Raw genomic sequence first — 72,089 nt, 5'->3', positions numbered from 1 at the left:
CATTATTTTCTACTAGACTTAAATTATGCAGATTACGTAAAAATCCATTATACGGAAAGCCCCAGGCCCTGAGCATTCTGGATAACAGGTCCCGTATCTGTATTTAGAAAACTGTGTGCGTTTATCTACGTGAGTTACTTCATAAATATATTTATCATTAATATCCAGTTGTGATTTTTTAAAACAAAAATAATTCTCTCATGCACACACTTCACACACCAAAACATTTAATTTTTTTATTTAATTATTTTTATTTACAGTATTACAGTAATCCGAAGAGAAAATTCGGAACATTTTATAACTGGTATAATCCTAATGAAAACATGCTTATACTAAGCGGAGGGACTGTTTCTTTGTATTGTATAGTGTTTGAGAGCAATTATTGAGATGTTGCCAATACAAATGTTTTTCTAGGCTAATTTCATGATTTTTTATTACATGTTGAGTCTGCAATTTGTTGCCCCTTTTTTTGTTTGGGTGATCCATTGACCTCTAAAACCTTGGGCTTTAAACACATTAGTAGATCACATTTAATTAAATGTGACAGGTGTGGAAGCCTTTACCATATTACAACATTTTCAATGGAAGTTTGTCCAAAGGGTTTAAAGTAAGATCTGAAATATTTCCCTTCCTCTGTGTATTGTTTTCTACTTAAGGCCTGATTTTGGCTCTGCTTCACCAGCAGAGAACATATTTCTGTCCATGGCAGACTAGAAGAAAAGGGTTTTGCTCACAATGACTGGATTAGGTTATGTAAACTCTCTGCTGCTGGGGGAGCCTGCATTACATTTCTCCATAGCTTAGTCCAAAAACTGGCCTTTTATTCTCAGGCCATCATTAGCATTAGGCTAAATTTATTTTCATCATCTTATATTTTGTAATAAAAGACATTTCTGAGCTTCTTATTGCTTTATTAATTCTCTTCTTTAAAACCTCCAAGACCTTTTTAGGGATTAAATCTACCTCTGGCACTTGCTGGCACACAATGCATCATTTTACACCAGATGACACTGTACCATCAAGTGTTACTTTTAGTAATGTTTATAGGAGCCCACACTTAAATCTCTAGTCCTTTTGTTTACCTTCAACAAGGTGTTCTATTATCCACTGATGAGCAGCAGTTGAAAGAAATTGGAATTGACACAAGTAGCCATTGCTTGAGATTGTATCCCCAAAACAAGCAACAACATGTATTTTGTAAACAATCTTAGGCTGAAGGCAACTCTGTGTTTCCAATTGAAGGAAGTCAAAACCCATATCCTAACTAATGTGTTGCTTCTTATATCACATTCCCACCTCTAGCCATTCTCACTCAGTACTGCAGATGTTTCTGTGAATTCCATGCCTTACATTACACTTGTATCTCTGATCCTCAAGACCTTTTATGTTTTAAGAAATTGTAGGGTGAAGCTTTTCTTTCCTCGCCAACCTTTGTTAGGGCCCTCCTCAGCCGATTGCTAGGTTGCTGAATTAGACAAACCATTACAAATGATGATCTGGTGATACAAGGAAATCTTTGCGTTCCCACCAACCAAACCGATTCACAAAACTACTTTGGGGGCTTATTTATTGGTGCGCAAACCTCAGTCATCAAAAAAAGAATATTGCATTAATGCACGCTGTATGTATCTTGAGTTCCAAGAGCAAAATAGCAATTCATTTTTGCACTAATTTGTTTTTATACTTTGCCTAACAATTTCCACTGGGTGGCCAAGCGCTACAGCGTAAGCTCAGATGGGCTGGAATAATTACCTCTTGTCTTTGTTTCTGTTAGCACAGCATGAGAAAGTGCTGATTTGCAAGTGCATTTGGCAATGGTGATCGGTTTGCCTTTATAATAATAAGTTGGAATTTATTCACTTTGTTATTTTAAGCTATTTGGAAAACTGGTATATTAATGTAAGCTGATGTGGACCGTGAGCTTTCTCCTAATACATGCCCTTTTAGGAGGTCAATAAGAATTGATGAAACCAGTAGCATACACTTTCCAGGACATCAAAGCTGCTTCTTTATAAAAAAAATGAAAGTATTTTAAAGTAATGAAGATATCATGTAGTGTTACCCTGCACTGATAAAACTGATTTGCTTCAGAAACACTACTATAGTTCATATAAACAAGCTGCTGAGTAGCAATGGCGAAAATTGAAAAAAGGCTATATGGTACAGGATAAATAATGGATAACAGATAATATTACGTTCTACAGCGCTTATCTGCTATCTACTGTGTAACTTGAGCCTTTTCTCTTTAGAATAGCTGCCCCCATTGCTACACAGCAGCTTATTTATATAAACAATAGTAGTGTTTCTGAAGCAAACACATCAGTTTTACTAGTGCAGGGCAACACCGCATTATATTTTTATTACTTCAAAACAATTTAATTTTTTGATGTTACTGGTCCTTTAAATGCAGTGTTCTTATATTTTAAGGTAACTTTAGTATGGCCAACCAAGGCCTGCCTTTTTGTGAAAATATATTCAGATCATAGTAAAATATTCAATCCCCACTACCACCATTTTTGTAATTATGTTTTTGTACTATGGGTGTGTACTCATCATTTACTTATCAAGAAAAACAATATAAAATGGGGATTGCTAAAAAAGCCATTGTTGATTAGTCGCATGTCACGTTGAAGTTCACATGCAAATATGTTATTCTATGTCTCTTGAAAGCATTGTTTTATTGAAAATCTTGGCAGCTGCTGCAGTGTTTTTCAGTCACTAAACTATTCTGCCCCACAGTGCAGAGTTGTTCTAATAGTAATGCTAAATGTTTAATATCTGTACATATGGTACCCAGTAAAACAATATATTTTAATATGTCAAATGACTTAATTTAATACAATAAAATTTTATGGGAAAATGCTTCTAACGTCTAAAAATGTCCCTTTTGTTCAAATATGTTCGTTATCTGTATGGCCAGAGCTTCATGTGCAGAAATCGAAATGTATTAATTACAAGGAAGTCATTCCACAGTAAAGTTTTAACAGTGGTGTAACTACCATCAGCAGACCCAGACGACGGCGGTATGAGGGGCGTCCCCTTCCCTCCCTCTTCTGAAGTTTCAACTTTGCTAACTGCTCGCTAAATTGAGGCGAGAAAGTATTTTGCACTTTGATTAGCTATATTTTTCTCTCTCAAATATTCTGTTTTGGTAGTGCTTTAGGGAAAAAATCAAGATTGTTTTTTTCTAGACCTTGAAAGTAAATAAGCCCCCCCCCCCCCGTCACAGTCCAAACTTTACAACTACCTTATTTTTTTACTTACTGTTTTATTGGAAGCATATCTATGGCTTTATTTTTATCTAAACAAAGCTGAAACACTGAGGCATAAAATTTACTTGTCTATGATTTTAAAACATTTCCCAGATAAATATTAACCATTCCAAGGGCAGAACAACCTACGCTTTCAAATAAAATTCCCTGATTCATATTTAAGATAATTAATACTTGCTAAGAATCCAAGTCAGGAGGATACCTAACATTTCCACCACTTGAAAGGTAGAATTTTTATATTTGTTTTTTTAGGATATAAAATGTTTACCACTGCAGCCTCACTATTTCAACTTCTAGTTAGGAATGCACTAAGGCCAATTTTTTTTTTTTTTTTGCTGAATTTTAATGTATCCATAATGTTTAGTCAAACTGAAGTTGAGAACAGTTCCCCCCACCCTTAGGCTCACTGTGTAATGCAGCCCCTCCCTCACCTTGTCCCACTGTGAAGTGATGAATTCTGAGACTTGAAGTCCCTTTGGTTATCATAGGGGTGATGCACAGATTCTCTGAAAAGCCAAATCCATCATTTCACAATGGAACAAACTAATGGAGGGTTTATTTATTGCTTTATATTGTGAGCCAAAAGTGGTTAGTGAACTAGTCCTAGCAAGCACAGGCAGGCTATTTGGTTTATTTTAAATTGGTGGCATTAAGTATGTCTGTATACAAAAAAGTCTATATTTACAATTATTTCTGGAAGTTCAGATGGTGTTGTTGATTTTAAATGCATGAACCCAATGAACCCCTGCACTTTCTGTATATCTAATACAAAAATGATTCATTCCCTACTTTTTGTCAAATAAAATGATCAGATATAATTATAATAATTGTCCGATATATTTATGAAAGTAAGACTGAAGCAATACTTTTTTAATACTTCTTGAGTGAATGAGTGCTGAAGCTGTGTTGATATACACACATAAAATACATTAAAATCCTTGAATTGGTAAAATGGTTCCTAATAGTTAAGTTGAGTTCTATATTTATGTTAATCCAGTCATTTAGATATACAAAAGAAGGTCAGTACTCAACTAGCATTGCCCTATTTGTTGGCAGGCATATGCTTTTCAGCAAGAGGTAGTATAAGAGTATAACAATTTGGTTTGGATAGCCATAAATCTTATTGGGGAGCCATAAACAGAAATTGTATTTGAAGAACTGTGATTTACAAGTTAGAAAAAAGAAGTGTTAAAAGTGTAAGACCTTTCAAAAATAATCTGCTTCCATTTTAAGTTGAAAGGGGCTTAGGCACTAACATGGAATTCATCCAGCAAAGAATATTTTAACACTTTGCTGGGCAGTACAATAATTACTAGTTTACTACTGAAGACAGATCACAGAAGAGTTTATTTTTCATATGATGACATGTCTCAATGTGAAGGATGTGACTATTTTTACATTATATATATATATATATATATGATTGGCTAGTGGGGAGAACATGGGAAGGCAGTTAAAGGACATATAAACCATACATTTCCTACCATGTATAGTTGGGCACATTTCCCCCTTCCCAGGTGGGATCATTTGTACTGCATATATCCCCTTCATTGGCCAGCACCATCACATTTTCCTTAATCAAATAGCTTTTGCCCAGCAGCCATTTCCCGCTGACACATAATCAGTGATATTTACATCTGCAAACAGCACATGTGAGCTCTAAAGTTCATAAATTAAGAATGCAGACCTACAAAGGCAGAACTTAATTAAAAGACTTACCTAAAAAGGCCTGCTTGATTTGAGCACTGTTATGGAAAAGCTGAGCGGAGGAGATTAGGTTAGGGGGGAAAATAGGAGCAGACCGCTACAGCAGGGTTTCTATGGAAACCACTATGTAATCTCTTCATTGGCCACTAGACTGGAGTGGGGGTGTTTTGTAATCTGAGTTGAGAAGATCTGGGCATGCTCAGCAGCCAACAGCCAAATTAAATTCCCAAGGGAGGGGCTTGAGTGGGCTAAAGGAGAAGAATCCTAAGTGATTAATTGGATGCTGCAGCCTTTCTAATCATCAAAATTAAACATTTCAAAGATGCTGTTCATTGATTACATTTTTGTGGAGGTTTACATGTCCAGGAAGGAAGGAAAGAGAACCCACATCCACAGAGAGCAGCATTTTTTTTGCACTCTTTTTGAAATCTGTTCCATATATGACCATTTGTTAACATAGTGTATCTGCTTCATTATGGGCCACATGTTGGTAGGCATGAGTGTTCACTTACAAGTCCTGAGTTTGCTTGCAGACTAGATTGTTCAATACAAAAGTGTACTGTTGAGTTCAATAGCATGTTCCATGACAATTCTCATTTTAAATAAAAAGTGAATTAGTATTGAGGTTACCTGCTGATAAAGTATAGATTACGGAAACATACAATTTTTCAGTTTTTAATTTTGCAGACATGTTTACTTGACCTATCAAAGCTTGTTTAATTTCATGGATTGCTTACAAAGGCTTTGCCCGTTTTATGAAATATCAGATATTGCATAGTGTTCAGCGAAGTGTTTAGTTTTAGTACAATACTCTTTTATTGTCTGGAAAAGCTCACACAAGGCAAGAGTAAAAAACCGCTGTATTTTGTTGGCAACTTATCCAGAGATGATGATAGAGCAAATTGAAAAGCACTGGTGAACACAAGCATCTTGGGTACTGGACAGTACTACTTATTTCCCACATTCAAGGATCTGTTTCATTTTCAAGACACTGACCACTGTAATGTGTAGAACAGAATAAAACATTTCCGGCATACATGAAATACATTATAGTTTCGAATTATCTATACACAGAAAAGCCTAGACAATATATTTTCTAAAAACTAGCTCATCACAAACCAGAGGCAGTTCTGGTCAAGAATTCTCACTGCAACTATTGTCCATTTAAAGGATAAATGATTAACAATTTCTTTAGCCATACATATGCTCACGGCCAATCGACTTTAAGATGTAGGACACTAGTGCTGTACAACCAGAGGTGATTTCCAATATCCATTAGTTTTTGAGCTCTGTTGTAAATTCTGGGGAAAGTGTTTATTTCGAGTTTGTGGAGGACTTTCCCTTAGATGCAGGTAATACAAACAATGCCATGACACCATGTTATTAATCAAAGCACTCGTTCTTCACCGCAAGTCATCCATTGCAGTTTTTTAGTAGTTCTGAAACTGTGGGCCTGTCCCCACCCAGGGTGAAATTAGGGAAGAATGCTCCCTTAATGGTCTTGAAACTATGGCTGAGTGGTTGATACTGTGATGTTAATAAGGATATGGCTCAGGATTCAGACAAGGATTTGATGTTCATCCAAATTCAGAAATTATAGATTTAATGCATCCCTACTTTCTATTTGGGAATAAAGATGCACCCTATTCCCAAAAGGTCCCTGCAATGTATTTTACTAATGCCACCATTCCTACAAATCCTTTTACGTTACAGATCATTCTAATCATTAGTGTGACGGATTTAACCTAAATATGTATATGCAAGCAAAAACATCCAATTGTAGTAAATTAACTCACCAAGGTTGAATAGTGGCCCAGGTGCTCCTGTCCCAGGCCCTCAGCTCAGGGAAGAGGACAATCCATATACAGAGAAAATAGAAGGTTTAGGACACTCTTGGAAGCCACATATAAATCAGTCCAAAAATAAATTATTTAAAAAGTAGAATTTAGATAAGATTTTTTTCTACTTTTTAACTAATTTACTTTTGGTCTGATTTATACGTGGCTTCCAAGAGTGCCCTAACCCTTCTATTTTCAATGTATACAGATTTAACCTAAAGTCATTGTTGATTTTATTATGCTACATGATAAATTTATACTCATTTCAACTTATTTCTAATTGAACCCTTTGCTTGTGTGCTGCTATATGTCATCCCATAGGAACAATAGACCAAATCCGACTAGAGAACAAGAAAGTTGATACTGTTTTATATTCAGTATTTTTCCTGCCCTCCAACATATTTAATATATTTATTACACTTAGACGTTTCACAATTGCTTGGGCTCAGAACAGTGGTAAGATACCAAGCTACTGATCCCATGTGAAATGAATGGCAGCTCCTCTCTGGACAATTGGCTGCACTTCCCTGAAATATTCCTTGGAGGATTACTTAACCTTTCAGTTTGGAGGGCACAAAGCCAAGCTGATTAATGAACTTTCTGATGGCCACTGATAAGCAGAGCTTTTCTCTTATTACTTTGAAAAAAAATTATTTCATTCCCGCCATTGCTCGTAGCGTTAATCCTTTTTAAAAGAAAATATGGCAAACAGATTTAGGGGAAATCTATATGGCCGTAATGTACAGTTTAAATGGAAGGCAAAAGGAATCAAATAAATTGCAATCCATAAAGGGTGCACTGGCTGACAATATGTATGTGCTGTGTCTTTACATTTATATATAATACATTTTTTTGCATTATTATTCTTATACACACACACACACACAGTATGTTCTGAAGAGACTTTTTCTCCAGTTTGCTTTGCAATAACTGCTTCTGGTCCACAGTCTTGTGTTGGTTCCTGTTATCCAAGGGGAAAAAAATGAGCTATGTTATCTGGATGACTGCAGACACATATGCATCCCCCTTTCCTCCCTGCATGGGCAGACAAGGTCGATAGCATTACAAGGTATTTGTGGCAGTGCTTGTTTCAGTTTTCAGAGCTGCCAGTTTTCAGCCAGATTTGAATTACAAAAGAAGAAGCTGGCATGAAAATTGAAAGGGGTTTATCGGCTAGTCTGAAGCCTCATAGCACATTGCTTATTTATGCAGTCCATCTGCAGCGAGGAGTGTAGAAAAGCAATACGTAGCAGAGAGAGAAGGGGGGGGGATAAGGCAGGGAAGACTCAGATATGTTTAAGATGGCAAATAAAATGTAGATATCGGTGGTGTCCTTTTAAAATAGTTTCTCTTTAAGGTGCACATTACTGCAAAGAAGCATGTAGGCTTATGTCCTAGATTTTACACTTGTATTTTGCTTTATGGGAGGGCAGCAATCAAAAGGCAAGCAGTCGTTCGTTCACTTTAAAATGAAAATAAATGTAAGGTAGCTTTACTGAACGCTACACAGGGACGCTGCTGAACTTTAATGCTGTGGACAATCTGAATAAGAATTTTGCATTCCATGTAAAATTAGCCATGGACCAGTGGATAAAAGTCGCCACCTTTGGAGAAAATTGGGATGTGTTTTAAGCCATGAAGATTTTGGAGCACCTCATTTCCATTTATTCATTGAGTGAACTGCTGCTATCCGACTATCTTGCATATATTATTCATTGTTCCAGGCACGCTGAAGGCCTTTTGTTCTTTTTAAGAGAAAACTCTTGGTTTATATTGTAACGTCTCCTTTCTAGGAGCGGAGAGCTAAATTTCATTTTGCCAGGCTAGGGGTTTTTCTTTCTCACTTTTTTTCTACAACCCAGGCTGTAGGATTATCCAAAAAGATAAAGAAAAGCATAATAAAGCCTTAAAGGTACCATTCCTCAGCTTCCATTTGCATCAGTGAAAATTCATTATGCAGCTTTGCTAAAGGGCTTCGTGGAGGTGGCTTATTTATCCTAAAATTGAAATCTCTGGAAATGAGGAGTGTAATTTTGAGTTGAAGACAGTTCTTGGTAGCGTTGTCTTCCTAAGTTGTCAGTGTTAGGGATATAACTAGTATAGTAAAGATAGGGTTGTTGTTGGGATTGAATGTGTGTCTTGGTTTTGACTGTGAATAAAGCATTTACAAATTCAATAGCTTCATAGTAAAGCTGTTCATATTCTTTGTACACAGTTAGGCATTAAGATAGAGGCGTTAAAAGAATAATGAGCTTACAGTATGAATGTTTTCAGAACAGGGTATAAAACCACTGATTGTACTGAACTATGAGTAGACCAGGTATGTCTCATTGCACATCATGGGGAACATGGACCTACCTCACTGTCTAGCTGTTAGTAAAGAGTTGAAAACATATACTTGAAGGTGATGTATGTTTTGAAGTATACACAACTAAACTATGAAATGCTTTTGCTCTTAGAAGTAATTAGTAGTAATTATGTGCATTTCTTACCTAAAATTATTGGAAATCCTTACTGTAATAATGACACACCCAGAACTTCACTATCACTTTAAGAGCTGTCTCTAATTAACGGTACTGATGGTGCAGATATTTTCATAGTAATGAGTACTAGCTTCCTGATGAGCCTGCGAATATGTAAGTTGGTCGAGATGACGGCCGGTCCAAGGTCACTGTGGGAGCTGCCCGGAGCATCTATTTGCATATAATATTCATTTCACCAGCAGACAAACTCTGCCAAGGCAGCCTGCTGTCTGATCTACTGGTCTTTGTCATGGAGATTCCTAGTGGTGAAGGTTAGTTTCCCAGATAATGATTAAGTGTTTTAATGGCATTCATTCCCTAACTAACTACTCAAGCAGAAAAAAGGGTTATGTAAAATGACATTTAGGAAAAAATGATTTGTAATCTTTGCATCTGCAGCACTCGGCAGACACATTAGCACCTAAATCCTTGGTGTGGTGAGGCTTGTGTGTTATCTTCTGATATTTACCACGTTTAGTGGTGCATGAAAGGCTTTCAGCAAGAAAAGCAGATGGGGTGGGCTTTTTTTTTATAGGTAATGCTATCTTCCACATTAGTACCCTGTATATATGTCATTTCAACACATCACCCACCAAATATGCCTCATTTCAATATTCCCAACAACAGAATAGAACAGAGGCCTGTATACATGAATCTTGATGTATGGGTTGCTCAGTATGTTTTTGAGAGAGACCTATTTCTAAGTCAAGATGAGAAAAGTTTTCTTGTTCCAAGGCAAGTACCGGTGCATTCCGTAAACCAGCCTTAAATCCGCAGTTCACCCCCTTGTTCAACATGAGCCTAGTGAATAGGGCTTGTGCTGAACATACTTTTTGCCTATTGTTTTAATCACAGAAATCGACTGTGTTCTTTCTTCAGCAAGGCACTGTAGGTGCAGACTGTGTATCATGGAATACAGTTTTTTTACAAATTATTTAGATTTATGTCACCTGTATAAAAGCACTAATGTGTTTATGAATTATAGTAGAGGGTACATTCTCCACTATATTTATATATTTTGTGACTTGGTCATTAGCCATATTTTCAGTTCATATGGAGTGGCAAGCCAGAGATTTAATAACCATACAACAATATTTTGTGTTCTCATCAGTGTGCTCTGAGCATTTTCTAAGCAAGTGATAATATTAGTCTGATATATTACTTTTTTTTGGCATAAGCATCTGTAGTGCCAGGAAACAGAACAGGCAGTTGCAGACTGCTATAAATGATGGTCCTTGTGATAGAAAGCTTGCTTAGCTTTAAATGTAGTTCAACTACTTATCAACAGAGTAGGTGCCAAGCTTAACAGAAAAAGTACGACTGACAACTACTAATATAAATGCATTAAATGTTGAAACAAATTCATGTTTCCGTTTCCATACAGATTAAAGCAGGACCAATCAAGAAACCCAAGTCACATTCTGGCCAAAAGGATATTGTTTACTGCTGTAACTGTGCTAAGAAAGGCCACTGTATTTATGTAAGTATACGCTACACTCTCTAATCCAAGCTAAAAGTGTGTCATTTGTTTTTGACATCATGTGTATCTTTACTCACAAAGCAGACACATACCACAGAACTAAAAGTACCCAGACAAGTAGCTTCACTTGTTTATGTTTTGATTATTTGATTTAACAAAAAGGAATGCAGAAAACTGAAAAGAGGTGGTCTATGGGGAGGCAACGGCCATCAGGAATGCATGAATAACTTTTCAACACAGGATTAGACCATTGTCCCTGATACAAAAGAATCTATACCATTTACCTTTCATGAATCGTTATGGGACCCATTTATTAAAGCCTCAAATTTATCTGGTCACGGTTTTTAAAGGAGAAGGAAAGCTACAGAGGCATTTTTTTGCTTATAGATTAGCCACAATAGTGCAAGCTAGAATGCTATATTTATTCTGTATAATGCTTTACCATACCTGAGTAAAAAGCTCTAGAAGCTCTCTGTTTGTTTAGGATAGTAGCTGCAGTATTATCTTGGTGTGATATCACTTCCTGCCTGAGTCTCTCCCTGCTCACTTATAGTTCTGGGCTCAGATTACAGCAGAGAAGGGAGGGGGGGAGAGGAGCAAACTGAGCATGCTCACGCCCAGGGCAAGAAGGTTTAAGCTGAAGGCAGGAAGTCTGATACAGAAGCCCATGTGTACATAATAGAATAGAAAAGTATTTCTTTTGACAGAGGACTCAGAGCAGCACTACTTTGAGGTTTTACTGGTATATTTAGGTGAACCTTTCTGATCAGGCTTATTTACCTTTCCTTCTCCTTTAAGGGGAAAACTCAAAATGTCCGTGGAATAAAAGCCCAAAGCTGCTAAAAATCCAAACATATCCATCTCAAACCTGTCGAGGTCATGTAGAAGTCAATGGCAGATGTCCCTGAAGTTGTTTCTTGTGTGATGGATAATCTGATAATGTCAGGGTTTTCGTCCGATAATCCTAAAAAGTCAAGTTTTCGGAGCGTCAATCATACTATACGAATTGACACTCTATTTTTTTGTGACAATTTTTTCTAGAAAAACTATTGATAAATGTATTCAATTCGTGGAAGGGATTTGGTCGACTTTGTCTTCATAAAAAACTGAGATTAATTTGAGTTTTCGTAAATAACCCCCTAAGTGTTTGCTAAATATGTTGGTCCATTTAAGGCTGCAGCCACATGGAGCGTTGGCTCCATTGTTCTTAGTCTGCATTTTTTTATATGCTGAGAGAAGCAGATCCATTTTAGCTTCCATTTTAGAATGCAGGTATGCAGAGCAGAACGGAGATCGGCAGGAATTTTCGAGAGACCTCTGCTCCATTTACCTGCACTCAAGCAGGTACTTTTCAGTGCAGATCAATAGAATTGTGAAAGGGAGCGGCCCACTTCTCTCAGCCAGCAGAAAAATTGCAGGCAATGGTGTGCCACTGGCCTAAGAGTCAGATGAAGAAGACAAATAATGCAGAAACTATAGGAAAAAATGAAGAACAGTTGAAAAGTTGCTTAGAATTAGCCATTCTATAACATACTAAAAGTTAAAGGTGAACCACCCCTTTAAAAATAATTTTCTATAATCAAATGGTTTGTTTCCTCCCCCTGCAGGAATGCAAAGAAAGGAGGATGAATAGTGACAAACTCCCTACCTGTCAGCTGGTGTTTTCTTACGACCATGAATACGATATCCGGAAAAGAAATGAGCGCACAAAAAGCAAGATTAAAGGTAAGTCAAAGAATTGAAGCCTTGAAGGTTCTCTTATTAAACATATTTTCAGTTTAGGAAATTAAAGTAGTAAAAGAAAGCACCTCGAACTAGAGCTCCCAGTGCCATCCCACCAGCAATTTAGATTCTAGCCGGCGGGAAGGCAGTTCGGGGAGCTTAGTCACCCAAAGAAGAAGTGATATGTTGCCGGGCTAATAATCTCCCTGAATTTCCACGTGTGTCTCTGCCCTTTAGGTGCTCATACTTGACCAAATTCCACTGTTTGAAACCAAAACAATCCTCTATCGAGAACAGGCATTTTTATTTATCAATTTGGCTTCTTGGTGGAAAATTATACACTCTGAGGCAAATTTATTAAGGTTCAAATGGTAAATTTGAATCCAAATTTTCAAAATGTTTTTGTGTCAAAACTCACATTCAAATTTAAAAGCACAAACTCTAAGGTAAATTTGAATCTGAGATTTATCACCGTTCTAATTCGAATATTCGCCACCTGCTGAATTAATTTACAAGTCAATGGCAGAGGTCCGCTGACCCATTGAAGATTCGTATTTAGTTCGTATTACATTCGAATACAAATCAAATTTTTGGGTGGGTTTCATTTGCTTTATTTTAAACGTTCAAATTTTGTTATTAATAACCTCCCATTCCAGTTGGGAGTACATTCAAATTTATTAAGAGTAAAAAAAAATACACATCACTTCGAAATTCGACCTTTGATAAATAACCCCCTATATTTCTAATATATATATTTATCCTGCACCTTTTGCAGCTGGTATGAAGAGCTACAACTAGGGAGGAGATTATTATATTCAGAAATTATTTTGCTTTTCTCATTAGATAAATACTACAATCTCCAACAGCAGGTACTAGGAAGTCGGTGTGTAACGTTTACAAGTTCAGTGCCTCAGTGTTTTTCTTTTGTTTTGCCCTTAACCTTCTACAGATTTTCAAAAAGCTGGCCTTCTCACATGTGAAATGAGGGAATTCAGTGAAAGCAAGGTAGATGCTAAGCCACCTGCCAAGAAAAGGAAGAAGAAATATCCTAGCAAAAAAGAGAAGAAAGGTACTATCAGGGATTACGAATGTGCAGAGACAAAGCAGAAGAAGAAGCATAAGAAAAGAAAATCCGGCCTTCAAGAAATAGAGGGGGATTTCCCCCGTGGATTTCCTAACAGTTACGTAGAATTAAAAAAACCTTCAAAGAAGTATGATGGCAGCTTCCTGCATTTGGATAAGACGAAAGATATGTTTAAAAACCGCCAGAAGAAGACACGCAGAGGCAAAAGATGCAGTTCTGCAGTTGACCAGGACTTACTTATAATTAAACAGAAGAAAAAAAAATCAAAAAGAAAGGTAGCATGAACAGATGTTACTGGATATGACAATACCTTCCATATATTGATACTTTTCCCCATAATCTGCAGGAACACAACGTATTGTTGAAATGCTCGATTTTCTCTGCCCGGCATTGAGAAACCATATTATTTGGAAGAAAGTTCATAAATCTAAACGTTATTAAAAAATCTCAAGATCCAAGTTAATTTGACATATAAGAAGTCTTTGAGCTCGTAATTTAAAGAAATTATTCACATTTTTATTGTATTTTATATATGGGCGTTGATTCTTAATATTGTACTGCAAGAAACCACCTCAAAATAAGGGAATCCTGTAGGTATTGGTGTATGTGCTGCTTCTTTATTTATACACAAATATAGACTGAACATATGTTGTTTTCATTGTGTGTGTTAGGTTTGAGTAGCAGGGAAGAAATCATTTTCTTTGCACATCAAACCTCGTGTAAATTTTGCAGGAGAAGTGCCTATAAAGTAGTTTCAATAGAGTAGTGAATCCTGATCAGCTGCTGAAAACTGTATACAGGTATGGGACCTGTTATCCAGAATGCTCAGACTTTCTCTAATTTGGATCTCCATACTTTGTTTACTAATACAATATTTAAACATTAAATAAACCCAATAGGCTGGTTTTGCCTCCAATAAGGATTAACTATAACATAGTTTGGATCAAGTACAAGGTACTGTTTTATTATCACACAGAAAAGGGAAGCGGTTTTTAAAAATGTGAATTATTTGGAGTCTATGGGAGATGACCTTCAGGTAATTTGGAGTTCTCTGGATAACGGATCCCATGCCTGTATGTACATTCAAATATATCAGGTTCTGATATGAATATTTTTTCAGTAAGCTCTTCTGAAGGAGCATTTCATCTGTTTCTTTAAAAGGGGGCGGTGTTTTTGGGGGACCTTTGTATGGTCACAGGAAAAGTTGTTTTTTGCCTTATGTAAACTTATCATGTTGGGATGCTTTTCAAAAAAAAAAGCAACCAGATTTAGGGATACCGTTAATTGATCAGTGCCAAGAGGGCCAAATTATTCAAATTCCTGTATTCTTATCATCATAACATCAAGTAATCTGTAAGCAGTAAATAATCATGATATTTTTCTATGTATATTATGTTCCATGAAGATTCAAATAATTCTTGGTTTTGCAATCATTTACCCAGGTCTAGGTTTTTGAGGTTAAATATCTTTGAGCAAGGGAAACAAATAATTGAGCACCTCAAGAAAGTATCTTGCTATTGGCTTCCTGTGTTGTTTTATCCTGCGGATACTGGCTTCAAAACACCTCTTACATTGTGTGCACCATCTAAATAATAAAACTTGTATTGCAGCTGTTAAACGTGACTCATCACAAGATTATTAGCCCCCAACACAAAAAAAAAAGCCACACGTTATATTTCCTTTTGATAATAATGCAATGCATTTTATTCAGACCGATACAAAAATATACTTTGTGCTGCTTTTTAGAAATAGTGTATAAAGCTGGCCATAGACGCAAAGATCCGATCGTACGAATCAACGTACGATCGGACTTTCCCATCTCCCGACCCTCCACTAACCATTCAGATCAAAGTCTTTACCATTCCGATCAAATAAGAACAGATCACCCAATGTTCTGCCCCTGACAGCAATCGTACGATACTTATGTCTGACAACACTAGTGACAGTCTCCCACTGAAAATCGTACGATCGGCAATACACGCAGAGATATTATCGGCAGGCGACAGAAATTTTCTAACCTGTCCGATCGACCAAACGACCGATCTCCGACGGACGAAAAATGTCGGGACTCTCCACACATGGTCCGAAAATCGTACGAATCCACGATTCGTACGATCGGATCTTTGCGTCTATGGCCAGCTTAAAGTGTGTAGATCACTGTATAAAGGGTTTCTGGATAATGGATCCCATACCTGTATTATATACAGGTACGGAACCTGTTATACAGATTGCTTGGAACTTGGGGTTTTCCAGATAAGAGGTCTCCATGTATTAAAAAATCATGTAAACATTGTTAAAATCTAATAAACTGGTTTTGCTTCCAATAAGGATTAATTATATCTTATTTTGGATCAAGTACAAGCTACTGTTTTATTGCTACAGAGAAAAAGGAAATCATTTAAAAAAAAAAAAGTGAATTATTTGTTTAGTACAGCGTCTAAGGGAAGTTGTGCCAGCGTTGGCTTTGCCGCACTGCGCCGAAGTTGTGACCCGAAGTTGGGCAAAAGTTACTAATCGTTTGCGAAGTTACGCTAGCAATGTTACGATCAGCGGATTCAAAGTTACGCTAGCGAAGGCAAATTTGCATACAGAGCAAATACATTACACTACACAAGCCTGAGAAACCTTTATAAAATAAAACAGTGTTGTTATTTTGCCCTATACATGTGCCCACTGTATAGTTTAGGTGCCATATGTTAGGAAATATAGGGGGGAAGATCTTTTTTAGCCTATCACCTTAAAAAAGTAAAAGATGCCAGCGTTTTTAGCCACTTCGTCTTTTAGTAAATTTGTCCCTGTGGGCGATGACGGTTCCGTAATTTAGTGCTTTCTCACTGGCGGGTTTCTGGATAACAGATCCCATACCTGTATTACTATTATTAGCACTTCATTAAATCTTTGCAGGCAGATCCTGTAGTATGGGGAAACATCTGAGCGTAGAGGACCTCTTGTTGGGATCACTGATGATAATGACAAAGGATAGGGCAAGATACACACAGGGTCAGACTGGCCCACCATATTCAAAACTTCGGGACCTGCCACGCACATGTGCGAACACCCAGCACCATGCCGCACATATTTTTCTTTTAGGTCCGCCCGATTGGTGGAGTGGGTCTGGGCCGGCGGGGGCCTACCAGGTTTTTTCACAGTCTGACCATGGATACAATGGGCTTAATGTAGTATGTAATGTTACATATACCATAGCCATATACAGTTAGGAGAGCATAACTGGCAGATAATGATGTTGCATTACATTGAGTGCTAAAGGCTATTTATTAATAATCAAGGTCAGTGTTGTCCAACTCTTTGTGGGTGAATTAAAATTGCAAGTGAATCTGGAGTCCTCATAATTTCTTTGGGGTCATATTCAGCCCACAATTCACTAGATGGGTTAGAAGAACTGATTTAATGCAAATTAAGATATGAGCAGTCTGGCGTTCATCTGGGTAGTTACCAGTAGTACAGTACATCCTTCTGGAGCCCTGACTTTGCCCAGGTTCAACAACCAATAAGATGTTTGCTCTTAAACAGGTGGCCAGTAAATGCTTCCTGCTGATTGGTTGCTATAGCTGACTAGACCAGTAGCAAACATTGTTCCTTCTATTACTTTACCCCATACGTGCAGGGAGACTGTTTAAAGGCAGCACTTGATTCCACACAGTGCTTTTAAGAGTATTTTACAAATACTACTACCTCTGTAGACGGAGACAATATTTGGACAAACATATTTATAGGGACCTTTAGATTAGTGGTGAATAAAGGTGCTTATTTCGTACCAATGTGAGCTAATATCATACCTTAGTTCAGGGGTCCCCAACCTTTTTTACTCGTTACACACATTTAAATGTAAAAAAGAGTTGGAGAGCAACACAAACTTGAAAACGTCCATGGGGATGTCAAATAAGAGCTGTGATTGGCTGTTTGTTAACCCCAATATGGACTGGCAGCCTAAAGGAGGCTCTGTTTGACAGTACAGCTGGGTTTTATACAACCAAAACTTGCCTCTAAGCCAGGAAATAAAATTAAAAATTAAAAAAAAAAGCACCTGCTTTGAGGCCACTGGGAGCAACATCCAAGGGGTTGGTGAGCAACATGTTAGCAACAGCTACTGGTTGGCGAACACTGCCTTAGTCCTATCTACCTTTCAAGTAAGCCCATTCCACTTGAGCAGTTTACATTGAGGCCCCAAGATTATTCATGAGACTATATATGTGCAGGTTCTTCTTAACTATAATTTTCTGTTCCTGAGTTAATAGAATGCTGTTCGCATAGCTGTGTATTTGCATTAGGGCAGTGGCATTTTATCCTAGGCTGGTAGCTATGACATTGCCTCTTGGTCTTCTCCTTGCTGTTGGCTGTCAAAAAATATTTCATTGCAGTCTTTGGTACAGGTCTGGGATCGGTTATCCTGAATGCTTGGGACCTGGCGGTTTTCAGATAAGGGATCTTTTAGTAATTTGGATCTCTATACCTTGTCTACTAAGAAAAAAATTAACCAAACCCAATAGGCTGGTTTTGCAGTACAAGGTACTGTTTTATTATTACAGAGAAAAAGGAAATAATTTTTGAAAATGATTTGATTCAAATTGAGTCTATGGGGCAGATTTACTTAAAGGAATAGTTCAGTGTGAAAATAAAAACTGTGTAAATAGATAGGCTGTGCAAAATAAATGTTTCTAATATAGTTAGTTAGCCAAAAATGTAATGTATAAAGGCTGGAGTGAACAGATGTCTAATAAAACAGCCAGAATCCAACTTCCTGCTTTTCAGCTCTATAACTCTGAGTTAGTCAGCGACTTGAAGGGGAGCCACATGGTACATTTCTGTTCAGTGAGTTTGTAATTGACCCTCAGCATTCAGCTCAGATTCAAAAGCAACAGATATGACCCATGTGGCCCCCCCTCAAGTCTCTGATTGGTTACTGCCTGGTAACCAGTGTAAACCAAGAGAGCTGAAGAACAGGAAGTAGTGTTCTGACTGACTTGTTATACATCAAATCATTCCAGCCTTTATATATTACATTTTTGGCTAACTAACTATATTAGAAACATTTTTTATTTTGCACAGCCTATCTATTTACCCAGTTTTTATTTTTATACTGAACAATTCCTTTAAGGGCGAAGTGACTAACGTTAGCGAAAATTCGCTAACATCATTTCGTTACTTCGCTGTTTTACTAACGGGCGCAGGCGTAACTTCGCTAGCGAAGAAGATTGACTCTAGTGGTAATTCGCTCCCTTACGCCTGACGAAGTTGCACTCTGGCGAAGGGATGTAACTCCGCAAATTCACTAAGATGCGGATTTTACTGGATCTTGCGCCAGACTTGCCTTCACCACCTCAGACCATCCGAAGTGAAATAGAGTAGATAGGAGTTCCTCAAAAAATAGTTGAAAAGTCCCAAAAAACACTGTCGACTTTTAGTTTTTCAGGGTGCTAGGCTGCAAAAGATCGTAAATTTTTTCTGGGGTACCCGCCTTCCCCCCTACATTTCCTAACATATGGCACATAAACTATACACTGGGATCATGTGTAGGGCAATATAATAACTCTATTTTATTAGGGATGCACCGAATCCGGGATTCGGCCAGGATTCGGCCTGTATGGTGGGCATGTATTAGGCCAACCCATTTAGAGCTTTTGCAGCCAGGTATAGTTGTCACTGTAAAGAATAGACCATTTTGTGATGGATACACAGTATATTTCCTAGACATCAAGGGGGTGAGAAAGGTTCTTGGATATATTTATGGCTCAGAATTATTATGCTTCCCATAATTTACTTTTGTGCTTGATCTTCCTATTGAACAATAAGTTCATGGTGACAGGACCATCGCTTTATTTCCCATGTTGCGCTCTTGTATTAAACCCTGTACTTTTCACTGAAGAAACCGCTTTGTATGAAGACTCTGGATCCAGCAACAACACCCCAGGGCTCACACAGGCTTTGTGAAGTTGTGCTTCTAAAACAGGATTTCTCTGTTAAAATGTGGCTGGACAATTGCACTGCATATGAAGAAGAATTGAAAAAGGGCAGCATAGTGTGCATTCTTGCTCACTGATGTGCTGGGTGCCGTTTGTTCTGCAAACAATTTCCATTTTCATTTGTGCACAGTGGTGTGTATAGTCCAATTAATTTCACTGAACAGATGTTAAGTAGCAAAAATACCAGCTGGTATTATCCTCGTGTGGCACCAATTGAAATGCAAACTGCCCTTAATGTACTCTTTATGCACCAACCACACAGTTTGTCTTCTCAAAAACATGCTTATTCTATTATAGGTGACACGTGTCTCCCATTGGTAGATGAACTATAAGGTAATGTCATTAGTTGGACTTATCTAAAGGAATGTGTGCATCAAAACACCTGCTTCATGAACACAAAACTGTGCAAGAACACAAAACTATAGATAGATGCATGTTTCACATCCCCCACGAGAGCAAATGATTCAATTCCAAATATTAGAGGGTAACTAAACATATAATAGACTGGTTTGTATGAGATTTGTTATTAGAATTCATATTAAACTCCACGTGAAATATGTTTAAGCAGGTACAGGTACAGGAACAGGGCTTGTTATCCAGAATTCTCAGGACCTGGGGATCTTTCCGTAATTTGGATCTTCATACCTTAAGTCTGCTAGAAAATGATTAAAACATTAAATAAACCTAATAGGCTGGTTTGGCTTCCAATAAAAATGAATTATAACTTGGTTTGGATCAAGTACAAGGTACTGCTTTTTTTTTATTACAGAGAAAAAAGCAAGTCATTTTTAAAAAAAAAATAGGATTATGTGGATAAAACAGTCTATGGGAAGACGGTCTTTCCACAATTAGGACTTTCTGGATAACGGGTTTTTGGATCCCATACCAGTACAGGAAAACAAGAACTTTTGTTGCTTAGTAGATCAACAGAAACAAGCCATGGAAGAGTTAAAGCAAATGTATAGCAAAAAAAAAAAACTGCTGTTCCAAATCTGATAAAACCAGTGCTATAAAATCTACTACCAAACAGGTCAAATATTCTTTACACATCAGCAAGCAAAGATTTATATATAGCAGCAGCTCCTGTAAAAGATCAGCACAGAGTCTTTGTTCTGGCACTTCCAATTGATCATTACTAGTTCTGTAACACAACACTCTCTTTTGCTACAACTCCTTTCCTCTTTTCTAATAGATTATACCATTCATCTTTTCTTATATTTCCCAGCATCCCCCTGTAATGGGGCAATGTTTCTTCCCTTTATGTTCCCTGGAATAGATCAGCTAAGCTTATCTCCTAAAGCACCTCCCATTTAATGAGCTGACATTTTCCTCTCCTCAATATAGTGGACCGACACAGCTTGTGTCTTCAGCAACATCAGTAATGGATCAGCATTACATTTCTCTTTCTATAATAAATACTGTACATCTTAATGTTATACCATGTACAAGGCCTCTCTGTCAGTCACATACACAACCTAAAGCAATATGTGATTGGTGCAGGACTGTATAAGGGGCAGACTAATAGCAATTGACCATTTACAGGCAGAACCATGGCAATATACAACTGGTTAGTATTTTAAAGCACTGTATTTCACAAATATTAACTGTTTTTGGGTACATCAGGACAAAATATTGATGTAAAATCCGGAAAAACTTAAAATCAGGGAAATGCACCCATTGAACTGCATTATCAATTGGTAGGACCACAAATAAAAAATGTAAAATGCGGGGAATCTTAAAATCAGGTTACTTAACATTGAGGTTTCACTGTAGTAAATTTGGGTTAAAAAAACCCAAAAGTCCATCAATTTCAACTCTCCCAAATGAACCCCAGTGCACAGTGGCTCACCTTCCAAACCGAATTTGTAATTGATTATATTTACATTTATTATTACAGCATGATGAACCTTATACAGGTATGGAATCCATTATCCAGAAACCCATTATGCAGAACGCTCGGAATTACCGGAAGGCAATCTCCCATATGTGCCATCTCCCAAAGACTCAATTTTAATCAAATTAACATTTTTATAGTGCCTTGTAAATGATCCTCGACTAATATATAAATAATCTTTATTGAAGGCAAAACAATCCTATTGGGAGTTAAATTGTTTAACTGATATTTTTTTAGTACATGTAAAGTATGGAGATCCATATTATGAAAACATCCTTTAACCGGAAAACTGCAGGTCTCATCCCTGTACTTAATTTTTATTTTTGCAATAGTTGGCCCTGTATTATTATTATTACAAGATCCAAAAGAGCTGAAATGTCTGTGGTGAGTTCTGTGTATCCTTCTAGTGATGTGTGGGCCGGCCCAATACCCACGGGTATACCCGCAGGTCGAGCTGGTTTGTGCCGACCTTGCACCTCCCTTTCGAATGCCGCCTTCCGGATTGAACTTTTATAGATGGGCGCCTCTCGTCCCGCCCCTTCTGTGACATCATGGGCGGAGTAGCACTAGTCTATAAAAGGAACCCGGAAGTCGGGCTCGTGCGTGCGCAGGTGGAGTGAGGGCGGGCAGGTGCGGGTCAGGAAAAGCCCGATCCACGCATCACTATTTCCTTCCAACATTGGACTGGGAACCCGGGGCTTGTCGTCTCGGAGGCCCCACCACCGATGAGCTAACCGTGTTTTTTCTTCTTGCGTCCGTGATAGTGGGGGAGTTCAAGGAGCAGCGCCAAGGGTCTCAGGCGGGGAGCAGGTCTGGCTTAGCAGGGCCCATTGGATTTTTTCCCAGTGTCCTGCCTGTTTCATTCTCTGGCCTGTAAGTAGCAAACCAACACAGTGTGACTGACAAGCCTACCAGGCATTAAGTTAAAAAAGAAAAAACTTCCAATCAGTAAAGCTACCATGGTAATTGCTGCTAATGGGACTATGGACAGTTTTAAGCCGCCCAGTTGCATTATAAAGTTCAAAGCTGGACTTCAGAACTTCAAATTAAAAATCTAATCTTTAGCTCTATTTTACAATTTTATGTTTTTCCCCTTAAACCAGCATTAAATATAATTTGTGCCTTGCAAGAAAAGAAAGTTAGTAAAACATAGAATATTTTTTTGCCCTCTAGGCCCGATTCTCTTTTTAAGAAATTACTTGGCGTTTAAGTGGAAATATTGTCCTGCTTAAAAAGATATTTAGAAAATGTAATAAAAGCGAATGCACTGAACCATGGAACTTCCCATCTCTTTTCTTACTATTTGTTCATTATTTAAGAAAACTAAAATAACTTTGAAACTTTGGGGCCCCAAGCCTACTGAAAAGTACAGGTTATACAGGAATTGTCGCTATGATTTCAGGATTTTTTAAAATAAAAGGCAACTATGCATTTTTACTAAATATCGTACTAATAAGACCATTTTTAATTAAAGGTGATGGAAACGCTACATAAAACTTCCCCTTTTAGCTTCCCTATGTAGGTGGCACAAATTCAAAGGGAAATTAAGTGACCTTTCAAAGATTCTCTCAAATTGCTATATAAATATCAATAAATATTTGCCTTTCTTGTGCCTTCATTTTCTGATGTTCTGTGTGTCACTTGCTGGTCACCTGACAGGAAAAGGCAGGTTTTAACTGTAACAGGAAGAGGTGTATACAAGGAAGTACGGCTCTGTCTGTTCATTGGCTGATGCATCCTAGCTAGCAATCATGCATGCCCTTAGTTGTGTGTACCATTATATGAGCCGGATTGTATGTACATACAAAGGGGAACTTTCATGAAAATGTAATATAAATTTCACCTTATGGAAATAAGAAACTTTCTAAAGATAATTCAGTTCTGCAGCAATTTTTGAATAATAAAGTTACTCTAAGCATCCGTCCTCTAAGCAGTTTGTCAGACAGGAACTGAGTCAGATTTTTAGCTCTAATACATCATTGAAGTGTGCTCCCTTTTGCCTAGATAATGTATTAAAGTTGTGTTTCTCTGACTCATGCGTGAAAAATTAAGGTTTTTTTGGGATGGGGAGGGGGATATAGAGAAGCCTGATGTTTTCAGAAGCAGTACACATGTTTTATTGGTTATATTTAAAATGTTTATTATTTGCTCGAGATGAAGCTTATATTCAGGGGGCGCTGCGACAATGAGACGAGTTGAGAAATTTGCCTCAGATGGCAGCACCCCACTGGTTAAAGGAGAAGGAAACCCTTTCGGTGCAAAACCCCTCCCCCCGGTAGGCCCTCCTCCCCCTCGGTCTACCTCCCCCCGGGCAAATGCCCCTAACTTGTTAGTCACCCCTCCGTGCAGGTCCTCTCTTGCCGAGTTCACGGGCGCCATCTTTGTCAAAGCGCTCTTCTTCCTGTACGTTTTGCAGCGCATGCGCAGTAGGAGGCATTTGCCGGTTGGATCTACTGCGCATGCGCCCGAATTTCACAAAGTTTCCTATTTTTTTTTTCGGAAACTTTGTGACTTCCGCGCATGCGCAGTAGATCCAACCGGCAAATGCCTCCTACTGCACATGCGCCGCCAAATACAGGAAGAAGAGCGATTGGACGAAGATGGCGTCTGTGATCTCTGCAAGAGAGGACCTGCATGGAGGGGTGACTAACAAGTTAGGGGCATTTGCACGGGGGGGAGGTAGGCTGGGAGGGAGAAGGGAGGGGGGCCTACAGGGGGAGGGGTTTTGCGCTGAAAGGGTTTCCTCCTTTAACAGGGTGCAGCTCTTGGTAACCTTAGGGCAGAGACACGCTCAGATTCGGGAAGATTAGTCGCCCAGCGACAAATCTCCTCTTCTTCAGGGCGACTAATCTGCCCAAAAACAAAGGGCCATCCCACCAGCGATTTTGATTCTAGCCGGTGGGAGGCAGTTCGGGGGGGGGATCAGTTGCCCCAAAGAAAAAGGCGATATATCGCCGGCCAACAAAATCTCCCTGAATCTGAGCATGTCTCTGCCCTAAGAGATACATTTCCAGTTTTCAAACAGAAAATTCGGCTTTTCTGGGACAGAGAGTACAATTGCGCTAGCAACCCGGATACCTACGACCTCCCTGGACCCTCCTCTCCGGCACCAAAAAAGTGAGCGCGGAGGGGGACGTCAGCCACAAGCTGCCTCAGGCACCAAAGGGGATACAATTGCCCCTGCTTATATTACATTTTTTATTTTTATAATAGTTCCCCTTTAGAATGGCATATTTTTTCTATATGGGATTATCCAATGGCACTGAGAAAAATAAAATCATGAAAATGCTTCAAGGGTATAGCTTCTTGTTGATTACGTATGCCAGAGGATCCTCCAGTGAGAAGCCTGCTGTTTATGTTAGCATTATGTTTCCACTTGCCCCCACAGTTGTGTAGAAACTCATATCATTCAAGTCCTAACATAAGATTAGAGGAATAGCACCTTTTTTCACTTCAGTCATAAGAATACCAGCAAAAACTGACAGCCTCTATCTACTTATATTAAAAACAATGCAAGGAATATTATTCTACCTGTTTTTTTATCTACTTCTTTCAGCTGGAAACCTGTCAGCCTTCACTCCACAGATGCCCGAGACACAAGAACCTGGAGGTCTCGTGAGATGAATGGTGTCTCAGGGTGGCAGTTGATGTGTGCTGTAGCAGGGGAAAGGGAAACATATATTCAGTGAATAAGAAATAAGGTGAGAGGTTCAAGGTTTAGTCAGGTTATTGAAACTCATATGGGTGGACATGAGGCAGGGACTGATGTGAATGATACATACTCCCTGTAAAGCACTGTGCAATATGTCACTATATAAATAAAGGGTAATAATAAGAAATCAGATAGTAAAGGGGAAGTAATCCCCCTTGTTCAACTTGTGCAATGAAAAGGGCTTTTTTTACAACATTTTGCCTATTATACTAATCATGAAAAATCTATGGGTTTTGGGTTTTTATTTTTTTGGGCAAAATGGGGAAATTTAGGTAGAGTGTCCCTCCCTTTAACCCACTGTTTTGTTTTACAGATATGCAGGAGCAATTATGTACAGGGATTATCTGTGCACTGGGAATCTAAGTATTTACCGTACAAGTATTACAATATTAAAATTGTAGGCTCACAAAAAATAGTTTTAAAACTGCTTGGGTCAGTGACCCTCACTTGAAAGCTGGAAAAAGGAGACGCAAATAATTTAAAAAATGATTTTAAAAAACAGTTGCTAAGAATATATAACATACTTAGTTTAAGGAGAGTTAAAGGAGAATGAAAGTAGGAGGGGGTGGCAAAAGTTATGGTGACCCTCAGAGCCAGACCAGGCGCCCTAGGCAACCTGACCGGTCGGCTGGTCGTGAGTGTGCGTGAAATACTTGTGTCACGCATGCTCAAAATGGCGCTTGCGCATGCGTGGAAGCGCAAATGCAGGGTCAAATAGAACAGAGAGAGGGGACCGGACATGGGATAGGCGACAGAGAAGGTACATGCCTGGTGCCTCTCCAACTTGTGCGCCCTAGGCACGTGCCTACACTGCCCACCCGTAGTTCCAGCCCTGGTGACACTTGATAGGATACAGGGAAATGTACTACAAAGATTTTCTAGATTCAAAGCCTGGCAAGTCAATAATGCACAGTAATCTACCTATATTAATTAATATAAAGTTAATGATATAAAGCTGGGTAGCAGGATTCTTATTTTTTTTTAACATATAATTACAGCAGCCTGCATTTGAGAGTTGGAGAGTGCATGTAAGAGGTTTATTGAGGGATCATATGCCCTTTAATAGCTTTAAAACCAGAACTATTTAATGTGACTTATTAAACTTTCCCTAAAATGTTGCAATATATGAATACAATTAGGAGAAGTAGGAAGTATTGATTTCCTTTGCTTCTTTGGGTTTCAATGGATTCTGCTAGGCGAAGAATTGTTAATCAGGAATGTGTATTCAGATGGAGAAGTGAGAGATGAGGCACATTTCCTTTTAACCCAGTAGAAAGTGCACATGGACGATATGCCGAATACTTCAGCAAAGAGAAATTCACGGCCTCTATTTCAATTTGGGTGTTTCAAACGAACACCTCATTAAACATGTCAATTACAGAACTGCAGTTAATTTGGACACCGTTAAATAACTCATCAAGTAAAAAAATCTGACCATGTACAAGTAAGTGATACAAACACCTAATTAGTGAATTGTCTTGTCAACATTTTTCATGGCTGAATGTGAACCAAGTGTAATCATTTCACACGCTGAAACTTGGCTCCGTGCCTCTGAATGTCAGACAAAGCCAGAGGAAGGCATTCTCAAACTCAGGTTACCAGGGCCTGGCTACACTCACAATCTCTTTTCCATTAATAGCTTTGTACTTCTGGGATGTCCACTCTACAGCCCTTCAGCAGTTGCTGAACTACACACTCTCCTTACAGCCAGGGGATGAGCATGTTTTAAAGCAAATAAAAGACTCAGGGGCCAGATGCGTGAATGAGGGAGATAGAGAGAGTCTGAAGAGCAGAAAACTCATCCCTAGAAAAAGGCAAAAATGCTCAGGTGCTTCTGAGCTTGCTCAAGGGCTGGCGGGAAAACGTTTTATTCTAAATGCATCAGTTAATAGTGCTGCTCCAGCAAAAGTTCTGCAATGAAATCCAGTTTTCAAAAGTGCAAACAGATTTTTTTATATTTAATTTTGAAATCTGACCTGGGGCTAGACATGCTGTCAGTTTCCCAGGTGCCCCCAGTCACGTGACTTGTGCTCTGATACACTTTAGTCACTCTTTACTGCTGCACTGCAAGTTGGAGTGATATCACCCCTCTCCCTTCCCCCCCCCCAGCAGCCGATCAGCAGAACAATGGGAATGTAAAAAGATAACAACTCCCTGGTATATATAAGAACAGCACTCAATATTAAAAATCCACGTCCCACTGCAACTCTTTCAGTTACATTGAGTAGGAGAAACAATTGCTTATCTGAGAGCAGTTTCATAATGAAGTACTGGCTCTTTCTGAATGCACAGGGCCAGGCCAAACCTGAGATGCTGCCTACACACCAATATTACATGCTATATGCTAGAATGAACTAATTGCAGTGTAAACAGTGTAATTTAGAAATAAAAACGACATCATAAAAACTATGACAGAATCCCTTTAATGTTACTGGGCCACACAGCATAACCCTCATCCCCACAACTTTCTGAAAAAATATCTGTTCTGTGCACCTAGATTAAAATTGCACATTCCTCCGGATCCCCATAGGGGTATTTCTGCACTCCCTCTCCAGCATCTATTGTCTCCCTGCCTTTATGCATTCGTAATCAGCCTTATTTAGCCCCCAGCAGTCAAGCTTGTAGCACCCATAAGGCCATTTGTTGTAATAAAGTAACTATGCATTGCCTGAACAATAAAATCATAGAACACGTATGGGATCAGTTATCCAGAATGCACAGGACCTGGGGCTTTCCATATAACATAACGTAATTTGGATCTATATACTTTTAACCATGAAATAAACCCAATATGTTTGTTTTGCCTCCAAGAAGGATTACTTATATTTTAGTTTAGATTAGTGTTTTATTATAACAGATAAAAATGATTTTTAAAAATTTGAATTTTTTGGATAAAATGGAATCTATTGAAGATGTCCTTCGCATAATTTGGAGCTTTCTGGACAATGGGTTTCCAAATAATGACTCATATGGGCTTCTGGAAGCTCTAATAAGTACCAACATGTAGTTTGTAGTGGAATGTTCAGATGGGACATTAAGGTTAGTGGCATAGATTGCAACAATCCAAATGCTCTTGGCCAACTGGAGCCACTTCCCATTCATTTGAAAGGCACATGATTGGTGCTGGGGCTTTTAGATTAAAGTAACAAATAATTAATGTTTACACTTCAAAAATGTCAATGGAAGGCTATTGGATGCAAATACTACTGAAAATGACACATTTCTGCATGACACAATATAATACATTTTTGCATACGGTAAATGTTACCATGAAGCAATGGTGCTCACCATACCCAAAAAGCTTCTCTAAGCCAGAGTCCACTACATCATGAAAAAGCACACAAATAGATTAATGGACACGTTTGTCAGGTGTGGATGAAGAATATGGCGCACCAGGAGGTATCATCTGCATTAATAACCATCAAAATGCTGTAGACCCCTTCTCATTATAACAGTAAAAACTGCTACAAGTAGATGAGAAGCATAATAGAAAGGATGAAAACACTATGGTGTTGTTTATTAAAGTTGTGTTTTCGCGAAAAATTCTAGTCTTTTGAGGTTCGTGTCACTAAAAAACTCAAATGTTTTGGGGGGAAAAAAACTTGAATTTTTCAAGATATATTATGCCACGAATCCGAAAATACTGCAGCTAAAACCTGTCTAATTCATGTAAAAGTCAATGGCACAGGTCCCTTTAAGAGTCTGGCCACACGAGCAGATTCCTGTGTGTGCCTTCCCCCAGGCGATTTTCATTTTAGCTGGCGGAGGGCATGGGGAAGGCAGTTCTGGGGGTTTTTTTGCCACGAAGAAGAGGAGCTTTGTCGCTGGGGGTGACTAATCCCCCCCAATCTGCTCATGTGGCCTGACCCTAACCATTTGAATATTTTATGCCTTCATGATTTTCGGGTGTTTTATGCTGGTTTGAGCTCAAAAACTCTGTAAATTCTGGGTATTCAAGGTTTTTTAGCCTATAAACCTGATACATTTGAGGTATTCAAGTTTTTTTCCCTGATTGCATTTTATCAAGTTTTTTTACAGTCAGATTTTTTTTTATAAATAAGCAAACATTCGAGTTTGTTAAAATTGTGAGTTTATTCAAGGTAGAACAAACCTTGCAAACTAAACCTTTAATAAATAACCCCCTATGTGTGCCATAGCCCTAAGCTGTAAACACCAGGTCAATGCTTTGGCCATTACACATGAAGACAGCAAACATTTAAAAGAAGAGAGCTCTGAGGAGGAGCATCATGGAGAAGCATTAAAAGTACCAATCATCTGATTATCATGACTGTTTACATCCAGTCACTGATAGTAATTGCAGTTAGAAGGAAATCAAGGCTTTGTATCCACAGCTCTTCAGGACTCTTTGCCAAACTCATACTCTGACCTAGTTTCAGTGAACGGCCTCACAGTTATATATTAATAGAACTGATCCTTTTGGATCCTTGCAAGTTTCAAAATAATCAGCTTGATAACGTTTGTGTGTTCAAACAAAGTATTTTAATTTGTTCCTGTTACAAAGGCCTAGTAGGCTCAGCAGAAAAATTCTGAGTGGAAAACAAGCTGAAATCATTCCCAGTGTTCTCAGGCATGGTAGAGATGGAAATGTATCCTACAGAGACAGGGGGCAAAGAGGAATCCATCTGATTGACTTGGTTAGGAACTATTGTGGCTGCTGTCTGCATGACTGAAAGATCAGTAGGCAATGTCTGCTGCAGAATCTGCCCTGGTAATTTTGTTGGGGGCCGTCTGTTCTTGCAGAACCTGGGGGATGCATGCTCTCTGTTGATCTGTACCCGCATATCTGCTTTGTGTACTGTTCGGATGTGTTTCTTCATATTACTCGGGTGCCGACATCCTTTCCCACAAATCTAATAGAGATTAGAAGTAATAAGTGGAGTAAGAAATCTCTTGGATATGGAAATCCCAGCACAAAGTAAAAACTGCAATACATACTGTATGTTCAACAGCTCATCATATCTAATTAAATGTAAATTTTAAAGGCAATGCGGACCTTTTAGTCTCAATACATACTTTGCAACGATATGGGAGTTCTCCGGTATGTGTCCATGTGTGCCTCTTTAGTTCCGAAATACGGTGAAATGACTGCACACAGAAATCACACTTAAATTTCTTAATGCCGCTGCATAACAAAACAGAAAAAAAAATATAGACATAAAAATACAATTCATATGTATGAATCTTAAATGGCTACCAATGCTATTATACTGCAAATCTTGGGTTATATAATAAAAGTCTTGCATTATCCAATCAGCAAATAGCATTCATTGGCTACCTGTCTGAAGCCAAACTGATTGGTTGTTAGGGGTTACTAAACTTATTGTGGCGTTTATGACTTTTATTGCATTACATTACCCAAAAATGTATTGTTTTAGGTTCATTCAAGCTATGTTCACCTGCTGATGAATACAGTGCTGACCAACCATTTGAACATCTTTGTGCACAAGTAATTTACATCAGTATAATTTAAGTCTGCTAAAAATAATTTAAACATGAAAGAAACCCAATAGGATTGTTTTGGCACCAATATGGATTCATGCAGCTTAGTTGGGGCCAAGTACAAGGTATTGTTTTATTATTACAGAGGAAAAGTAAAAATTCGATTTGCTGAAAATGGAGTCTATGGGAGATGGCCTTCCTGTAATTTGAGCTTCCGCATAACAAGTTTCTGAATAAGGGATTAAATACCGGTACTGTTTATTTTTCCTAGATTGGTTGATTGATTTGTTTCTTGAATGTAAAATAATTTTATTGAATTATTTATGAAGACACTGAAGCACATATTACAATAATTATTGATCACTGCTGATTATGGGATACCATAGTGTTCTCAACATAACTACCCCTCTGGTCACATCCACTGCTAAGCAAGTGCACACAGGTGCCCATATAGCAATGCAGTGCAATCTAATGAATTGGTTTATATTTCACCAGAACCTGGGTTTACTGCCAGTTGGGTGAGTTTGGGGTGAAACTTGGGTGACCACTGTGGGTTTGGGTTGGGTGTAGGTCAGACTACGGATGTACACTCCTCCTCTGCTTCTGAAGATTCCCTGTTTTTCATCCAGGAGAGAACTAGCGTACAGAGTGAAAATACACAGGTACAGGTTGGGAATGGGTTCTACAACTGCAACAGGGTCGGTAAGTTTATCCTGACCCTCACATAACTACAGGCCTCCCCCTCCAGTCTTATAAAGATGGCTGAGAAACAGCTGCACTTTGATATAAAACCTACACATACCTGCAAAAGATTTTGTGACTCTTATAATGCTTGACAGCTTGCCCACAAAACTCACAAAGCTGGAGCAACGGCGCCTTGCCATTAGATGCTTCCAAGTGTTTCACTCGGATATGCTGTGTAAGATCATCTGCAAATGAAACAAGTTGATCACTTTATTTGTGTTTAACTTGGCACTTTTAAATACAGTGATATGTAAAATAAAGCATTCAAATATATTCATAGAATTCAAATTCATTTACGCTGGAATAATTGGGGTGTTTTCGGGGCTGGTGAATGCTCGGGGTACAAGGGAAGATGATGTAGGGTATTTTGATACCATATGTTTGGGTGAGCAAAACCTGAGCTCACAAAAAAGAAAAACCAAACTCTCTTCATATGCCACTGCCGTAGTCCCTAATAGAAATTCGGGGGTTCGGCAGATTCGGTGCATCCCTAGTTTCATTAAAGACCAGGGAGGCCAGCTGTCTCTGATGGGCATATGTGGGAAAGGGCAGGCTCACTGTGAATTAATCTTTGTGTAATAAGTACTTAAAGAAACAGTAACATCAAAAAAGAAGTACCCCCTGTGTCCCCCTGATGGTGGCTCTGCCTGTGACCTAACATGTATGGTTTGTTTGTGTGCACCGTGAATCCTTGAATCTCAGGGAAATCTTTAAGAAAGCAGTAGCGGTACATTAAATGGTTTGTCACCCATGCTAGAGAAGTTAAGGGGGTTATGAAATAAAAGGCTCTACATTATCCCAGGAGCATTAACCCTTACCAACCAATCAGCAGGCAGAATTTAATGGTCACCTGTTTGTAAGCAAACAACTTATTGGTTGCTATGGGTTACTGCTACTGGGCAAACGTAGTGCTTTTTATTACATAAATGTAGGTGACAAAACATCCTGTGCCAGGGCCCTAATGCAAATTTGTTATTGTAATTGGCTTTGCCACAAGAATTTGCCATTTAAGAAAAATAAAGCGACATCCTTGGTCACAAGAATCTAACATTAGACACTTATATCATCAAATAGTCATCTTTTAATACATTTTAAATCTGAAAACCATGAGGTATGTTATATTAAAGCAGGAGCCACCATGACATAAGACACCGGGGCAATTGTGCCATCTGGTGCATTCACAGCTTCATGACAAACAAGGCTATTAATGAGTCATTTACCCAATGCCATTATAGGACCTCATTATTTACAGAGTATAGTTCCCCTTTATAAGACTTAGCGGGGCTAATTTACTAACACTGTGTAATACTTCCTCAGGGCAGTTACCTATAGCAACCAGCACTTACAGTATCTTTAGTCATGCTTTTGATGGATTCCTCAGGGTTCACGCACTAAACAATTTTTTCAAGAGTTAGTAACCATTACAAAATGCAGTTTCCTGACAGGTATGGATTTGTTGTATCTGTGAATAAATGTGCCATTTTCTGCTGTTTCAAGGTAAGACGCATACCTCCGGAAAAAAAAAACCTCAAACAATAGCTCTCATTTATAGTGAGGAATGCGTCTTCCCACTTCCGTGAGACCGCCAGGAGAATGCACAGAGAAGGAAATCTGTGTGAAATCTTCTGCCTTAAACAATTCACACAGGATTTTACAGACAGGGAAAATTCCAAACAAGATGGTCTCTTTCTTAAAGCTGTGCATTCAGCAGCAGAATATCCAATGCAACTGACAAATGAATCAGAGATGGGTAGGATGTTCTTTTGTGCTCATGACTAAATGATGTCTGTGAAAAAAAAAAAAGCCCTTCCTTTATTTCCAATTAGAATTCACCCTTTCACTTACCAAATGTTCTGCTAAGACATCTGCAGTACTCAGATGAACTCCGACACTAAACATCCTGACAGCCTGTAATTGCCTTTTTTGCAATGCAAAATGATTATTAACTTCTCAGTTCATTACCAAAGCAAATGTAATTCTTAAATATTGCAAAGAAGCCCGTGTAGAACAAAGAATCTGTGTTTATATAAGGAAGGGGAAAAAGATTACATTTGTGACAGATGTGGGAAAATAAATAGTCTTTAACCTGGACAATATTTGACTGTGTCTAATTGCCCTTTGCCAAGAAAAGCCGAGACGAGAGCAAGACAACAGACTTATTTTGTAAAACCAATGCAATCTGGCAGCTTGGGAACTACATATGGGGAACAAGTGCAGGTATCAAATTGCAATCTGTCGGAGGGTTAAAGAAAGTCCCATCGACTGCTGCAAAATGTTTAACCAATATCTGGTAAGCCTTTTCAAAGCTGCAATAAACAGGAAACACATTTTTTGCAACCCATAGTGATTCTATGCAATGGAAACTATACAATGTTTAGCTTTGAATTTTCTAAATAAACAGAAACCCCTGCCCAAATTAAAATGCACTGTGACATTACAATCTGTAGAAAAAACAGACTATTTGGACTCATTGGGAGGAAGCTCCCATTTTGGGGGACAAGTATGCACATAATGAGCATGAACCACAACTCACTCTTTATGCACACATATGTGCCCAACATGGCCGCCCAACTTGAGAGCTACCTCTTGCAGGAGACAGAGCACTCGCAAGTGAGTTTTGCACATAAGGCTATTGTTTTCCCCATTTGTAGGTAATATGTGTCCTTTAAAGGACCTTAAATAATGGTTGTGATATCAGTCATGTGCCATAGAGCACCACTGTACCAACACAGTTTGTGAATTACTTAATTAAACCAGAACGCTACACAAACATCCCTATAAAGGCGGTGCACGAGAGTCAAATTACATACAGGAGAGTTTTGCCTAAATTAAGAAAATGTACTGGTACTGTAATGTATGTAAAGTCTCTGGATTTGAATATGGGCTATTTACTTACCCCAGGAGCGTAACAGCCCTTTAGTGTTCACTTACAGAACACTTCTGTTCCCTGGGGTTGTTGGTCTCTGCACTGAGCACCAGATCAAAAATTCTTGATGCAGAGAGCAACTTCAGGAAGCAGATCAACCCGGTCATTACCACCTGTCTTAGGGCAGAACTGTCAAATTCGACTAGGGAGTTATCCAAATTCTATTCTGTTTTTTTAAAAAAATTCTAATTCAATTATCGATATTTATCATACTCTGGCCCTTTAATAATAAAGTCCAAGATCAATTTGGATATGTTTGCAACCTTTCTTTTTTTCCTGAGAAAAAACTCGAATATCAAATTTGAATCAAATTCTATTCAAATTTTCAGTTCCTTTAAATTAGTCTGAGTTTAAAAAATTTTATTAATAAATTTCGACAAGTTACATTTAGAATTTATGGGAGTTTAGGGGAGTTTAAAAAAAACTCAGATGAATTCGAAATTCGACCCCTGAAATGTGCCTCCCCGTGTGTAAATGACACACAAGCTAGGGTCATTGGGGGGGGGGGGAATAACTATGTGCCTCCCTATAGCTCTTAGATTGCCGATTACGGCAGTCCCAACGTCTCCCTCAAAGTGCCATCTTAGTAGTGCTGCCTGTTTACTAGAAGTGTCTGCCTTTGGGAAGAAGGTCTTTGGATCACCATAGTCTACCCCAGGGACCCCAACCTTTTTTACACGTGAGCCAGAATCAATTGTAAAAAGATTTGGTGGCAACACAAGCATGAAAAAGGTACCTGGGGATGCAAAATAAGGGCTGTGATTGGCTATTTGGTAGCCCCTATGTGGACTGGCAGCCTACAGGAGGCTCTGTTTGACAGTACTCATGGTTTTTAAGCAACCAAAAGCTGCCTCCATGCCAGGAATTCAGAAATAAGCACCTGCTTTGAGGCCACTTGGAGCAACAGTAAAAGGGGTTGGTGAGCAAAATTATGCTCACAAGCCACTGCTTGGGGATCACTGGGTTACCCTGAGAGAACCACAGAGATCATAAACCTGGTACTGGAGTATAAGAAACATACTGATAATTATCTGAGAAACATCATAATGAATGACTGCACTGCCCTTAAGTAAAATATTGAATGTTTTAAATGCCTTTAATCAAAAAACCCTTGATGTCCTTGCTCCCTCAGCTTAGAAAACAGCAAAACTGGATGAGTGTTAATGATGTGGCTGAGGAGGGACTTATGACTGGGTGGCTGGGTGACCCTTTAACACTCTCAAGCAGAAGGCAGCCTCTGGTAACTAAGCAAAGTCATTAAAAGAATAGCTAAATGAAAGGGTGTAGGAAGCCGGAGCTGTTCATTACAGTTGCAGGTCAAGGAGTTCACCCAACAAAAACCATATGTCACTGAGGTGTCAGGAAAGAGGGTGTGAAAATATAAGGTTCTACTGAGCTCATCTCTTCTTCCACATTAACTTCATTTTATGAACTCTACACCATGTCCATGATTTCTAAAACTTTCACCGTCCCTCTTGTAGCCATATCTTGTCTAAAGCAAAGGAAAATATAGTCTGCATGTAATTATGTGCATGACCACCCACTCATACCTGCTGGTATGCTGACAGCAGGACAGGGACAAACTGGGCTTCTTACATGTCCCCCTGAGTCCCCACTGCTTTTCTGATTATACTTTAATAACTGAAAAAATGAGGCAAAACAAAAACAATATATAGGAAAATGCAAAACCTTTATTGTAATACCTCTTCCTATTCTTTTCTCACTATATTGAAACACATAATTAAGGCAAGGGAGCAGCATAAAATATTCCTAATACTTTTCCCGGATTGGACATACTGCAAGAAAATTTGCTGCTTAACAGTAACATAATTAACACTTTGTAAAGGGGCCAGAACAACTTTCACACCAAGATGGCAATCAGATTACAGATCCACATTTTTATAATTACAAATAAATTCTCTATACCACCTACTGTAGGCCACTGTTGGTGCCCTTGTACTGGACTGGTATCTGACCCATACTTCTTACACCCAAACATGATTTCACTGATAAAAAAAACAACTGAATGCAATAAGATATCCCAAGATATCCCAAAATAGATTCAATAGTACACATGTGCAGTAGAATTAAAGTTTGTATTTTACTGAACACGTTCTGGTTTTATCCTACTGCACCTGCACATGGCAAGGGGATACCTGGAACACAAGAGAAGATGGTGGCATGTTAATCACTGAGGGATACATATCAAATTGGCATGTGCCATGTTGTGTCACTGGAAAATATAGGAAGCAGGAAAAAATAAGTTGGCACAAAAAATTGTATACATATAATTAAAGCAATTGCATCAAAACGTAAAGGAACAGTTCAGTGTAAAAATAGAAACTGGATAAATAAATAGGCTGTGCAAAATAAAAAATGTTTTGAATATAGTTAGTTAGTCAAATATGTTATGTATAAAGGCTGGAATGACTGGATGTTTAACATAACAGAATACTAGTAGCTTTTCACCTCTCTAACTCTGAGTTAGTCAGCGACTTGAAGGGGGGCCACATGGGACATATCTGTTCAGTGAGTTTGCAATTGATCCTCAGCATTCAGCTCCGATTCAAAAGCAACAGATATGACCCATGTGCACCCCCCCTCAAGTCACTGATTGGTCACTGCCTGGTAACCAATCAGTGGAAACCAAGAGAGCTGAAAAGCAGGAAGTAGTGTTCTGGCTATTATTTACCCAGTTTTTATATTTACAGTGAACTATTCCTTTAACATTTCATCTCTGCTAAAGAGCCTTCCTCGGGGTCGAAAGCTATCACTTTTTATATCTTTTGCTCCATATCAGTTTAATCTATTCTTACACTAAGCAGCTCTATACAGGTTTTCAGGTTAGTTACAGTTCCTTCTCTCATATTTTACCAACCAAGGTCATTTACCTCTTTATTAAAAAGTGGACTCCTCCTTCACCTTTTTTTCTGGGTTATACCCTAAGTTTCTGTTCACCAGTTAGTGCCTGTAAGGTGCATCTGGAACATTCCCATCCTGACACTCCATATTTGATATCTGATAAAGTTAATAAAGAGAAAACTGCCAAGAAACAAATCTTCATTTTAGGCAATCCCATTCTTCAATGTATAACCATGGGACAGTAGAGTTTGGTAATAATTGTTTCTGTATATTTACAGTACCATAGATACCAACATAAACTGTAATGTGCAAGAATGATACAAGCATGCAGACAAGCATAAAATGACTTGTTCTCTCTGCTTACTTTTCACTTTGTAGGCTTTGTCACATAGACGGCATTTGTGGGGTCTTGCATCTGAGTGGTAAGCAATGTGGTCATGTAACTTCTTCAGAGTGCTTAGCTCTTTGCCACATTGGTCACATTGGTAGAATTTCTTGTTGTGGTGGCTTGACATGTGCAGAGAAAGCTGGCAGCTGAAAATGGTAGGAAATTTAGTTTAACAAAACTGTATATCCACTGATTTCACGATTACCACTGATCATAAAGGGGTTTAACAGAGTATATGAAGTCTAATCAAATGACATATAGAGTGAGTTCTGTGAGAATCATATTGTACTCATATCTGAAATACTAGCCTAGCAGATTCAAGGGTATGACTAGAAAGACGTACACTGTTTAAGGCTAGAACAATATAAGTGGTCATTTACCACCACAAGTGCAGTATTGCAAAGTGCAATTTCAGTTCAACAGCCTTTTTTTCCTACAATGCAGCATTTCAACGCATTCATATTAGTGCAATTGCACTTTGATGCAAATCCATTTTTGGAACTCAATCATTTATGACTGCAAGTGCAATGTATATTTTGACACTATACACATGGGTACTTGTACCTACACTAGAGTCTAGGTACTCTAATCTGTTAAACCTGAACATGACCCCGTGAACCGCACCTGCATACTTACCCCCTTGGACCCGTCACCCGACCCACAAGTACCTTATGCGCAACCCAATCCGTGACCCGCTGACCATCAAGAAACAGGAAGTGCTATCATTGTAAACCGTAAGTGACATCATTAGAAGTTGGCGTGATCAGAAAAAAAGGCGTAAAACTCGCTATTGAGAAGACCCGAACCGCAAACCCGGAAAACTGCCGACCCGCGTCTATACCTGCTCCCAAAATTTCTATCTGCAACCCACAGGGTTCTGCAGGCTTTTGTGGGTAACCCGCAGGTACCCGACCCGCTGCAGGACTCTCCTCAGAACTTTGCAACAAGAGGCAAAGCATACTGATGATCTATACGTAATTGGATTCATGCCATATCGACCTTGACCTCCCTATTTCGGTGGTTCTATTAGTTGGTTTCACACACACAACTGAATAGTGTTCAGTGACTTGGCCACTGGTGCCTTTATTGACGTCACATGCAAAATTAGATTTATATAAACACGCACTGAAACTTGTATATGTTACACCAAAAGGAACCCTAATTTGCATGACACTGTAATTCTGGGGAAATGCTGCAATGATGGTAAAAATGCATGGCATTTGAATACTGCACTTTGTACTTTATCCAATTAACACCTAACCGTATGTTATTATCATGTCTGCCCACCAATCACTTCTATCTTTTTGCATCAATAAGAGATAACATACAGCAATCAGCGTTGACTACTATTCATCACTACTATTTGCCAGATCTCCACTCAACAGCCAAGGACAGCCAAGACAACAGACTTACTGCGTATCGTAATGAGTGATCAAAGGAATATGTCAAAAGGTAGGTTTTGCATTTCAGTTATGCATAAGTAGGAGATGTAAGCTCCACTGAAGGTGTTGTTAAACAGAAGACTAGAAGTAGGCTAGTAAACTAGAGTCCTAGAAGCTGGAGTATTTTGAAAGGAACAGGCAGGCCAGTTACTCCATTCCATAAATGCAGCTTACATATTGGTGATCACTTTCCATTGGAAGCCTGTCCTGTGGAAAGGTATTTAAATTTATTGAAAATCTTAGGATGGTCTCTTTGAGCAGGACACAGTGCAGGAAGGTTACCTTCTTGTGTGAGGAACTCCCTAGGGATGCTGCCTGCCACTGCAAGAAACAGAGGGAGTTCTTGGCCAAGCAACTTGGAGAGGCTGAGTGTCTGAGGACCTTAGAGGAAAGCCAGGAGGCTGAAGAATCCCCCAAAGAAGTATTGTGAATAGAATGGTGATCCTAACGTGTGTTATGTTACTGGTAGCTCATGGGAGGCCAAATTTAGTGAGGGATCTCACCACATGTGTGCAGGTAGTGCGCAGAGGGCAAGACTTTTTATGAGCTCACCCCTGTGTAGCAATAACAGAAAGTTCTGTTGTGGATTCCGGGTCAGTAAGTCAGTAACAACAGTAACTGTAGGCAGCCAAGAGGGTATCTATGCTGCTACCCTATAATTGTAGCTCCCTGCCATTTCAGATCCTGTTCAGCAAACTGCTACAAGCAAAATCCCCCATTTGCTATAACTGGATTTCCAAGCTATTATACAGTGTCAATATATAAGACAATATTATGAAATGATAAAGGCATGTTAACTATATGAAAATAATGCATGCTAGCTTTGTGACTTGTGCAGATTCCCCCCCCCCCAATACAAGCTGTTTTTTCTGAAAAAGTTAAGATGTGTTGTGTACAATTCATTATTGAGAGAACCGTGTTAAATGGAAAAAGTGAGATAACTGATTGTAAGCTTTTTTTAGGGCTTTCTTTTCCTTCCATATCAGTTATTAGTATTTACATTTTTCTAAGTACAGTGCATACAGCCATTTATTGTACATGGCTATGGAATACCTTGTTGCTTACGTGTTAATAATAATAATAATAATAATAATAATATGTACCACCAGGTTAAATGCCTTCAAAGAAGATCATATTTAAAGGGGAACGCCACACAAACATAACTTGAGCTTTTTGAAAAGTAATTTCAAGCAATTTTGCAATATACATCAATTGAAAAACATGCAGACTTTTCATGATTTGGAACAGTTCCCTAAGCCTAGTCCCTGCTCTCCTGCTGATCTGTCTGACTACTTTGTGGAGCTGGCTGACTACTTTTACTTTGCATCAACAGCCATCTGTCCTTAGCCTGCATCCTCTTAACCCAACAATTTTGTGCACAGGTGATTTCAATAAGGAACAGAACATCACAGTGTAATGCATTGTGGGTTATGAAGTTCCTGCTTACTGTCTGTAAGCTGTGGAGAAGTTGTTACAATTTGCAACATCAGTGTTTAGTCCCTCCATCCCTGCCAGGATTTCAAATGATGCAGAAAGAGAAGAACTGTTAACCAGCTGGATTTTAGCATAGAAAATGGCATTTATTCATACATTTTGAAGAAACACATAACTGTGATGGTGTATATTAGGGGTTTCTGTGTTATGTGGGCCTCTTTATCAAATTTTGGTCTGGAAGCCAGAGTTCCCCTTTAAGCATTTCTGAAATTTATAGTTAGCTTTTCTCAACCTGTATGCAAGATAACCAGAAGTGACCAAACTGCTTCATTTGATAGTTCTCCAGTTAAACCATGACTATGATATGAAAGAGCCGTTTCTTCTCACCTGTAGTTAAACTGTTTGTCACAGAATTCACACTGAAGTATATTAATCCCTGGATCGTCCTGGTGATTAAGAAACTCTGAATAAGTTAATAAAAGTTCACACCTGTCGCATTTATGGACCACGTCTGCATCCCCATCTATTCTCTCAATGACTTCACTCCCCTCAATTCCAACTATGGTTGAATAAACTTTAGGGGACATGGATTCCCCATGTCTCGACAAGTCATTAAGAGTAAGAGGAGGCTCCAAGCTATCTGGGGTATCTGGCTCATCACATAAATTGATGCACATATCACCATTTTCATCATCTGCTTCTTCTGATGATCCATCATTGTGTATAGTAATAGGCAACTGTCTTGCAAAGCTTGTGTTAGGGAACGAGGTTTCTCGTGGTTCATCCATAGAATTTGCCATACGTCCACTTATAGCAACTGATTTATGCACAAAGAAGTTAGGATTCCTGGTAACATAATTGTCTTTATAAAAGGCAGGTCTCGTAAATATCTTGGCTTTCTCTTTCATCTGGGCAACAGTATCAAATCTTCTTATTTCCTCACTGTACATCACAGCGTTGACACTTGGAGTGCTCTCATCCCTACCTCGCCTCAGCTGCTGGCTCTCAAATTCTCTACTTTCTGAGCCTCTATTTCGTACATCAAAATTTTCCTCTGATATGGAAATGTCCTCCTTTGCAGTACTAGTCTGAGGGCTGCTAGAAACATTAACAACTTGTACAGTGAGAGGGAGGCTGACTTGCAATACTTGGGCAGCCTGCATAAAGTCTTGTACATGGCATGTAGGGATTTTGTAAGAGTATATAAAATCCAAAAGGTGACTAAATCCCTCCAGGCGAACATTATCAAGCACCAAGAACTGTTGCTGCTCGTTTCTGCTTAGTGCTGCATAGAAATATTCACTGCAAGCAGAAAGGACATTTTTGTGAGCCAAGAAAATTTTACCTTCCACCATCAAAGACACATCACAAAAAAGCCCCATAGACTTTTGTTCATTAAGCTTCTGGAGAATAGACCAGCCGTGGATCTCAGGAGACATAGGATCCATCTTGCTACCTGCCAAGTAAGTTAACAAATGTATTAAACAGTATATACACTGTACATTATAAATATGTTAAAGGACAAGGAAAGCCTGGTTAAGATGTTTTCTAATATAAAATGCCTGAATACAATATACTCTGAAGTGCTCCTGATTCATCTGAAGTCACATCCATTTTTAGACAGTACTAGCATCCTTCCAAAAATATTGCCAACTAGTCCCATCACAAAATCTTTAGTCTGGGACTCAGACCAAGACCAGCAATTCTGCGCAATGGAATCATCAGGAAACGAGACATGTGCAGAAAGCAGAGCGATACAGCAAGCTGTTCAAATGCATACCAGCATTTCAGTTCAGTTTATAAATAAAGTTACATTTAAAAATAACTTTTGAGAGCGTGGTCAGCAGGAGGGACTTGAAATGGTTTAGGTGAAGGAACTGTGCCCTATCGATACACAGAGTAAGTGTATTTGGGCTTTCCTTGTGCTTTAAAGCACAGAGTTCACCATCACACACTCATAAGAAAGAGTGCCAGATATTCAAGTACGGGTATGAGATCTGTTATCTGGAAACCAGCCCCCCTAATTAATAATAACTTAAAAATATCAGAGAAAAGTACAAAAATGGCAACAAGAGAACTGTTATCCTCCTACGGAAAATTTGGATGAAATACAACCCTTCTTGAGAAAAGGAAGATGGTGGAAAAAACTGTTCAGGAAAATGTTTCTGTTCATTTTTAAAGCTTAGTTAGTATACAGTGAATTTCCAACTGGAAACTAAGTCAGACAATCAATTCTTTACTTATGGTACTTCCCAGTTATATGCAGAATATTGGCATGCTGTGTTGCATAGGTGGGTGATCTGAAGATACCATACATGAGGGATGCTTGAAACCATCTCTCATATCTGGTAGGTATAGGACAGCCCTGTTTGGTACCATGATCTCCGCATGACCAATATGTGATTAATGAGGGTGTGAAACCCAAGTCAGAGGGACTATTTTGGTAATTCATATATTGTCCCCCCTAACTGCCCTTTCATGTCTCGATTCACCAGACATTTCATCTGATCATAATTTCAAGTCTTAAACTGAAAGATGTGGCTCTAAATAGTGTTTTATCAATTAGAATGCCCCACCTACTTACCCAGCCACCCTACTGGAACCTCTAATTAAGGATCTCCCTATAACTTGAGACCAAATGAGCCCAGTTTAACTATTACCGTGCTAGAGCATTAATGCTCTGGCATGACAGACATGTTCCAGTTTTAACAGGAATATCACTATGTCTACTCAAGGGTGCGCAACAGAGATGAGATAGTTCCCTGCTAGAGAAGAGTATATTTTTTCTCCAAGTTTTGTCGTGAAAATGACACCCATAGACTCCACTGGGTGAAAAAATTGTTGTGCATCAAAAAAAATTGTCTCCCCATTTTTGCCATTTCACAAATTTTCGGCAAAGCGTAACAGGTCAGATTTGCCCATCACTAGTACCTGCACTGCAGTTTGATAATGCTTAAATAGATTGTAAACCATCTAGGCCAGTGATCCCCAACCAGTAACTCATGGATTTCTGACTTGGAGGCAAGTTTTGGAGGCATAAAGACCATGTGTACTGCCAAGCAGACTCATCTGTAGTCTGCCAGTCCACAAAGTGGCTCCCAAATAACTAATTACAGCCTTTATTGGGCAGCCTCTAGGAACTTTTTTCATGCTTGTGTTGCTCCCCAACTTTTTTTAATTCTTAAAGTGATTCAAGGGTTGAAAAGGTTGGGGACCCCTGATCTAGGCCAAAACACACGGAGGATAGTGTCCCCTTGCGCCTGTGCCACATCCCCAAATACTCACTAGCGGATTCACATTCAGTATCTATATTCTTATTTCTTCTTGTGGTAGGATTGATCTTTACTACTGGTATATTGTGCTTGATACTTTATGTATCCAGATGCAACCGTGATACAGGGAACCAGTAGGCCCCAGTCCTGGTTCATTTGCAGATTAGTCACTTTTCATTTGCAGAATAATGGAGATTGGGTGGCATGGGCTCTATTGAGCTTTAGAGGACCCTTGTGTGTGGTTTTAAAACAGTCCTAGTGGTCCCCAACCTTTTTTGGCCCAGGTACCGATGTAAAGGGTGTTTTTTTGCACCGGGGGGGGGGCTGGGGGTGTCAACTGCGCGTGCCACGTTAAATTCGGGTGCATCCGTGTCCAAATGGAGGTGCCCGCGTCTAATTCAACATGTAACGTTAAATGCGGGCTTGTCGGCCCAGTTCAGGAATGTCCAAGGCCTGGTGGTTGTGGACCCCTGCTACAGTATAAGTATTGTGGGTTTATGAGTGGAGCTATGTATGCATATATAGGAGTGCCCGGCACTCTTCATGCACTTGCTCCTGGTGTGTTTTGTCACCCTTCCTAACCCTTTGCTACCTAACCCTCAATTATCCACACAAGCTTCAAGAGCATGGAAGTTGTGATTAACATCAGGCTTGGGGGACACACTGTTTACATTTATCCTGATAGAGACCATAGCGGGTTCCCAAACTGTAGGAATGGCTCCCATACAAGAGTCAGTTGAGTATTTATTAGTTCTGTTGTGAAATTTGGAGTGAATGCCTATAGATACACAAGGAAACCCAGCCTGAGGGTCAGTTACGGAGAGATCCACTCGTTTGGCGATGTCGCCAAATGAGCAGATCTCTCTCCGATATGCCCACCTTGAGGTGGGCAATATCGGGCTGATCCGATTGTGGGCCCTAGGGCCCAACGATCAGATCCTAACGAATGGGAATGGGCGGTCAGATCGCGGGACTGCATCAACGAACAGATGCGGCCGCGATCTGACGGGATTTTTTGTCCCAACTTTCGGCCAGATCTCGATCGGGGAAGCCCGTCGAGGGGCCCCATACACGGGCCAATAAGCTGCCGACTCAGTCTGTTGGCAGCTTTTATCGGCCCGTCTATGGCCACAGATTAGGGAAAAGCAACATATGCTGAATGCCTAAAAAACACATGATTTTATAAGTCTGTAACCTTGTTACCTTGAATCAAAAGAGTGGGAAGACTGTCATGTAAGTCATTGCATTGTATTGTCATAGGAAAACAAATGTTACAGCCAGTACAGTTACATGGGGCAATACTTTTGGCTGCTTACAGAAGCATCGGAAGGACCTGAAACACTTGTGAGACTTAGAATATATCTAAAGAATATTGCTTTAGATATCTGTTGCATTTCAAAGGAAAATACTGAGAGAGCCACTGCCTCCGTAATACTGTTTTTGTTCCTCCTCTCCTTCTAAAGCCAACTGGGTATATTATCTCTCTGCACTTCTACTTTTTCACTCTACAGGGTTTTAACACAGAATACTGTAGACATTTTTGTTGCCTTTAAGACCACAGTGGTTACAGAGAGCAAAACAATGGATTGCAGAAGCAGGTGGGAGTAACTTGCCTTAAGGTTGCGTTTTAGTTAGAATCGACTCCTTGGACCTGTCTCCTTTCAAGTCATTATTACAAATATACCAAAAAAAGTAAAATAACCACACTTACTGAATTCATACATGCACATGCAAATATTTGAACTATGTATTTTATTTAGGTTCCTCTATTGCTGTGGTTTCACTGTAACTCCCACTGGGGATGCTGGGATTTGTAGTCCAGCAAGGCTGGGGAGCCACAGGTTTAAGATAAATGATGTAAGTATCTAGAGGAGAAAGTGCAATGAATACATCACTTGCATCTTATGCTAATAAGAAATCATCACAGTGAGAATGTACACTGCACGTATAGGTTAAGAATAGCACACACTGCGCATACATTAGCCAGACTCCACTTACCCCTTTTTTTAAGCCAATGCTCCAGCAGCCTCGATTCCAGACTCAAGCGAACCTACGTCACCAGCTTCTCAAATTGCTTAATTGTGAAGGCCTAAATAAAGTTGGGGAATAAAAAAAAACAGTAACACGTTCGTCAGCGTCTTGAATGGACTTGCGTACTGAGCTGAGAGACGCGCGGACGTAACCTCCACCTCATTCGCATCATAGGACTAGAGACGGTCGCCATTTTGGTACACCCTCTCCCTTTTAGAGGGATCCCCCCAATATTTTCGGTTTCTAACCACCTGTAATACCTTCAGGGGAGAGAGACAAAAGAAGGCCTGTGGACGTGACAGGATCAGTACTTTTTGCGGGTCTGTGTTTCGGATCTGGAAGAAGGTGAAGTTTAAGTGGCTCCTGACACTATTGCCCAAAATGTATGTATCCGAGTGATAGGGTAAGTTGTAACTAGTATTTAGAAAGAGTCTATGTGTATTCAGGTGTGTATTACATATACATGACGCGATATCATGTTTCTGTAGTTGTTCCAAATCGAAATGTTAAAATCGTGACAAAGGTGACCTAGTCAGGGGATTAGGTTGCATCATTTTTGGAGTTGGGCAACCCTAATATACCCATGATCCTCTTGTTTCTCAACAGCTGTGCCCAGGTTTAGCAGCAGCTTCACATTTGTGAGACTGCAGTTTGTTTATTTGGATAGGTGTTACACTTCTTTTGTTGTTGTGGATCACTTCTTTTGTTGTTGTTGATAGATATTCATCATACTGCCCCTGCGAGGTCTAGAAATGCGTTATAACTTCACTGCTTGCTATTTGTGCCAGTGCAGACTAAACATTCAGTCTTTTGCCTTCCTCTCATTTTTATTTTTGCAACCAACCCAGAAACTCATGATCATAATGCCTGAAACCGCTCCACAGCTGGCTTTGTGAAAGGAACAGTAACACCAAAAATTCAAGTATTTTAAAGGAATGACAACATATACTTATAAAACTGGTGTGTTTGCTTCAGAAACACAACTATAGTTTATATAGATGAGCTGCTGTGTAGCCATGGGGGCAGCCATTCAAGCACAGAATACACAGAAGATAACAGATAACTTCTGATGAATCCCATTGTATACTACAGAGCTTATCTGTTATCTGCTATGTATCCTGTGCCCCTTTCCAGCTTTGAATGGCTGCCCCCATGGCTACACAGCAGCTTATTTATATTAACAATAGTAGTGTTTCTGAAACAAATGCACCAGTTTTACCAGGGCAGGACAACAGTGCTTATATTTTCATTAGTTTACGACACTTTAATTTTTTGGTGTTGCTGTTCCTATAATGCTAAACCTTAAACCTATGGGCTATTTGTGTAGATGTGATTACTTAGTTTGCATCTCTGCTATATATGCCAAACATAGGATTAGGGATGCACCGAATCTACTTTTTTGGATTCGGCCGAACCCCTGAATCATTCGCGAAAGATTAGGAGTGGGAAGGGGAAAACATTTTTTACTTCCTTGTTTTGTGACGACAAAGTCACGCAATTTCCCTCCCCGCCCCTAATTTGCATTCTGCCAAATCCTGCTGAGAGAGGCCGAATCCTGAACCAAATTCTGGATTCGGTGCATCCCTAATTAGGATTCAGGGTAGAGCTAGAATGGGAGAGATCTGTCGTGCCAGGAGCTGTGGAGAAAAATGTGGATGCCATGTTTTCAAAACTGTAAGGAGTGCCATGTTTAATGCCTAGGCAACATCCCTGTAGGAGGTTATACAATGAGAAAAACAGCATTAGAAAACAGGTAATGGATGGTCTGTGTCTGTGTTGGTACACTGAGCCTAGTAACACCAAGAACGTAAAGGAAGTATGTCCCTTTTATATGCCATCTGTAATTCATGTAAAAATGCTGCCTTATTTTATCTGTTTAAATCAGGGTTGTCCAGTTGGAGTCCGAGAGATTTTAATGGGCTACATATATGTAGTTTTTTTTATCATCCAGATTTCAGACGTGTGATATAGTGGATTAACTGGCCCACAGATACATTACACCACATATACCATGCTTATGAGAACACAAATATCATGCTTACTAGAAATGGTCACATTTTGTAGATTAAGGATAAGATTTACTAGCATGTGACATCATGAAGGATTCCCAGCAGTTTCACTTGCATTGACAGTTTCCTGAAAATTTTCCAAAAAGGGAAATTGTCTACAAACAAATGGATTTACTATGGTTGCCTCCTTTCAGCAGAATGTGTTGAATACCTTTTTGTTCTTTGGGGATATAACAGTACAAAAAAAATAATAAACCTAAATCGTTGAGCATCTAAATGCTTGTAAAAAATAATAAATGCTTAGTGGATAGGGCCACTGGTGATTTATTCAGTGGATATGTTTTTAGGGCATCTTCATTTGTGCTACTCTCTTTTTTTTAAAAACTATACATCTTTTGACAGCTGTTGGGATACTCCTTCCACTTCCTGGATCAGATGAGTGGACAGTATGGAGCACCAAAATTCTGACCTTTCTTGGAATAAACCACTGTAACATAATCTGAAAGGAGAAAGGGATGTACAGAACAGAACTCCAAGAACAGCTATAGGTATTTTTGGTTGCTTTATTTATATATTTGTATTAAGAATTTACACCGTTATATAATTGTAATTTAAATGTCATCAAAGGGATAGTTTTTACATTGCTGAAAATGTCTGGCTGATCAGTTTGCATTCTAAAACCATTACTGGTTTTACTGGGACATTTTGTTTAATTGCACTAAGAATATTATGTAGAAGTTAGAATTGGTAGGTGTCACTGGTTTGTTATGGGACTACCAGCCCCAGAACCTTTCTGAAGCGGAAGAGGTATCTGTTTGCGGCGTTTTGCTGAACCGGAATGTTCCTTAACATTTTTGTTTGTTTTTCTCTGTGTACCTGAACTTGGGTTTCCCTTTTGTGGTAATTAGGTTTAATCCTCTCTTAAAGGTACATTTTTCTTGTATGGCATTTTACAATGCCCGCATGTGCTGCAATCAACTGCACGAGCCGGCAAACCCGAGGATGTGGAAAATCATTCCATAGGTAAGTAGTATCTGGTGCTGAAGATGGATATATACTTAGTGATTACCACAAGCAATAAGAGCTGCCGAGTGACATGCTATAGTAGAAGGCATAAAGATATCTTTTCTGTTTCCATATGCCAACAGAACTTTGGTCACATGTATTCCTGCATCTGGCTATTTTATTCTTAATCATAGGCTATGCACTCATACCAGCTCCTGCTCTCACTGTAGGGCAAACATTTGTGTAGTAAATAGGGATGTACCGAATCCAGGATTCGGTTCGGGATTTGGCCTTTTTCAGCTGGATTCGGATTCAGCCAAATTCTTGTGCCTGCCCGAATCCTAATTTGCATATGTAAATTAGTGGTGGATAGGGAAATCCCGTGACTTTTGTCACAAAAGAAGATTTTTTTCCACTTTTTCCTTTCCTGCCCTTGATTTGCATTTGCAAATTAGGATTCGGTTCGGTATTCTGCCGAATATTTCACCAAGAATTCGTGGATTCGGCTGAATCCCAAATAGTGGATTCGGCTGAATCCCAAATAGTGGATTCGGTGCATCCCTAGTAGTAGGTACCTGTAGACCCAAAGAGAAAAAGAGGCCACTATATTAAACCAGCCTGGCTGTCTATATAGTCTCAAAAGTAAAAGAGTTTAAAAAAAAAAAAGCTATTGGTTATGAAACAGTGATGCAACATATAATTGGCGTGGCCCAAAAATAATCTACTTAAAAGAAAAACAAAAAATATATACTGAGAAGAGTAAAAGTTGAAAAGTTGAAAAAAAATCCCTTTCTAGATTTCCTCATGGCCGGCCAGAGGTTTTGAAGAAATGGGTGATGAACATGCGACGAGACAAATTTAAGCCATCCTCTAAGGCAGTGCTGTGCTCAGACCACTTTGAAGAGTTCTGCTTTGACAGGACCGGCCAAACCATTCGCCTCAGGACTGATGCTGTACCAACAGTATTTACTTTCCCTGGAAAGATGAAAAAGGCAAGTCCATTACTTTTAGTTCTTTTTCTTTGTGTAAAATGAATATGGAGAAGCTCATATTTGTTACCTGCAGTATATAGGATCTGTTGAGGCATGCTTTTGGTGGTTCGCCTTCAAACTAACTTTTAGTAAGTTATAGATTGGCTAATTCTAGGTAGTCTTCATTATTTATTATGTATAGATTTTGAAATTATTTGCCTTTTTCTTCTGACTCTTTCCAGCTTTCAAATGGGGGGTCACTGACCCCTTCTAAAACAACATTTATTGTTATTGCTACTTTTTATTAATCATCTTTCTATTCAGGCCTCTCCTATTCATATTCCAGTCTCTAATTCACATAAATGCATGGTTGCTATGGTAACGCTAGCAACCAGATTGCTGAAATAGCAGAACTGCTAAATAAAATTATCTCAAAAACCACAAATAATGAAAACCAATTACAAATTGTCTCAGAATATCACTCTACATCATACAAGTTAACTCAAAGGTGAACAACCCCATTTAAAAACTTCACCTACTGAAATGTGATTGTGCTTGGTTTCCTGTATAAGTATAATTCAGTCTTTAATATATTTATCGGTCCAGGAGAGGTCAATATCAAGAAGTAATGCTATAAATCATCAAGAACAGCAACTACCATTCAATTATTTTATACCAAACAAACGGCATATCACAACCTGTATGCACCTACAGTGAGCATTCTTAGTCTGATCAGGACTTAATCTTACTTGCTAGTACAGTTGGTGATGGACCCAAGTTGGCAAATGTGTGGTTTCTTCTGTATATGTGATTACAATAAACTTTAGTGACCTGTACAATGCTGTTGTCCATATCTACAGCTAACAGAGGCAATAAGATACATATGGCCACATATATAGCAGATCTCTGTTTGTAGCTGAAACCACTTCTAGCAAACAATACAATTTCATTGGTTCCTGTACTGATGTTTAAGCATACATTGCAAATTTCATACATTGCAAATTTCAGACCAAATTATGTTGTGCTGTATATTTTCAGGACAGGAAGTCACGCAATTCTGCTATTGTGTTTGAATATCCAGAGGAACAGCCTCCATTTTCACTCCCATTTCAAGAGCCATCCATGCAACAACCCAATAAGAAATGTGTAACTGCAGATCATGATTATTGTATCACAGACAGTCCGAGAACTTTAAAGAAAAGGCTTGATGAAGCACTCGGCAGTCTACAAAGCATGAAAAGAAGGCTGAAGATTACACAGCAAAAGTTCAGAAGGCTAAAATTCAAGGTCCAAGCTCTAGAACTGGCTGAGGATCCAGTGTAGGAAACGCCTAATTTCCTTTTTTTATCATTAAAACATTTATGGGAAAAATGTATTCAGGACTTGGTTGATACTGCTCCACAAAAGTATTGTCTGAGATATACAAATTATTCTTTCCTTTACAACCACAGTATTGTGGAACATGGTTTGTATCAATTTAAGTTGCCTATAGAATTATGGTGCATTACAATTAACACAAAACTTCTCTTTTCTCAGGCAGCCTATAGAGAAGAACTAATTTGACTGCACAAAGCAATTCAATCAGTTCTGACGAATTGCTACAGATTAAAAAGGCTGTCGGGAAAGTGTTGACACTTCAAGATTTCTCAGTTCAAATTTTAATAAAGATGCCGCATATCTGTATAAACCATAATCATTGGAAAGATTTATATATATATATACCGATATATATATATATATATATATATATATATATATATATATATATATATATATATATATATATACCGATATATATATATATATATATATATATATATATATATATATATAATGTTTTTTTTTTATTACGGTACTTCCTGGCACTTTGCATAGCAGCTGATGAAAATAATTACCAGTCTATTGAGAAGCCCCTAATGATGAACTTCTTAGATAAGGGAGAGGTTTGTTTAAAGCTAGATTGGGAGCTCTGAACAAATTGTCCTGTTCATAAAGGAAGGGGGAGGCGAATGCAGTGAACATAGCTCAACTTTCAAATTTGTGCTTTATAATGACAAAAATATGATTTTTTTTAAAATTAAAAGAATAGGTAGAATATAATTTCAACTCAAATCCTATTTAATGTGCTCTTTTTAAGCAAATGTGTTTTTAGGTGTATACTGTCCCTTTTAATCCAAGATTACATGAGCCATTTGATATGTATTTTTGAATGTCTGATTTTGATGGCTTCTGTATAATCCCGTATTGCTTATAGAACAGCAGTAAAATACACTACACAAGGGGCAGTACACCACTTTGTTTAACATGAATTAAATGAAAAGCCTTGTGCTGAAGATATTTTTGCCTATTCTAATCAAGAAAAATACGTTGTTTGTTTTGTACTCAATGTTTGGCCCTTATGATGTGGATAATTAAATTACCAGTACACGGATAATGCCTCTGCCTAATTGATACCTGCTAACAAAACAATTATAACAGAGGATGAAGGGAGGGCAGCTGTAACTAGTAATTATCTACCTTTCAAGGACCAAACATGGAGTAGCTTTAGTTTCCCTGTTTGTCCCGTGTAGCTCAAGAAATAACAAAAAAACATAGATTTTTTTGTGATTAATAGGCAAAAAATATGTTCAAATGGAATATTTGAATCAGCACACACTCCTCGGTTTTCTCTGCGCACGTTCCGATAGTGGCCACAATCCACTTAATTCACCAGAGTTTCGACAATGGACAGCACCATTTTCATGAATAAAAAGCCTTTATTGCTTCATGGCTACGACCAAAGATACAATAATGTTTCGAGCCACATCCTGGGTCAAACTAACTGATACATTTGTCAGACTTCCTTTTTAAGCACTTCAACTAGCGCCCTATTGTGCCAAAATCCCAATTCACACGTGTCAAGCGAATAGTATGTGAACCTAGAGTACTAGGACACAGATTAAATGAAATGCAGGAGAAATTTAGGACAAGAGGATATGCTACTGAATTACTTGCTCAACAGCGCTTAGAAGTGGAACAGTTAGATAGAGATGATGTATTATTGGGTGGCATCCCAGAAACAGTTGGAATGTATTCCATTTGTCTCTACTTTTAATAACAATTAGTCCCCAGATAGCTAACATTTTGTGGAAACATTGGAGTCTCTTGAAGGACGGCATTCCCAATGTACAAGCTTTTAAATCTCCCCCCGTAATGTCCTACAAAAAGGGTCGCACTACCTGGGAGGTGTGGATGACCTTACAACCCAAGAGAAATGGAACGTTTCCATGCTTGAATTGTAATTGCACAAATTGTTTGAAAGGCCCAAATATCTATCACCCCCCTAAAGGAACCCCTATTAAAATCAAGGTTATCACCTGTTTGACTACATATGCAGTTTATGTGATAAAGTGCCCATGCAGACTTCTTTATGTAGGAGAAACTACCCGCCAAGTGAGGGAAAGGATACAGGAGCATAAATCAGCCGGGGCACTTTGTAGAGATGGGCCGCGGGGTAGAATAACTATGATTCCATGTGGTGGAAACTGTACCCCGCCCCAGATGAGGCGGCGATAGAGCAAGGAAACTCCTTAAAAGGGAAGCATACTGGATCCGCCGTCTGGAAATTTTAACCCCCAATGGCCTAAACAAAGAATACGATTTGCAGACAATTTTCTAAAGTTTTGCTTTTAACTCTGGTTTTAATATTTATATTGTACAAATTCAATTATACACAATCACGTGAACAGTTTGGATTACATGAACAGATAAGTGCCAATGGCAACATGATTATATTGTTTATACTTGAATTGTTACATTGTATAACATTGGATAAATTGTGTGTGAATTGTTTTAAATAGACCATGATTTGTACTTAACTAAGCACACTAGAGGGCGCTAGTTGGAGTGTTTAAAAAGGAAGTCTTATAAATGTATCAGTTCATTTGACAAAGATCCAGGATGTGGCTCAAAACGTTACTGTATCTTTTGTCGTAGCCATGAAGCAATAAAGGCTTTTTATTCATGAAAACGGTGCTGTCCATTGTCGAAACTCTGGTGTTAAAAATATGTTCAACACAAGCCCTAATCATTGCACCCATGTTGTAAAAGGGGGTGTACTGCTGCTTTAAATGGAATATTACTTGTCCTTTTTATTGTGCAAGGACTAGCAACTTCTAAAAATAGAAAAAAACAAAAAAGAAATCTCCATATGCATTTCATCGAGTTGTACCTGTACACTTTTTGGCATATTTATTTGAAGGATGCATTTGAGGATACAAAAAAATTCTACACAATCCTCTGGGAGAATTGAGTCCAGGAGTATTTTATAAAAAGTATTTTTCTTACTCTTTGATAAATATGTCTCCAAATCTGCTTAGTAAAACCTCTGTACTTCTTTTGCATAAAGCAAACAGAGTCATGAAGAATATATCACCATTCTAGTTCTTCATCTCAAAGCTAGTCCGTTACAGAAAACTTGTTGCGTTTTTCACTGTGCTGTGTGTTTCTTTTTTTTGTATTATTTTTTTTTTAACCAGAATTCTGATATCATGTGAGAGCTGTGCCAAGGAGAATTATGAAAAGTTGTAAAACAAAATCGGTTGCTATGGGTTACTGCCCAGATGCAAATTTCCCCTATATTGATAAACGTGCACTACATTGTTTTTTGTTTCTACAACATTTCACAGGAAATTTCCATGTTTAACTTCCTATAGTAGCAAATGAGATATGAGAGGATGAGATTATAAACGTGAAAATTTCACCGGTCTGCCATGCTTGCTCTAATCCCCAGTAAATATAAGGGGAGGACATCTGAAAGACTTATGGGTGTGTGTGTTAAAGGGTTGCTTTTTCACTGAAAGATTGTGGCAGTCGAAGCCTTAGCATGCCATCACCCTTTAACACCTGAGTTTGAATAATTTGCATGTTTACATTTCCCCATAGGGGTAGTAAAAGGCATTTATTCCTTGTTTGAAAGAGACCTTCGGTTATGGCAGCCAGTTCCTCTTGTGTAGCTCATTATCAAATGTATAGTTATCATACAAAGATTTCTTGTCATACCTCAGTGACTGCCCATATAGGTGTGTTTTTACTCCTAATGAAATGTCTCGGCCACACTATTGAAGCGCAATTAATTAAAAAAAATAAAGCCAAAGAGCATTCTCCTCATCGCGTATGCTGTGTGCCATAATAATGTTGTTTTTTTTATGGTATTGCAAATCAACGAGTCTGACCTTGGAAAAGCATAATGTAAATTATATTTAAATATGCTGTGGGTGTTTTATTCTAAACATATTTTCCTTTTTTTTTTTTAATTAAAATACTGACTTTGTCTTTTTCTTGTAGGTCCCTTGTTGGTTCATGCATTCATTTTAGTGGGGTGGATGAGTTACGGAGTAGAATGCAAAAATGATGACATATTTGCTATAGGCCCCTTTCCATTGGTGGGTGGCTCTCCACCGCTCTTTATGGTCATTTGCTTCCATTCTCCTGCATAATATCAGTAGGGATCTACTAAACCTTTGTGGTTGTTGTGCAGCCTGTAGCACAGCAGTTCAGTGAATAAGCACATTTAGGGGGTCATTTATCAAAGGTCGAGTTTGTGAGGTTTTTTTCTACCTCGAATAAACTCACAACTCGAATGCTTGCTTATTTATGAAAAAAATTGATTTAATGCAGTCGGGGGGGGGGGGAACTTGAATACTCAAATGGATCAAGTTATTGGCGAAAGAGAAAAACTCAAATTAATTTGAGTTTTCGAGTGCAAATCACCGAATAAAACGCCAAAATCATGAAGGCTGAAAACACCTTCAAATGATTCAAGGGATCTCTGCCATTGACTTTAACATGACCTCGACGGGTTTTAGCTGGAGTATTTTTGGATTCAGGCTTTTTGAAGCTTCAGAGCATAATAAATCTACAACAATTCAAGTTTTTTTTATCCCAAAAAATGTTACTTTTTACTAAAACTATTCATGAAAAATACAACTTGTCCTTTGATGAATAAACCCCTTAATTGGTGTCTTCAATATGATCATTATGGAACCAAATATTACGATGGATCAATAGCGATCATTGGAATTCATTAACAGAACAATCAATTCATAAAATTATCGAAGGATCCAAATGTACCGATCACCCTGGAAAGTACATTTGGACGTAGAATCCTCTTGACAATAATTTAAAGGGGCATTATACCCGCTTGTTCATCATGAGTGAAATAAATAGGGATTTTTTGGTTATAGTTTGGTCCATGTAGGGTAAGTACAATTAGATTTCATTCCTAATATATGTAAGTAAGTAGAAGTCTGTTATGCAGGGCATTATCTGTAAGTAAGTAGAAGTCTGTTATGCAGGGCATTATCTATAGACTGGTATTGTAATTATGAGGGTATTGTTGGCTCTGTGGTGGCAATATTGGCTCCCCCAGTGAGAGCTAAGCCAGCAGCCAAATGGATAGTCATGGCCCGGATTTACTAATGCTATATTGTCCCTGGAAGGCCAGTGCTTTGTAGCGATGTAAATTGACTAAAGCTTTGGAATAAAACAAATCAGAATGGTCTTAACTACCTTGCATGTTCTATATAATTGAGAATCAGGCCCAGTATGTTCATGGGTAGTGCAAAAACTGAACTATGTATACGAAATGTTTTATGTACTGCAAGTAAATGAATCAGATGTATAATGATGAAGTGTGCTTTAGTTTATATAAACCACTAATTGAATATTGCATTTACTCCCAAGGTTACAGGGGTGTGTGATATAATCATGTTCTGCAATTACAAATTGACCTGTATAGCAGTTAATTATTTCAGTACAGCCACTGAACTGGTAGCAGAGGTGTTTTGCAGAAAAAAAAAGCAATCAACTGTAGAAAATGCAAGCGAGTTAAAGTACTTCCTTTTATTTTCTGCAAACATTTATCCCCAACCGGACCCTCCAATATGCCCCTTTGTGTTAGAGGTCCAATGTACCCTACAGTTTACTGGCTATTCTCCATTAAGGGAATAAGTATAATAAATTCTAGCAATGTCATAACTGCCATTACCACAGCTTGTTCATGGCTTGTGTTCTTATATTACAGGTGTGGGATCTGTTATCCAGAAACCCATTATGCAGAAAGCTCAGCGTTACGGAAAGGTCATCTTCAATAGACTCCATTTTATCCAAATAATGCAAATTTTTTAAAATTATTTCCCTTTTCTCTGTAGTAATAAAACAGTACCTTGTACTTGATCCCAACTAAGATATAATTAATCCTTATTGGAAGCAAAACCAGCCTGTTTGGTTTATTTAATGTTTACATGATTTTCTAGTAGATGTAAGGTATGAAGATCCAAATTACAGAAAGATCCGTTATCTGGAAATCCCCAGGTTCTGAGCATTCTGGATAACAGGTCCCATACCTGTGCAAGCTATCTGAACATGTCTAAAATAAGATACAAAGATGATAAAAATAAATAGGAATGAATGTCCAATTTTTCAGTTGGTCTTCATTTTTTATTCATAGTTTATGGTATTTATTTTTTCCTCTTCTGCCTCTTGCCAGCTTTCTGTGACTTTACAGTGTTATTGTATTTTACACATTCTGTTGCTTCTCTTTCTACTCAGGCACTCTCCTATTCATATTCTGGTCTCTCATTCCAACCACTGTCTGGTTGCTTGGGTAACTTGGACCTTAGCAACCAGATAGGTGCCGAAATTCCAAATTGGAGAGCTGCTGAACAACATTTTTAATACTTCATAAACCACAAAAAGTACACCAGTTGCATAATTTCCTCGGCCTACATCATACTAAAAGTTTATTTAAAGGTGAACATCCCAGTATAAAGAAGGACATAAACATTCCATAGCAATATTGCTCCTCCAAAATGTTGCTGCAACCCCTAGTATTCTAGCATGTTGTCATGTGTTAAACATTATGGTAGCTGCGGTCCAGCAATGATAAAGACTCTTAACGACTTTAAAAGGACAGATCAGCTCAGTGGCGTAACAAGATATTACTGGACCCCACAGCAAATTACCGTAGTTTTAGGGCTCCCAAAATATCCAGAGGTTGTCCAGTTTTACAAATATATATTGAAATTGCGCATTAATTAGGGACTTATCTGCCCCCATGCAGCTGCATTATCTGCTTCCTTTGTAGTTACGCCCCTGGATCAGCTTTAAACCTTGTGGGGATGCTGTGACTCAGTTGGTCAGCTGTTCTTCCTGAGTGGAGCCTTACCAATGAGGTTTTAGCATTGTCTTTTATTTACACAATAAAACAGTTTTCAAGTCCTCCAGGGCCAGCCGTCCAATTCATGCAAAAGAATCTTCCAACAAAAATTCCAACAAATGCATTAAAAACAAAATTTTAAATACAGAGTTTCGGCAACCATAATAGCCCTAGTAAGGTTAGTTCTAATAAGTAAATTATCTTGGAGCATTCTCATTGGTGAGAGTAAGTTTTATCAATGGACTGAAAAAGTACAACAGTTAGGAAGATTCTGGCTGTTATGTTGGTAATTTGATTCATCCAATCTTATCAATGCACATAAACTAAAGTGGCTGAGTATGTTTTTCCTGTTCTGGAGAAATCATAAAAATGAGAGCCTATTGCCAATTTGGCTATCGCTATATAGTAAGATTTTTGGTCAGTTATTTCCCCCTCAGTCTGTAGGCTACTGCCTGCCTTCTCCAAGGCATTCCATGAGGAAAGTGAGTTTGGTGTCCATACATATGAAATGTTTTTATTTAGACAATTTGCCTCCAATTGCATTATAAGTGCTCTTTCTGTGTTTACTGATGATATGATGAGGTTTCATGCAAGAGGATTCGATTTTGAATAATGGCTTGAATCAATTGGGGGACTGGGCAGCAAACTGACAAATGAGGTTTCCTACTGTTAAAATGGAAGGTTATGTGCTTGAGCTAAATAACAACTGATTTAAACGGTTCACCTTTAAGTTAACTTTTAGTATGTTATAAAATGGGCAACTTTACAGTTGGTCTGTATTTTTTTTTTTATATATATATAGTTTTTGAATTAGTTACCTTTTTTTCTGACACTTTCCAGCTATCAAATGGGAGTCACTGACCCATCTAAAAAAAACAAATGCTCTGTAAGGTTACACATTTATATGGGCCGATTCACCAAGGGTCGAATATCGAGGGTTAATTAACCCTCGATATTCGACTGGGAATTAAAATCCTTTGAATATCGAAGTCGAAGGATTTTAGCGACAAATACGATCGAACGATTAAATCCTTCGAATCGAAAGATTCGAAGGATTTTAATCCAACGATCGAAGGATTATCCTTCGACCAAAAAAACGTAGGAAAGCCTATGGGGACCTTCCCCATAGGCTAACATTGACTCGGTAGCTTTTAGATGGCAACTAGGGGGTCGAAGTTCTGAACGATTTTTAGTTTCGAATCCTTCGATTCGAAGTCGAAGGTCGAAGTAGCCCATTCGATGGTCGAAGTAGCAAAAAAAAAACCTTCGAAATTCGGGGTTATTACATCACATAGATGCAATTAGCTGAATTTCTCAATTTCTCCAGTCTTTTCAATGTTTTAAACTGGACAGAATGTCCAACCCTAGCGCTTTCTTTTTTTCCTTAGACGAGTAAGCCTAATGCTTTAATTAAAAGAACTATCTATTATTTCTCTGAAATTCAGCAATGCCAATTCCTAATTTTTGACTGATTTGCTTTTCTTTCTATAATAATTTTTAAAAAAACATGCTTGATTATAACTAAGACATGTTGATATTAAAGATCACCTTTGGCCTGTGTCTTTATGTGGTCATGAAACTCCTTTGTGAATTATAATAGTAATAACGCGCACTCTCTTAAATATATAGAGCGTTATGTACACAAGGCCCTGACTGGGGATAGGTAGCATAGGAACCCTCCCAGGGCACAACCATTTTGGGAGAGGAGGGGGAAAATAGTTCTAAACATGGTAAGATCCTCAAAAATGTCAGCCCCAGTCTACTTGGTTGGTTGTTTCTCAATTCATTCTAAGAATCCCTACTAAATTACTGCTTACTGCAAAAATGTTGCATTCAATTAATTGTAGACAAAAAAATCTCTATGCCTTCAGAATTATTAGAGAAGGGGGCAGGGCAGGCTCACACCTATATATAGAGGCTGATGAAGGTGAAAGCGGGCAGACTTTATCGGAAATTAGGCTGAACCCGTCTGACCTGCAAGTCCTGTGGGTTTCAGGCCAGCCTGCACATCACTAGTCTGATGGACCTCCAATGGAATTCAATTAAATCAGTGGAAATGCATTTGTTTGGTGACCTCAGCAAATTATGGCCAGTTCAAGGCTCTAGTTTTGGAACAAGTATTTAGAATCGTTCTACATAGCTACATACATTTACTGATTCAACCTTATCCCTTTAGATAATAATAGGTAAGTAGGCAATAGCTGGTTTTGTGAACTTATAGGCAAACAATTTAACTGTTTAGTCAAATTACAATGTAATCACAAAAATGTTTCAGGCAGCTTGCCAAACTCAAAAAGTAGATAGGTGTCTCTCTATAAGTGCATCCATTTCATTCTTTATACAAGAATTGATTCAGTTCTTTTTCTACGTCTCCTTGTCCATATTTCCAGCTGTCCACCAAAAAATTCACATTTTGAAAGTGATATTCAAACTTTTAATAAACCATTTTGACCAATCAATATTACCAAACAGATGTAGTGTAGCATTAGGTCTTATACAAACATGGACTACGAATGCATTCAGTCCTGTCAAAAAATAATTAATAATCTACTTGACCTAAAGGCGGTTGTGTGGATTAGTGGAGTTTGTATCTTATTTATTGGCTAAAGATGAAAGGCATTTTCCTACCCTCCCACTTTCTCTGTTTACACAAAAACACAAAGTCCTGATCATCTTGCACATGTAAAATCCAAAGTCCAACCAGAAGGATTGCTAAAATCAGCATCAGGACTGCTATGTGGAATTCATGTTGTTTTACCATCCAACATAAGTTATTGGTAGCACAGTTTAACACCTGTTGTAGGTTACAAGTAATGAATACTGCTGGGAGAAACTTGCGGAAGGTTTATATCACTAGGCGAATTCCTCCAGATGGTCTGAAGGCCATTCAGCAGGCTGGAAGGTAAGTAACAATGTGATAGCTAATAATCTTTTAATAAGTTTTGTTTTTTAGTTGTGCTATTTCTCAGAGTTTCACTGCAAATTTGTAGGGTGGGGGTAGGGGATTTTAGCAGCAAGGGTTTACTTCTCCTTTAAGCCTGCTAAAATTGCTTAATAAACCCCAACAGGATTGTTTTGCCACCAATAAATATTAATTATATATCAGGTATAATATCAAGAAAAATATACTGTTTTATGACCACAGAGAAAAAGGGAACTGTTTTTAAAATTTTTAATTATTGAATTCAAATGGAGTCTGTGGAAGATGGCCTTCCCTTAATTTGGAAATTTCTGGATAACCGGTTTCCATACCTGTAACAGGAGTTAATTTTATACCAGTGGCTTCTGGTTTATTGTCCTTTTAAAACTCGTTCAATTTCAAATGTTAGAAAAATCTTTCAAATTTGAAATCAAACTTCCAGAGAACAAGTCAGTAAAATTCTTTTTTCTGTTAGCTACGAGATAGAGCAGTAGGATTCTGATGATCCAGTTCCACGTTCTGAACTTCTCAAAAAAAGTCTCTGGAATACATGCCTTGTATTGTCTTTTAACAGAGAAGATAGATAAGGAAGTGCTGGATTCTGCAGGTAAGCTTCCTCACTTGAGGGTAAAGGTACTCAGCACTATTTTGGGTGCTTTAAGCACTAAAGTAGCCTTTAGTAGGATTAAAGTGCTCAAATAAATTCCCCATAGAGTAACATTGCAATTGCCTGACAAGCAAGCATACCAGGAAATTCCTTCTTATAATAAGATGTAAATATATGTGAGCTCTTACTTATCATTTCCATTTTTCTAATTTCTTTTTCTAATTATCTTTTAAATTAACATTGAGAGATAGTGTTGATAATTGCAGAACTGCATCTCTCCTGCTGGATGGACAGTTTTACTTTCTATAAGCAGGCATGTTGAAACTGCCTATACTGGGAACATTAAAAACAGACAGCTGATCTAGCAATATTACAAAAGGGTGGGTGGGGCGCAGCCACCTGAGGTGGGTTTCTTAGCTCACTTCAATGGCGCAGCACCCCTGGTTATAGGGCTAAATCAGTCTGTGTGTGGCCAGAAATACAGTTAAAGCTCATCCATAGACTCCAGTGAAGCAGTAGCATCCTGTGAGCTAATTTTCTTGAAAAATGAGAGACTGCTTCCTATCACTGTCAGTTTTTCAACTGTTTTAATAATGCATGCAGCTTCTTGCATGCTAAAACCTAGGCTAAACATATTACTAATACTTCAGATGTCTTCTTAATAATCCTTGTGCAGCAAAGCCATAAAGTGCCCCACACCACAAAAAAATCTTTGGCAAGGATAGCAAGTGCAAAAGAAAGCAGCTTATTTGTCTGTAAACCCAGCGCTTAGGTCTCTTACTACAAACTACAGCAAGTCACATGATGAATGATTTTTGCCCACCAAGTTTTTCAGAGAAAAAAAACCATGGCATCAAGCACCCAAATCAACCCTCTGCTACCTCACATTGTGGTCAAATGTGAATGAAATGAAACTGGCAGAAAAGACCCTTTTTCATATTTTTAGTTGAGAATCATTGCCTGAAAAAAGCCTGGTTCTTTAACATGAATCCCCTGAACAAAATAGGAAAGAAAAATGTTCCCAAATCACCCCTTGTGCAGTAAACCTTTAAGGCTGTCTGCTCCAAGTTATTATAGTTTGTCCAATGGTCAGAGAGCTGCTTTTGACACATACCTGGAGCCAGGACTATACTGAGATTCAAAATAGGCCCTATCATTTTAAATTACACTGAGCCCCAAATTACCTCTCATCAAACCAATAAATATGGAATGTCTATGAGATCCTACAGCAGAGGTCCCCAACTTTTTTCACCCTGTGAGCAACATTCAGATGTATAACAAGTTGGCGAGCAACACAAGCATAAACAAATGTTCCTAGGGGTGCCAAATGAGGGCTGTGATTGGTAGCCCCTGTGTGGACTGGCAACCTACTAGATGCTCTGTTTGGCAGTACATCTGTTTTGTATGCAACAAAAACTTGCCTCCAAACCTGGAATTAAAAAATAAGCACCTGCTTTGAGGTCACTGGGAGCAACATCCAAGGGGTTGGTGAGCAACATGTTGCTCACGAGCTACTGGTTGGGGACCACTGTCCTACAGCATTTGCCAGAATCCACAGATTGCCAGTATGGGCTTGCGAGACAATTTGCAGCTGTTTTCTTCCTGTTGTTGCTGTTGGTTTTGTATTGCAAGCTCTCCCTTGTAGCAAAATACAATATCTACTTATTGGCTGGGTGAAAAAATAAATGCAATGGTGTCTTTTAAGGTCAATAATTTATAATTTCTCATTAATATAACAGCTTACTATTTGTCTATACATTGCTCTTCATGGATCTAATATTTTGATTCTTAATTTCTCTTCTTTATCTGTATTTTATCCACCACAGGTCCTAGCCTTAAGGTGGTTAGCACTATGTCTGTTGGATATGATCACTGGAAGAACTTAAAAACAGGTAAACTGATGGTATGCAGAAAAATATCACTTGAAATATAACACTGCAGTTTAAATAGTTACCCGCAAACTCTAGAGGCAAATATAGATCTGATCTGGACTCTTTGGGCACCCCAAGTGAATGTATATACTTACCTGAAACCCTGGGCCGGTGCTCAAAACTGCACCAGCCCGGGTTATTCCAGCGAGCACCATTGATTGCTTCAATCCGGCTTTTTTTTTCAAATTTCCGGGGCAGATGCATGCGAAGTAGAATGAAAAATCAGACTTTTTATCTAAAGTTCGGTTTTTCACTCTAATGCATATGCGCAACTGTGCTACGAAAGAAGAAGCCGGAAGAGGAGCGCTCCGTGGTGTTCACTAGCCCCGAGGTTCGCTAGCTAGGTGTTCGCTAGCTAGGGTTTCAGGTAAGTAAATACATTCACTTGGGGGCAGGCCCGGATTTGCAACGAGGCCGCATAGGCCCGGGCCTAGGCTGGCATCAATTAAGGAGCGGCATGCCGCCCAGCCACATAAGCAATTTTCTTGCCGGAGCACTACCGCTGAACGGCTAGAGCTCCGGAATCAAGGTGACAGGATGCGCATGCGTGTGCACCATCTTCAAGCTGGACAAGATGCGTGCAATCTTCTGAGACGGAGGGGGCGATGAAGGACGCCGGCCTCCGGGTGCCCTCAGGGCAAATCCGCCCCTGCTTGGGGGTGCCTAACATTTGGCACCCCAAAGTGCTAAACAACTTTCCTTCTCCTTTAAAATCATTTTATAGGAAATGTACTGTATATGAGTTATAAAACCACTTGTTTCACAAAAGTAATTTAAAAGCAATTTTGTAGTGTGCATATATTTGTGGATAGAATAGTGAGTATTTACAATATTTAGCACACCTAGAACAACTTCTAAATAGGAAACCTAGAAGGAAAATGGAGGTGACCAGAGCTATAATAAATATATTTCGTTTTAGGTGCAAATAACTATTATTGATTTCTAGAAGCAGCCTGACAATGCCACTAACTTTTAATAGTGGTTGGGGTACATGGAAACCTCTGTGGATGTGTGGGAATGGCCTCAAAGGAAGCACTGTTGGAATCCTAGGCCTAGGCAGAATTGGTGAGTACTGAGGAAACAGTGGAGCACAAAGAATCATAAATACATAGAAGGTTATGTAGAAAGACACAGTAGGACATATTTAGTATCATTATAAGTAGATTAACAGATCTACCTACCTGTTTTACATCAGCTCAACTTCCTTTACTTCTGTACTCCCTCTCAGCCATGTTTCCTTTTCTTTTAAAGGCATTCTGTCATGATTTTATGGTGCAGTTTTATTACTAAATTACTGTAAACATTGAAAATAAGTCATTCTACCATTTAAAATTGTATTATTGAAACAATAAATGTATTGGTGTGTAGGCAGCATATATCAGTATATTGTAACTGATTCTGAGCTTTTAGAAAGAGCCATCACTTTACAATGGAGCTGCTTTCAGATAAGCCATTGTTTCTCTTCATGTAACTGGAGGAGTCGCAGTCAGGCTTGGGTGTTTACTACTGATTGCTATTTTCTCATATGAACCACAAGGTGGGGCATGGGAGCATTTTTAGCAATGCAGGTTTTATTTTTACATTACTGCCTTTCCATCTTCTTTAATATGTCTGTGTACATAACCTCTTATGTATATATAATTATTCCCCAGAATCTCCAGGTCTGGTAACCAATCAGCATAATTTGCTGCAGTCAGACTAATAAAAACAGACATTTGTAATATGGGTTTCTTTGCTTATGTTTTTGCATAATGCAAGGTTTAAATTGGTTTCTTGAATCTTTCCCCACTTGTCAGAAATATTGTTAATACAACATAGTATAGATTTTGACAGTGCCCTGAATAAAAACAACTCAGCCAAGGGGAGAAACAAACTACTTGCAGATATTGTAGATATTTGGACTAAATCAAAGTCAAAACCCCAGTGCTAAAAGGCAGAGAATATTGAGGCTCATTTATCAACACTGCCCATGGGCAGTCACATGCGTGCTACTCTCAAATTAGGTTTGAGATTTGGTTCAGTATTCGGCCGAATACAAAATAGTGGATTTGGTGCATCCCTACTAGCTGGTCTTCTAGAATATCATCTGCAACCATTGCAATCCTTTCTCATTGCTGCTGTCCTCATCATCTAAGTTTCTATTGACCACCTCACAACTAAAAGTCTCTCTTGTGGCTCCCAGTAAAATGGCACATTAAGTATAAAATTCTTATCCTGTCCTTCAGAGCCCTTTTTCTTCTGTTCCTCTCTATATATTTACTCTTATCTCTCCATATACTGCCTCCTGAGTCCTGAACTCAACTCAGGACAATCTCTTGACAGTATAGTTGTACAATACACCAAAACGTGTAAATTCTTTTTCACTTATTGTACCACACTGCAGGAATGCTCCTACCACCCTGCATTAGGAAAGCTCCAACAATAACACCTTAGGCAAAGTTCCTGAAAAATCATCTTCTATAGGAAGCACTTTCTTGTGAGCATAGATTTTGTAATACCGTCTCATTAATAATAATTGTACCACTGTTTGTGTTTATGCCTTGTAAAGCACTGTGTACATTTACCTATACAGTTTTATTTTTCTTAGGGCTGTTTGGGACACAACTGTCCAATGGGGTTTCAACCTTATGAAAACCCAAACAATAATCTGGCACCTCTGATGTCACAGCACCACCCCACACCCTAAAAGTCTTGACTCCATGTCACTGTTTTGTAATCATCCCACCATCTTGTTCAATTTGTGGAGGTCAAAAGTGGTAACTCTATTTATGGTGCCAAATAAATAAACAAGGGAAAGTTGTGCTCACCACTATTTTTTAAAAACATTAGGCGGGGGTGCAATGAGGCTGTGACCACAAAATACATATAGACACATACAAGAGTCCTCTGCACTCAACCCATTATCAATATATTTAAGACAGAGACATTTTGTGCATACTGCTACTAAAAAATGCCTTACCCTTTAAACAAAACAGGGATTGTTTGTCCATATATTGCAATATATTTAAGCTGGCCAACTACGTCAAAGTCATCCCATATCTGGCCAGTCCTACGCTTAATTTTCATCTGATTCATTAAGAATTCTATTGCTTCATTATACATTTTACAAAGGGACTAGGTTTTACCTGCAACTTAACTTGCTGCTTTCAAAGTAAACCTCCATACTTGGCTGCCCTTTTATTAGACACCAGTGGGATCACCTGACTATAGCTGGGAAGGGTGGGAGCTACAACATAGAGCTGGTCACTGCTCTTGTATAACTATAACAAACAAGGGAAAGTTGTGCTCACCACTATTTTTTAAAAACATTAGGCGGGGGTGCAATGAGGCTGTGACCACAAAATACATATAGACACATACAAGAGTCCTCTGCACTCAACCCATTATCAATATATTTAAGACAGAGACATTTTGTGCATACTGCTACTAAAAAATGCCTTACCCTTTAAACAAAACAGGGATTGTTTGTCCATATATTGCAATATATTTAAGCTGGCCAACTACGTCAAAGTCATCCCATATCTGGCCAGTCCTACGCTTAATTTTCATCTGATTCATTAAGAATTCTATTGCTTCATTATACATTTTACAAAGGGACTAGGTTTTACCTGCAACTTAACTTGCTGCTTTCAAAGTAAACCTCAAGAGCAGTGACCAGCTCTATGTTGTAGCTCCCACCCTTCCCAGCTATAGTCAGGTGATCCCACTGGTGTCTAATAAAAGGGCAGCCAAGTATGGAGGTTTACTTTGAAAGCAGCAAGTTAAGTTGCAGGTAAAACCTAGTCCCTTTGTAAAATGTATAATGAAGCAATATAATTCTTAATGAATCAGATGAAAATTAAGCGTAGGACTGGCCAGATATGGGATGACTTTGACGTAGTTGGCCAGCTTAAATATATTGCAATATATGGACAAACAATCCCTGTTTTGTTTAAAGGGTAAGGCATTTTTTAGTAGCAGTATGCACAAAATGTCTCTGTCTTAAATATATTGATAATGGGTTGAGTGCAGAGGACTCTTGTATGTGTCTATATGTATTTTGTGGTCACAGCCTCATTGCACCCCCGCCTAATGTTTTTAAAAAATAGTGGTGAGCACAACTTTCCCTTGTTTGTTATAGTTATACAAGAGCAGTGACCAGCTCTATGTTGTAGCTCCCACCCTTCCCAGCTATAGTCAGGTGATCCCACTGGTGTCTAATAAAAGGGCAGCCAAGTATGGAGGTTTACTTTGAAAGCAGCAAGTTAAGTTGCAGGTAAAACCTAGTCCCTTTGTAAAATGTATAATGAAGCAATAGAATTCTTAATGAATCAGATGAAAATTAAGCGTAGGACTGGCCAGATATGGGATGACTTTGACGTAGTTGGCCAGCTTAAATATATTGCAATATATGGACAAACAATCCCTGTTTTGTTTAAAGGGTAAGGCATTTTTTAGTAGCAGTATGCACAAAATGTCTCTGTCTTAAATATATTGATAATGGGTTGAGTGCAGAGGACTCTTGTATGTGCCAAATAAATAAACACATATATATTTCTTAAGTTCCTTCATTTATACTAAAAATGTGTACATTTTTTTCAATTGGTTTTTGCAGTTACCTTGGAAGAGTTAGCAAAGCAGTCTGACTTTCTTGTTGTGTGCTGTGCTCTAATTCCTGAAACTCAAGGCATATGCAACAAACAACTGTTCTCCAAAATGAAAGGAAGTGCTGTGTTTATAAATACTAGCAGGTAAAACCAAACACATACTGCAAGTATTCACTTTTGTCATTCCTATTTTTTTATCTCTCGCTTCTTTCTAGACCTGCCACTATTTATTTTCTAGTTTGATTTCGAAATTGCTCAGGCGTTACTAGCGACAATTTCAATCTAGGAACCAGATAAAACTTTAAACACTATAATGTTTACATCACACTAAAAGTAAATTTTGAGGTAAACAAAATGTATCTTTGCCTTTATTGGCATCCTTTAACTAATTTATATTTCTATTACAGGGGTGCTGTAGTAAATCAGGAAGATCTTTATCATGCCTTTGTGAATGGACAGATAGCATCCGCTGGTTTAGATGTCACGGTCCCAGAGCCACTTCCTACTAATCATCCACTATTCAAACTAAAAAACTGTGGTGCGTTTGGCTGATCAGTGGGTAAAATCATGTAACTGAGTGCTTTATTTTGCTTGTATGGACCTGCAGCTCTGTACAATATATATATAAAAATACCCACAGGGAAAACAAGTAAAATAATAAATACAATAGATAAATAATAAATAATAAAAGTACACAGAGCTTAAGTGCCATATGGTAAGAGAGACAGTAAGAGGGAGGTTACTGCCTCGTAGAGCTTACATTCTAAGTGAGTAAATAACTCTCAGGCACAAGTTGGAAGGGAAACCTACACAAGGTTAAGGCATTGTCCATTAAGTGCCAGGACGAGACTAATGTTCTAGTTCTACAAAAGGTAGAATCTGAGCTTTTTCTTGAAGGGATTGACAGAGCACTCTTTATGGAGGAATTTAGGGATGGAATTCCAGAGGTAAAGAACAGCCAGATAAAAAGATAGCAGTGGATGTGAATGGTGTGAAAGGCCTGCTAAAGTAAATATATAAATATAGTGTGGGGAACTGCTCGTAGCAGCAGGTAGGGGTTTAGGCAAAACAGTTCCACAGATGAGAAAGGAAGCACAGGTTGGCAACAAAACATGCAGGCTCCTGTCTGTGGTTTATTTTCACAGCAGAAAAAAACAAACAAGGCACAATTTGTGTGCTAAAGCAGAAAACAGCAAAATAAAGTCTCATCAAACTGCAGTTTTCAAAGAACAGAAAACAAAAGTCCACTCTTGTAATAATGCAATCTTTCACTGGCAGTCCCAGTGGCTGAAGCAGTTTGACACAGAATTTAATCATTCTCACAGCTTCTCCAAGGTCACTCACACACTCAGCACACCTTAAACAGTCCCCCCTGTGGACTCCAGCCATACTCCAGGGTTCTAGCCTGTCTTACCCTGGAGATTAAAAGGAGCCAATACCTTAACCCAGTGATCCCCAACCAGTAGCTCGTGAGCAACATGTTGCTCCCCAACCCCTTGGATGTTGCTCCCAGTGGCTTCAAAGCAGTTGCTTACTTTTGGATTCCAGGCTTGGAGGAAACTTTTGGTTGTGTAAAAACAGTTGTATTGCCAAATAGAGCTTTCTGTAGGCTGCCAGTTCACATAGGGGCTACCAAATAGCCAATCACAGCCCTTTGTTGGCATCCTCAGGAACTATTTTCATGCTTATGTTGCTCCCCAGCCCTTCTTATATTTGACTGTGGCTCACTGGTGAAAAAGGTTGGGGATCCCTGCGGCTTAACCTAATGCTCTACATATCTGCCATCATATACAGAATTCCTACTGGGACCTTTTTGTCACAATATGTATAATTGTATTTATTTTGAGAGCACTTAACTACTCCGTAAGTTATTTCTAAATACCAATCATAATTTTACAGGGGTTGTTCACCTTTGAGTTAACTTTTAGGGGCCAATTCAAACTAAAAAGCGTTCGACTATTCGACCATTCGATAGTCGAAGTACTGTCTCTTTAAGAAAAAACTTCGACCCCCTAGTTCGCCACCTAAAACCTACCGAACCCAATGTTAGCCTATGGAAAAGGTCCCCATAGGCTTGCCTAACTTTTTTTGGTCGAAGGATAATGCTTCGATCGTTGGATTAAAATCCTTCGAATCGTTAGATTCGAAGGATTTAATCATTCGATCGAACGATTATTCCTTCGATCTAAGTATTTGCGCAAAATCCTTCGAGTTCGATATTCGAAGTCGAAGGATTTTCATTCCCCAGTCGAATATCGAGGGTTAATTAACCCTCGATATTCGACCCTTGATGAATTTGCCCCTAAGTATGATGTAGAGAGCGATTTTGTATTAGTTGTAGTTTTTGAGTTATTTATCTTTTTATTCAGCAGCTTTCCAGTTTGCAATTTCAGCAATCATGTTGCTAGGGTCCACATTACCCTAGTAACCATGCAGTGATTTTAATAAGAGACTGGAATATGAATAGGAGAGGCCTGAATAGAAATATGAGTTATAAAAAGTAGCAATAACAATACACGTGTAGCCTTTCAGAGCATTTGTTTTCTAGATGGGGTCAGTGACCCCCAGTTGAAAGCTGGAAAAAGTAAAAAGTAAAGGCAAATAATTTAAAAACTATAAAATAAAGAAATAATGAAGGCCAATTGAAGAATTGCTTAAAATTGCCCATTCTATAGCATAATAAAATTTAATTCAAAGGTGAACCACCCCTTTAAGGGATGCAATCATGATTTTGATGTTGTATGCTAATGTAACATGAGGCATCTGAAACCTGTCGTTGGCTTTAATGGAAACAGCCTGGCAATTCCAGGACTAAGCATTTTCAAGGGTGGTTTTGGTTTCTCTGGCTTGTGTGATATTAGCATTATAGAATCTTGGGCTACATTCTGAGATTCTAACTGATAACAACAGTTAAAGCAGATAATTCCATCAGGAAAGGTGTATATATATATATATACACACACACATGTAGAATCTATTGAGCAGAACTTTAAAACTGGAAATGCCTGACCACTTTGTTTCCTCCTGTTTTTCAGTCATTCTTCCCCACATCGCCAGTGCAACTGTGGAAACCTGGAATGCCATGGCTGCCCTTGCAGCCCATAATTTATTGGCTGGCCTGAAAGGGGAGGCGATGCCAACGTAACTGAAACTTTAATCAAGCAAAAAAGAAGGCAGCAATAAGCATGATTGTCACGGAGTTCCAAAACAAAGTAAACAAATTATTTTCTAACACATGTAATAAAAGAATGACTTATTTATTCTCCTACTCTAGAAAATGTCACTGTTTCACACACACACACACACACACACACACACTGTGTTTCCAAGTGTTTCATGCAGGTGTGGTTTAGTTAATGAAGACCCTTACATTTGTTTGTCAACAAGTCTGCTTGAAAATTGTATCTTCCGTGGGGGTAACAGCATAAATGTCATGATGTATGTACCTGGTCAGATAACTCACAACAACCATTTTGATGATTAATTTGGAAAAGGTAACCAGTACTACTTCTGATAAGTTGCTATTGCAACTTTTATCATATTACATCTATAACTTACTTTTAGGGGCACATTTACTATTGGTCGAAGTAAAATCCTTTGACTTTGAATATCAAGTCGAAGGATTTACTGCATTTCCTGCGATCGAACGTTCGAAGGAAAAAACTTTCAATCAAACGATTAAATCCCTCCAATCGAACGATTCGAAGGATTTTAATCCATCGATCAAGCAATTTTACTTCAATCCAAAATTGGCTAGAAAGCTTATGGGGACCTTCCCCATAGGCTAACATATATGCTCGGTAGGTTTTAGGTGGCGAAGTAGGTGGTCGAAGTTTTTTTTAAAGAGACAGTAAGTCAACTATCGAATGGTTGAATAGTCGAACGATTTTTAGTTCGAATCGCTCGATTCGAAGTCGTAGTCGAAGGTCGAAGTAGCCGATTCGATGGTCGAAGTAGCCAAAAAAAATACTTTGAAATTCGAAGTAGTTTTCCTTCTAATCCTTCACTCGAGCTAAGTAAATGTGCCCCTTAGTGTCTGTGTCTGCATGGAAGTGGCTTTTCACTTTTATGAATAATGCATATGCTTTTATG

The 72,089-nt window shown here is 38.6% G+C and overlaps 3 protein-coding genes and 1 non-coding gene across 7 annotated transcripts in view; 3 read left to right on the top strand and 1 right to left on the bottom strand.

The window, feature by feature from the left end:
• Positions 1 to 14,095, top strand: part of zcchc7.L (zinc finger, CCHC domain containing 7 L homeolog) — an 88,738-nt gene extending 74,643 nt beyond the window's left edge. Inside the window, exons 7-9 of the mRNA XM_018256525.2 lie at positions 10,724 to 10,819; positions 12,427 to 12,544; positions 13,491 to 14,095. Of these exons, the coding sequence (XP_018112014.1) occupies positions 10,724 to 10,819; positions 12,427 to 12,544; positions 13,491 to 13,909 (633 nt within the window). The 3' untranslated portion in view covers positions 13,910 to 14,095. The remainder of the gene's footprint in view (positions 1 to 10,723; positions 10,820 to 12,426; positions 12,545 to 13,490) is intronic.
• Positions 14,096 to 29,704: 15,609 nt separating this feature from the next.
• Positions 29,705 to 45,877, bottom strand: LOC108713392 (zinc finger and BTB domain-containing protein 49). 2 transcript variants are annotated; one of them, XM_041562659.1, is made up of 6 exons: positions 45,739 to 45,877; positions 40,958 to 41,924; positions 37,569 to 37,738; positions 31,475 to 31,601; positions 30,247 to 30,355; positions 29,705 to 30,083 (listed from the first exon to the last, which is right to left on the bottom strand). In XM_041562659.1, the coding sequence occupies exons 2-6, from the start codon at positions 41,914 to 41,916 to the stop codon at positions 29,727 to 29,729; spliced, it is 1,722 nt and encodes a 573-aa protein (XP_041418593.1). In that variant the 5' UTR covers positions 41,917 to 41,924; positions 45,739 to 45,877; the 3' UTR covers positions 29,705 to 29,726. The 2 variants fall into 2 exon arrangements, with proteins under 2 accessions (XP_041418593.1, XP_018111991.1); XM_018256502.2 differs by having other exon boundaries at positions 40,856 to 41,924; positions 45,739 to 45,875.
• Positions 45,878 to 45,910: 33 nt separating this feature from the next.
• Positions 45,911 to 51,437, top strand: XB5752756.L (provisional ortholog of THAP domain containing 1 L homeolog). Of its 3 annotated transcripts, none has more exons than XM_018256512.2 (5): positions 45,913 to 46,154; positions 48,183 to 48,328; positions 48,708 to 48,803; positions 49,582 to 49,777; positions 50,795 to 51,437. In XM_018256512.2, exons 3-5 carry the CDS (start codon positions 48,736 to 48,738, stop codon positions 51,077 to 51,079), a joined length of 549 nt encoding a protein of 182 aa, XP_018112001.1. In that variant the 5' UTR covers positions 45,913 to 46,154; positions 48,183 to 48,328; positions 48,708 to 48,735; the 3' UTR covers positions 51,080 to 51,437. The 3 variants fall into 3 exon arrangements, with proteins under 3 accessions (XP_018112004.1, XP_018112001.1, XP_018111998.1); XM_018256509.2 differs by having other exon boundaries at positions 45,913 to 46,174; XM_018256515.2 differs by lacking the exon at positions 48,708 to 48,803 and having other exon boundaries at positions 45,911 to 46,174.
• Positions 51,438 to 60,649: 9,212 nt separating this feature from the next.
• Positions 60,650 to 72,089, top strand: part of LOC494855 — a 12,077-nt gene continuing 637 nt past the window's right edge. Inside the window, exons 1-7 of the transcript XR_005961212.1 lie at positions 60,650 to 60,855; positions 61,349 to 61,480; positions 63,307 to 63,372; positions 64,358 to 64,476; positions 68,006 to 68,141; positions 68,405 to 68,535; positions 71,033 to 72,089. The exon at positions 71,033 to 72,089 is cut by the window's right edge and continues 637 nt beyond it. This is a non-coding gene — a transcript (glyoxylate reductase/hydroxypyruvate reductase). The remainder of the gene's footprint in view (positions 60,856 to 61,348; positions 61,481 to 63,306; positions 63,373 to 64,357; positions 64,477 to 68,005; positions 68,142 to 68,404; positions 68,536 to 71,032) is intronic.

The sequence above is a fragment of the Xenopus laevis genome, chromosome 1L (assembly GCF_017654675.1).
Source record: "Xenopus laevis strain J_2021 chromosome 1L, Xenopus_laevis_v10.1, whole genome shotgun sequence".
In the NCBI taxonomy this organism is placed as follows: domain Eukaryota; kingdom Metazoa; phylum Chordata; class Amphibia; order Anura; family Pipidae; genus Xenopus; species Xenopus laevis.
Note: the sequence above shows the minus strand (reverse complement) of the source record. Positions and strands in the feature narration are given on the sequence as shown.

Bases quoted from the DNA above. Each gene is read 5' to 3' on its own strand.
- LOC108713392 (XM_018256502.2), bottom strand. From the start codon at position 41,916: ATGGATCCTATGTCTCCTGAGATCCACGGCTGGTCTATTCTCCAGAAG. The intron at 37,739-40,855 runs GTGAGAAGAAAC...TACCATTTTCAG, and splicing joins GACAAACAGTTTAACTACAG to CTGCCAGCTTTCTCTGCACA. The intron at 30,084-30,246 runs GTATGTATTGAG...AATCTCTATTAG, and splicing joins AACTCCCATATCGTTGCAAA to ATTTGTGGGAAAGGATGTCG.
- XB5752756.L (XM_018256512.2), top strand. From the start codon at position 48,736: ATGCCCGCATGTGCTGCAATCAACTGCACGAGCCGGCAAACCCGAGGA. The intron at 48,804-49,581 runs GTAAGTAGTATC...ATCCCTTTCTAG, and splicing joins TGTGGAAAATCATTCCATAG to ATTTCCTCATGGCCGGCCAG. The intron at 49,778-50,794 runs GCAAGTCCATTA...GTATATTTTCAG, and splicing joins TCCCTGGAAAGATGAAAAAG to GACAGGAAGTCACGCAATTC.